Source organism: Pectinophora gossypiella, chromosome 25, assembly GCF_024362695.1.
Source record: "Pectinophora gossypiella chromosome 25, ilPecGoss1.1, whole genome shotgun sequence".
Classification (NCBI taxonomy): domain Eukaryota; kingdom Metazoa; phylum Arthropoda; class Insecta; order Lepidoptera; family Gelechiidae; genus Pectinophora; species Pectinophora gossypiella.
In genome coordinates, this window is record NC_065428.1 from 1,544,632 (window position 1) to 1,616,720 (window position 72,089).

Genomic DNA, 72,089 nt, shown 5'->3' on the forward strand with positions numbered 1-72,089 from the left:
AAACGAAATCTGTATTTTGATTTACTTTCTTTAACAGGGGAAGACCTCTTCCTTGTGTAAGATTTTCGGTACTTGAAAAATCTCTTTCTTTTGAATGTCTGAACAGCGGTTTTATAATACGTAAATACTTTAAACCCTTATTGCTCTTTATTGGTTTCTTTTGATCATAGTCTCTACGATGCGCGTTGGTTTCAAGCAACGCAACCTTATACGCTTGTTTATCCTGTTCTGTAACTAATGACAGATTAGGTGTCTTTTTTGTTAATAATTCCATAAAACCTGGAGTTTTTTCGAAATTAAGATTACCAATATGTAGACCATCTTCTTCATCTGACACTCGTGTAATACCCATCATAAGCTTTCCACGATCATATCTTAATCCAAAAGGAACATCTCGTATAACATCAGATGATAAAGACCACGATGATACATTTTTAAGTGGACTTGAATCCGACTCCAATGTTTTGAATGATTCATTACTAAAATTATTACTGCCGTATGAGTCGTTGACTGGAGTACTTAGGAGTGGGGGCTTAGGAGTAGCTTCATTTAAATCATCTTCGCTCGAACAATCGTAACTACTATCGCTTTCGACTGATTCTTCTTTTTCAGTTTTAAAACTATTTTCAAAATCGTTTATATGGTCTTTCGCAGGCTTAGCTGCGATTTCCTTCAATGGTTTGGATATTGGTTCGAAAATAGTTTCTAAAATTTGTTCATTATTATTTTTAATATTCCTCATCATCTTCACTTTTTTCTTCACTGCAGATGCAGATTTTATGATTCGTTGTTTAAGGTCTTTTTCCATTTGGGATTGACTTCGGTGCTGTTCAGTTTACAAATGAAAGCTAAGATCCAATGATGTATTTAATATACCAGTTCAATCGAGAACAATAAATGTATCAAATTTCATCCTATAACACCCATTATTTTTTTCACAATCTTTATTAATCACAACATAACTGTATTGTTTTTTCCATACTTTAGAACACATTTTACGAAATTGTATCCAGGACATATCAGACCCAACATGTTCGTCATATATGTGTCTTAAATTTATATCATCTTGTTTAAATAGCACAATCAGATTTGCATTGTCTCTAATAAGTTGCTTTGGGACTTTGGTATATGTTTGATTTAAGTAAAAGCAATCAATATTTTTGTGTCTTCCCATAGAAAAGTAATCTCGAATATTGTTTTGATTTTCACAGGCTACGTCGTCAAAAATTATTATGGAATTAGGCTTGGCGTGATGAGGACTCAAAATTTCTTCACTTTCAGTATAGTTTTCAAATGTTACGTTTGGTACCAATTTTAATACCTTTTCTAAGAAGATATATTTTGGTTGATAAAGAGATTTTGAATAAATATATAAGTTATCAAAACGTAAACCGTCTTCATGTAATAAAAGTCCTATTACTAAATTTGTCTTTCCACAGTTTGACGGACCACAAACTATGCATCGAATTGAATTTGGTAATAGTTTACCGTGACGGTGTACTTTAGAACCATTCGTAACAGGACAAACGTTATTTAGGTTCAAGGATTGTTTTTGTTTCATAAATTTCATCACTCGTGTGTATCTCCGGAGCCGTCTGTCATGTACTAAAATCTTAAGTTGTTGACCTAAGTATATATGTTAAAATGATTCACAGTACGAAACAACACAATAAGCAAAGGTTAGTTGATTTTCAATTGCAATCGGTCTCCACAATTTCGAATCAGTTATTGGGCATTCTAAATCATCTTTTTTCGAAATGAAGCGAAACAGCTCGCTCGTCGGGCGAGCGAGCTGTGAGTGAAATTGAGAAAAAAAGATGATTTAGAATGCCCAATAACTACCTACTGACGTCAAAGATCATGCCTAAATTCCCAAAAGGGTAAGCAGAGGTACAATCTTCTGTCGTGTGGGTTGTGAGGTGGATTACCAACCCCATCAACCCTGGTGTTAGGGTTATTATTGAGCTGCCAAAGGCCCCTGACGTGGCTCGTGTAACAACTACTTACTTACATCAGTAAGTAGTAATCGGGACCAATGGCTTAACGTGCCTTCCGAAGCACGGATCATCTTACTTTCACATAATCAGGTGATCAGCCTGTAATGTCTGACTGATATGCTGCTGACTGAATGCCATATTTTTGTGATATGGCACCACCGGGATTTGAACCCGGGACCTCCGGATCGTGAGCCCAACGCTCAAACCACTGTACCGACACCAGTTTACAATTGCTATCTACTCGTACGACGACGTCGTGCACGCATCGATTTAATATATCCACGTGGATAGCATTCTTTGATCCTATTGGTCCAAGCCCTCGGATAAATTCCGCGCCGCGCGGCAGTAGATAGTCGTGCCGAGCCCGCAGGGTTGATGAGGATTGTGTTTTTTATGTGATTTCGTTTATGTTTCTTTTCCTACTGTGTTTGTATTTGTTACTTCACCAAGGCGACCGTCAGCGCCACCTAGTGAAGTAGTTTCTCCATTGCTATAAATATGAGGCGCGATCCGCGCCGTACCTACTCTTTTTTACTTTTTCCTTCAATGCGATTCTCTTGTATTAAATAACGTTGTGAATAAATATTGAGTCAAGTCATCGAAATCCCTTTTATTTACGTGAAAGCAGGGTCTAAACAGTATTGTTACTGTGGCATCCTTTAATAATAAATACTTTCTTTCTTTCTTTCTAAAAAAAAAACTATAGAAGAAGAAGTATGTTTATCTTATGTTATGTAAGCACAAAGTAAAAGGGGTATTTGAACATAACATAACTGTGTCTTCACCCAGCGTTCGTCAAACGTAGTCATCGATTCCTTTAGCTAAGCGGTATAATTCAGAATTTCGCAAACTGTCATTATTACCGTCTCAGATTCGATCCTAGGATGAGATCGTGCGTTTAGAATTCGTACAGGCACGAGCTATATCGTAATGCGGGGTAGGTAGGTGCCTTCGTCAGAGGAATTCCATTTTCCTTCACCACTCCATTTATTTACACCTCATATTCACCAAGCAAGGTTGGCCGGAAGAAATTTCTAATAGAGATAAATCCGCCGTTTGTTACATCTCGGTCAATTAACGGCTGTACGGTCACGAGCATTAACATGTATACACTTTAGTACCATGTCACATTAACTTTTTTAACTAATTAAACCGTAAGTCTCATTAAATGTCAAATATGATAGTGCGACATGGTTCTAAAGTAGGTACATGATATTGCTCATGACGACTGTACCTCTGACTACCCATAAATCAGAATCATTTATTCAACGTAATTATCATTGATAAACTTTTTGAAGATCTATTTAACATTTTTTTAATCTACTCAAATGAAATCAAATCAAATATACTTTACCCATCTTTACTTTTTTTACTTTTATCTACTCCTATTTTCTATGCAAACCAAAATAAAAACCAAAATAATTCACAAGTTTTACCATAAAGAACTCAAGTATCTATGTGTTACACAATTATAATCATAATTACGTACACTTATTAAATTATATAATTATATTATTATTTTCAATTATAATTATATTTTATTTATTTTAGAAGGCAGACCCCACCATCAGATAGGAATAATAAATGAGAAGAATTATTTTTAATTCAATTATTTAAATTATTATCATTTTTATTTATTTTAATTATTATTATTATTTTTTATTATTGTATTAGATCCTGGATCCGCGATTGCCCTGTTTGGGAGAATGCGTGACTAACAGCGTAGTCTTGGGTTCGAATCCCGGTCCGGGCTCGAAACGAAAATTCGACTTTATGAGCTTGAATTCATGTTTGGATCATAGATAATTGAAATCAGGTGGTTTCCAGGAATTGTGCCTCGTTAATGGCAATAGACTCGCCACCTAATATATACATGAGCCACTACCTACCGACCACCTAACGGCCTCCGTGGTCCAGTGGTTGAGCGTTGGGCTCACGATCCGGAGGTCCCGGGCTCGATTCCCGGTGGGAACATACCACAAAAATTACTTTGAGGTCCCTAGTTTGGTTACGACATTACAGGCTGATCACCTAATTGCCTGAAAGTAAGATGATCCGTGCTTCGGAAGGCACGTTAAGCCGTTGGTCCCGGTCCCCGGTTACTACTTACTGGTGTAAGTAAGTAGTCGTTACATGAGCCATGTCAGGGGCTTTTGGCGGCTCAATAGTAACCCTGACACCAGGGTTGATGGGGTTGGTAATCCCCCTCACAACCCACACGATAAGAAGAAGATTATATGGGACTTAAACATAGCGAGGAGTGCGTGTTATTGTACCTAATAAATAATAATAATAAAAAAGTTTATTCAGGTAAAATCTACGACACACATATACATTTACAACATGAAGATATACACACATTACATTAATATTTAGTTGGAAAACATAAAGGTATACCTCTGCCTACCCTTTGGGGAATTGGGGCGTGATCTTACGTTAAGGTACTCGTGTCAAGATTAAGAGTGCTACATATTCGTGAGATGTTCAGTTCACTTGCGCAACCATAAGCGTATCAGAGTCTCAATTATTTATTGCACCTACCAAGGACGAAGGAACGAATTAATTGAACACAGCGAAGGGAATCAACGTAAACGATCGAAAGTCGTCATTCTTTATTACTGTAAAATACATGCATAGCTAAATAATGAGGAGAGAATTTAAACATAAACACAATGGTGCTAATTCCTGTAAATACCATCTAATTTTATTTTAAGTTATATCTTTCATTTTCTTATCCGCCGAAAAGGAAAGGGACGGGTAATCGACAAGCATACAAAATTTGTGGAACACACGTCAATTTTAGGAGCAAATCTAAAACAACCGCCTAATAATTTTACATTGGCCAATAACCACAAAACGGATACCTTTTAAATTCGCCCGGGTTGTTCATTAATTTACTCATTCTTCCTAAAATTAAGAGCTGTCAATCATCCGTCCCTTTCCTTTTCGGAGGATAAGAAAACGACAGGTATAACTTAAAGGAAAATTAGGAGGTGTCTGCAGGAATCGGGGCCTATGAGGGATTTTCCAATCGGCGTTCCCCAAAAACACGATAGAAGGCGTAGTTAAGTTTTTTCTTCGTTTAAACTTCTAATTTAATAGATAACAGACATATGCATCTTTTATCTTTTTTTTTTTGGGGTATAAATGGTGACTTTTTATTACTTACACCAAGTTACAGTTACAACTTCCACTCATTAGATAGATAGACAGACAGACAGACAGACAGACAGACAGACAGACAGACAGACAGACGGACGGACAGACGGACGGACGGAAAGACAGACAGACAGACAGATAGATAGAATCTTTATTTAGGTTTAAGACGTAAACGACGTTTAGGATTATTATTCTAATCAAAATAAAGAGAAGCAATATAGGTAGCGACATCATTCTATACATAATGTGATCCAAATATCAAGCAGCAATTAGTTTTATATGCTTCTGCCATTACATTACATTTTTAAATGCAATGAGAAAAAAGGTAAATATCACGTTAAAAGTAAACAACGCCATCTGTCGTGTGTTTGAGGAACGTCGATTGGAAAGCTCTCACCCGGTACAAAATTTAGTCCTAATGGTGCCCGAACGTTGTGTGCGAAAGTTGGGCGCGAACCTCGGCTCAGGGCGTCGTCTGAGAGGAAGAATATTTGAAAGAATTAATCGACTCTAGCGAGTCGATAGCGTAGAATCACCCAGAGGTCATCCTCACTATAATACTAACTTATATCTAGTAAAAAAATAATTGAGCCTATTTAGTACTATTTATCACGATAGAAGCAGACCTAACATAACATAATTTGTAAGAACATTATAGCCTTATAAAGTCATATAGAGCGAAACCTTGACTTATAAACACTTTATTTAATTTTTAAAAATCTACGCGACTTTATGGTCAGTATTGTATTGCATGGTATGGTCATAGAATACAGGGCCCCGATACCGACCCCGCCGGCGTGGTCGACGATTTCCCTCATTCAGCGCTTATCGCTATCGATAATCACTAGGGTCGATTAATTCTTTCAAATATTTTTCCTCTCAGACGACGCCCTGAGCCGAGGTTCACGCCCAACTGGGCACCCTAAGGCCTGTTGTCTTAAACGTTGTACCGGGTGAGAGCCTTCAGCGCTCCCCATTTGTCCGGCCAAGTAGTTAATGCCATCTGCGGCAAATCTACAATAAGTCACGTCAAAAAAAAAAGGTCATAGAATAAATAATACTACGTATAGAACGGCAACTCTCCGCTCCCCACCAGCAGCGGCTTAGCTATGTTTACCTCACCTCCTCTCGAACATAGTTTAGACTTAAATCATATGGCGCCAGACGTCACACACACAGATGCGCGGGTACGATAACGTCAATGTGTGGTGTCTGTGTAAAACGAGGTTGTTTGTATGAAGTGTCCGGTGTGTGGTATGGTAGCGGGCTCTATTTTCCGAATTGATTCCCGACTCTAAACCACTTAATTAGAATTTGAATTTGAATTCACGTTCTTCTTCCATCGTTTGTGGGTCAAGAGGTGGAATACCAACCTCAGCAACCCTGGTGTCAGGGTTATTACTGAGCTTCAACAACCTTGAAGCCAGGGTTATTATTGAGCCGCCAAAGGCCCCTGACATGGCTCATGTCACGACCACTTATATGATCAGTAAGTAACCGGGACCAACGGCTTAACATGCTATCCACGGATTATCTTACTTTCGGACAATCAGGTGATCAGCCTGTAATGTCCTAACCAAACTAGGGATCACAAAGATGATTTTTCTGATATGTCCCCACCGGGATTCGAACCCGGGGCCTCCGGATTGAGAGCCCAATGGTCAACTACTGGACCAAAGAGGTATAAACCGGGCACTGGAAACCATGTGATATCAATTAGCTATGATTCAAACATGAATTCAAACTCATAAAGATTTATTGATTTATCGAGTCTGCAAATACATCGTAGTCAAACGATTCGTAGTCAAAGTCAGTCGGCTAAAAAGGTATCAAGGCTAAAACAGTAAATACTTAAGGTAGTGAGACTCTCAGTGAACCACTAAAATGTACAATTTAATTGCTTCGAGTGAATGTACTTAGTTGAAGATGAGATCGGATGAGATTACTGTTTCATTGATTGACAAACTGCACATTATAGGTGCTTTGTATTTAAGTAGGCAAGTTAGATTTTATGACCGTGTGACCAGGGATGTTAGGGAGCTCCTTGACCATAACCGAAACTATCGGATATCCGACATAAAAAATCATCCGTAACCGTAACCGAATCTGAAATAAAAGTTTCGGATAATGTCGGATAGGGGCGGAGCCTTATTGAGACACATTATGACGACACACAAGCCGCGCGCATTGTTTGTTTTTGTCTTCCTTTGTCGTGATAACATAATATAACTTGTCGTTATAAATAAAACCACTTTATTAGGTAAGTACCTATTTGTATTTTACTTTTTAAATTCCTTTAAAAAAATAATATCCGTAATCGAAATTATACGAAAGTAACGGATAATCCGAAATAATCATCCGTCCCTCATCGAATTCAGTGTTTTTTTTTTATTATTATAAAAAGAGTGTTATAGTACTGTACGATTTTAAAATTCCATGAAACTAATGTAAGTATACTTGAAGAAAGAGGTCTATGATCAATTTTGTTTTGTCTATAACGATACTCTAGAATGGTCTATGGTGGTGTGTGACTTTTACTTTTTCCCGTAATGGCGAAAGGAATATAATAATATGGAACAATAATAAACTGTATCGGAGCTGGGGGGTTAAAATGGCTACATCGAAGCAATTCATCTAAGAAAGCAATATTGCTATTTGACATTTGTTTGCATTGCGCACTTACTTTTGTATGCGCAAATGTCAAATTGCACTATTGCTTTTTTAGATGAATTGCTTCAATGTGGCCTTTTTAACCCCCCGGAATTGCCAAGCTTTTATTTCCATCCCACAGTACATACTTAAATGTTATTACTTACATTTAAAAATGTAGTGTATTCTAAAAAATTATTACAATCTAAACAAACATTTAAATATTATGCTTACTTACTTCTACGCACACGTACGCTAAGCCGTTGGTCCCGAGCTATTAACCCAAATACCTCCACCAACCCGCAGTGGAGTAGCGTAGTGGAGTATTCTCCATACCTTTCCGGTTGATTGACGGGAGGCCTGTGCCGAGGAGTGTCCTACTCCTCGTGAGTGTATGTATGTTATGTTACTTAAGTACTTCTAAATTTTTATCGCTTTTGGTACCTAACGTAGATATGACAGCAACGTCATCCTAGATACGACAGCGTACGACATCGTATCAACAGTGGCTGCAAGTTGTCTTTGATTACTTGTGGCTCTGCCCACCCCATTAGGGATTTCAGGCATGAGTTTATGTATGTATGTCATCCTAGATCTAGATAGTTTACCTAATCCAGGTGTAAGGCTGCTTTTTCACCAGAGCTGTGCGAGGTAGCTAAGCGGTGTGTGAGGAAACAATCCACCAATAGAATCACTTCATTTTCCTAGCCTCGCTCAGCTCAGCTCTGGTGGAAAAGGGTTTAGCGAAGCGAGGTCAAGCGAGAAATGTGTGTGAAGGATGTGTTGCGAGGAATGTGCTGCGAGGAAAATGTTGCGAGGTTTGCGACGATTTCACAGCTTCACATTTGCGCATTTTGACAGCTCCGCTACACTTCATCGTGCGAGATATTTACCTCGGACAGCTCTGGTGGAAACCCCTACACATTTCCGTCAGCACAGCTACACAGCCTTGTACGACATATTTTGCTCGCACAGCTCGGGTGGAAAAGCAGCCTAAGACGTGCGTGTACGCAGCGTGATCCGTGCGGTCGTGACTCGCTACCGAATCGAGCGTGAGACATGCGTTGTTTTGGTGCTGATGTTATCTTAGGTTAGACGTATATTATATTTTATAGATGATGTAGGTACTTTTGGATCTAGGATTCCTTTCTCCTAGGTAAGTACCTATAGCTATCGTATAACTATTCCGCCCAAGTAGTTAAATGCCATCTGCGGCAAATTTACAATAAGTTACGTTAAAAAAAAGTATTTGTAACCACCTTGGAAGGACTCGTATCACGAGTAACTGAAAATTGATACTTATTTCCCGAACTTTAAGTATATTTATAGTAAAGTAGTGCAGCTTCAGGTATACAGGGTGTTAGTTACACCGTAACGAATACAGAGGGGATGATTCAGACCATGATTCTGAGTTGATATCAAGTGGAATTTCCTGTCGGAAAATTCATAAAAAATCTAGTGTTTTTTTAACATTTTTTCAGTTCCATACTTTTGCTACGGTAAATTCCACTTGATAAGTATTAACTCAGAATCATGGTCTGAATCGTCCCTCAAAGTTTTCGATACGATGTCACTAACATCCTGTATATGGTGACGTCAGTGGGGGTGCTCCCTGAGAGGAGGGAAAATAATACACATTCTGAATTCCACATTCAGACACTGGGCCCTTAAAGATTTAGTTTTAAAGAATAAAATAATAATAGGACTCATTAAAAGATTAAAATTTTTATAAAATAATTATAAAATAATTCTAAAATTTATGTTTTTGTAGGTGTTTTTGGTCTATTACAGAAACGACATGTAACCAGGAGGTCTCAAGTGCAACCAGTTAATTTATTACTTTGCAAGAAACTGATTGGACTTTTGCACCTTATCGTACAAACATCGCAAGATGAACTAAGTACCCACATTTCACCGAGCTTTCTGTTAGACCAACGTGATAGGTGGTGAGCCGTATCGTCGTCTGTAATGAGCCAACTGTGTTAGTTTTGTATGATTATTTTTTCGCTTACAGTCCAACATAGAAGCAATTACATACCTAAACTTAATTACGATTTACTTGTGTAAATGTTTACATTCATATATGCAACTCTACGTATGTTGTAGGTACTTGTTATGCATAAAACGTGAGTAATTGATTTCATCACATTTTACCGTTTTTTTATTAAATTAATTGAATTGAATTAAAGAAATGGTCAATCAAAAGGCGTTTGACTCTCATTTCTAAGGTCATTGGTTCGATTTCGACAGTAAGAACTAAAAAGGTAGGTACCTAAAACACACACACACACACTCTCTCTCTCTCTCTCTCACACACACACACACATACACAATAATATCATCATCATCTCCCTAGCGTTATCCCGTTTTTCACAGGGTCCGCTTACCTAACCTGAAGATTTGACAGGTCCGGTTTTTTACAGAAGCGACTGCCTGTCTGACCTTCCAATCCGCGAAAGGGAAACCAGTCCAATATAGGTTAGGTCACATCTGCATCCCTTTGATACGCATTTCTGGGGTATGTGGGTTTCCTCACGATGTTTTCCTTCACTGAGCACGTGATATTTATGATCCAAACTTGAATTCAAAAAACGATTTTGAAAATCATACGTTTAGGCCCCTGCTGGATTAGAACCTGCGAGCTTACAGTGAGAGTCAAACGTTCTCTAAACTGGGTTATCATTGCTCTTCTAAACAAACTTAACTGATAAACAAAATCATCATCACCAGCCCATTAACGTCCCCACTGCTGGGGCACGGGCCTTCCCTATGGATGGATAGGGAGATCGGGCCTTAAACTACCACGCGGGCCCAGTGCGGATTGGTGGTTATTAACGACTGCTAATGCAGCCGGGACCAATGGATTAACGTGCCTTCCGAAGCACGGAGGAGCTCGATATGAAAACATTTTTTTTGTGGTCACCCATCCTATGACCGGCCTTTGCGAAAGTTGCTTAACTTCAACAATCGCAGACCGAGCGCGTTTACCGCTGCGCCACCGAGCTCCTCAAGATAAACAAAATAACATAACATAAACAGCCAAATACGTCCCATTGCTGGACACAGGCCTCCCCACAATCAACGGGAGGGGCATACTTCACCGCTGGTGGTGGTGGTTGGTGGAAGTATTTTTACGGCCGGGACCAACGGCTTAACGTGCCCGCCGATGCACGGTATCATCTTAAAATAACAAACAAAATAATGTCTATACTTAGCAGATAAATAAAATAAATAAGTATACTTACCCATGCCATGGTATAAGAAAGCCAGGTATGCTCAAAAGTGACAGCTAACATGTCAAGGTTAGCCCAGCTGACGTTATCCCACCCTGCGTTGCCATTTCGTAAAAAATAAATTACCCACGACCAATGTTTTTTATATTTACTTTGCAAGGAAATTTTGAACTTTTAGTAAAATATTTATTTACAGTTTTAATGATTTTTATTTATGTGACAAGTAATAGTAATTTAATACATTAGTCAGTAATTCAATTAATTTTCAATAACAAAATTGAAGTCCTTGGAATGTTGGAGGTACCAATTTAATGGTAACACTTACGTCATCATGGGGCTAGCAATGGCGGCTTGTCATAGGATTGAGCGTACCTGGTTTTCTTATACCATGAGTATACCTAAGTACCTAGTTACAGATTTGTAGATCAATACCGCTACCTTCCCCGAGGCAGATGCTCTGCGTAAGAGTTTATGTTCTAATCACGGCTATATAAATACGAAGATGCTCCACCGGTCATCATTCGTTATTGAACATCTGTACCGATAACATCTCCAAGAATTGAGTAGTATAAATATATTTCAAAGTGATCTGCGTACAGTGAAAAAGGTGCATTTAGTTCATTTTATTTGAGTATATTTTACGTATGTAGTGCCAATTATTGAAAATCAAAGTTTTCATGACAGGTTTTTCAATTTTATTTTTTCGTGAATTCTTTATTTTTGGTTCCCCTTTTTTACTCTGTAAGTAACTTTGTTTTTGACTATTTTGTCTGTAGTGTAAAAAACAACAACACATATATATTACCAATATATTAACTAAGTACCCACACCTCACCGAGCTTTCTATTAGTTGGTGGTGAGCCGTATCGCCGTATATAATGGTCGAGCCAACTGTGTTAGTAAAAACTTGATAAAATAGCTTATTGGTAAAGAACTACTGCTTTAATGTAGGTATAAACATGTCTAATTAGTCACTTATTTAACTTACAATAAGAGTAATAAAGAGGAGTTATAGAACAGACAATCTTAAATAAAATTCAAGCTAGAAAACAAACACAAAAACCAAAAAATTCTTTGAAAATTCAATTTTTTATTGTTGCTTTTTTTTGTGTGTTTTACTAGAGTGTCTGCTAAAATTGGCAACAGTTTAATAACTTAAATTTTTGTTATGAATTCAAATTGAAAAATATATTTATTCAGTAGGAAACATAGTTACGACGTTTTTTTTTACATAAAAAGGAACGTGAAACTACTGCAGCTTCTCACAACCTGTATAGCCGGGGAAAAGAAGCAGAAAGAAAAATCTGCGCACGGCGCCCTAGACGTTCTTTTTTTTTAAGTAAATAAGTTTACTGATTACCAGGTTTACGATCTCGGCTCACGCTCTAAACAACTGAATCGACTTTTTAAAGTTATGTTTGGATCATAGATATTGAATGTCTTGGCTCCTATTTACACAGCCGTTACAAGAACTAAGAGCTGGCAGCTCAATAGTAACCCTAAAACCATGGTTGATGAGGTCGGTTTTTGACCTCACAACATTCACGATAAAATAAGACAAAACTTTATAGTAACTATAAATATACATCCCACTGCTGGGCACAGGGCACGCTGCTCCACTGCGGGTTGGTGGAGGTGTTTTTACGGTCCATAGCCGAGACCAACAGCTTAACGTGCCCTCCCAAGCACGAAATCGTCTTACTTTTTCGGACGATCAGGTGATTCAAGCCTGCAGTCTCAGTCAAACAAAGGACAGTCTCACAAAGTGATTTCGACAATGTCCCCCATCGGGAATCGAACCCGAATCTCCGGATCGTGAGCTTAACGCTCTAACCACTAGACCACAGAGGCTGTCACTTACTTTATTATAATATTTTTTCTCTACTTTCAGGTTTATTTATTAATATAGATAGAAGCTAGATAACCAACCACCGAAAATGAAGGTAAGTCTTACAATTTATTACCATGTCCTACAATATATTGATGACGTCATACTTCCCATATGAAAACTTTGAGGGATGAATCAGACCGTGATTCTAAGTTGATTTCAAGTGGAATTTTACGTCGCAAAAGTACGAAACTGAAAATAATTTTAAAAAACATTAATATTTTCATTAATTTTCCGACAGGAAATCCCACTTGATATTAACTCAGAATCATGATCGCAAAGTATTTATGTTAAGTAAGTATGTATTTGTGAATTTTAATAAAGATAAATGTAATAATAAGTCCGACATTTTGGCACGTTTGTCTATGATATCACATGTACCACTGTAACAGACACATACACACACACATACACACATTATACAAACATTCTTTAATTGCTTATTTGTAAAACGTAAAGGTACTTAACAAAACTTTCTTACCTATTAACTACTGTTATAGAAGAGCGGGGTCTCCTGGTACAGGCATATTTTGCTTAAAAGTAGGCTCCAGTAATTAGTTTAAGAAAAACATGTAAGGAAAGAAAATAAATACTTTTAGATTTTTTTTTGATGTTGCTTTTTCATACAAATTCTTAATAAGTGTTACAATACCCTTTATTGTTTCAGATTCTTCTAGTGTGTACGATCTTGCTGGCAGTGGTTTTTGCGGAACCTCCAGTAGATAACAGGTCAATATTTTATCACTTTACTTTTTATATAACATTTTTTTACCCAACTGCGCGAAGTGAAAAGGAAGGTCATGTGTTTATCCGTGATATTATTTAAGAAGTATGTTTTTATCATTGTTTTCAGATACCTCCCTCCACAACAGGGCGCTGGTCCCCCTTCACAGTCGTATGGACCACCAAACGCATTTGGTCCACAGAGACAGACTGATGCTGTTTTCAGGTAAAAAAAACATACAAAATGGCCGAAGATCCGGGGCGGTTTGCACGGTACACGCATCGCGCGCGGATCGTATTTGACAAATAACCTTCCAAAGTTTATCTACGTAGACAGCATTCGCTGCGTCTAATTGAATATAATATATCAGACAGTCCTTGAATATAACTCGCGCCACGCGCGGCGCTGTTGTTGTGCAGACCGTGCTGATTTCCAGATGCGATGATAAAAATGTCTGTGTGAGACTCCATCATATTTTAATGATTAAATTCTAACAGAAACGGAGAGGTTACCAGGGGGGTTAAAATGGCCACATCGAAGCAATTCATCTAAGAAAGCAATGTTGCAATTTGACATTTGCGCATATAAAAGTAACTGCGCAATGTAAACAAATGTGAAATAGCAATATTGCTTTTTTAGATGAATTGCTTCGATGTGGCCATTTTAACCCCCCCAGCTCGTCACCCTATTTATAGTTCTATACGACAAGCGCGGAATGATATTCAGCTGAATACATTCTGGATACCACCCGGATACTTTGCATTACTACCACACCAGCAGAGAAGTTTCAATGTCATAACCAAGGTCATTTTTCTTTCAGAGGACGCCCATCGTCAAACTACGGAGCTCCATCATCAAACCGCGCGACATCCCGTCGTCCTTCCAACCAATACGGTCCACCTTCTCGATCTCCTTCTAACCAATATATTCCTCCTTCAAACCAATATGGTGCCCCTTCGCGAACCAGTCCTTCTAGCCAGTACAATGCTCCTTCCTTCCAGGGCAATCAACCTACAAACCAGTATCTACCTCCTGGAAATGCCCCAACATCACCATTCCAGAATCAACCTTCGAGGCAGTATGGAGCCCCATCGTCAAGGACAAGTCCTTCAAGCCAGTACGGGGCTCCCTCGTCCCAAGCTAGCCAACCTTCCAGTCAATATGGAGCCCCTTCGTTCCAAGGTAGCCAACCTTCCAGCCAATACGGAGCCCCTTCGTTCCAAGCTAGCCAACCTTCCAGCCAATACGGAGCCCCTTCGTTCCAAGCTAGCCAACCTTCCAGCCAATACGGTGCTCCGCAATTCGGGTCACAGAACCAGGGCGGTTTCGGAAGGCAGGCATCCAGACCCGGTGCACAATATGGAGCACCTTCAGCGCCTTCGCAGCAGTATGGAGCTCCCGGCGGTGGGAATTTTGGAGGCAAGTAATTTAAATCATGACGCAAGAAGCATCGGAAACACACACAGAAAAAAAATAGATCGAAATATTGTGAATCGGACCGGATTGGAATCAGTAGCTCTTATCAAGCCGGGATGATTGTGCAATCACCGGTTATCATCATCATCTCCCTAGCATTATCCCGTTTCTCACAGGGTCCGCTTACTTAACCTGAAGATTTGACAGGTCCGGTTTTTTACAGAAGCGACTGCCTGTATGACCGGATCGTTATCGTAAAATTTTCACTTGTAAGTTATCTCTAATGACCTCATGTTGAAAATAAGTAAGTAAGTATTATTTACTTATACCACCCTTTCTTGAGGGGAGATCAAGCAAACTTCATAAAGAAATGGATACTAAGTACGTATACTAGCTTCAAAATAAATGATGAAATTCTGATTACTAAATAAGTAGAGACAGTTCTAAAACTAACGATTTCTTTTTTCTATTTAACTTATTTATGAATTTTAATCAAGAAAAAACGTAATAATAAGTCGGTAATTTTTTTACGTTTTTCTATGACGTCAGTGTTCCTTTTCATACAAATGCATTTTTCATAGTAATTTCGTGTTTTGGCGTTTAGTAAAAGGTAAGGTAAGGTAGATTTGTCTAGTTGAAAACTACCTTATTCGCGCGTGACGTAATATATGAGGTAAAATATTAGTTGGTTCCTGGTTTATTTGTCGCGTCGCGCGCGGTTAGCAGTTGTCGTGGCAACGGTTTTAATAAAAGTATGACCATTTATTTTCGAGTTCTATGTTTTCTATTCTACTAGTTGGAAACTAGCCTGATGACCTACTTAGTATCTTCTATCGTGTGGGTTTCGAGGTGGATTACCTTCTACCTAACTACCTACTTAGTGAAGTGGAAAGATTATTGTAATAAGTATGCTATTTCAGGTAACCAGCAATTTGGTGGAGCACAAAGTCGCCAGTACCTCCCACCGGGTGCCGGCAACAACGGGTATGGCGCTGGTGGTAACGGTTACGGCGATGATGAAGGCAGCAACGTAAGTTCGTGTCGTATGTTTTGGGTAATAAGTTTGAAATTTGAGGGGGGTGCTGCCGGCAAAAGATCGTCGATTCCTAGTCACACTACCGACTTGTACTGTAACATAACAAAACACATAATAACGAGTTCTTAGTTTCATATCCCTGATTTAAACGCGGTAAGAACCCGTTATTATGTGTTTTAATTATGATAATGGTGCTGATTCCTGTAAAGATCATCTAATTTTATTTTATGTTATACCTGTCATTTTCTTACCCGCCGAAAAGGAAAGGGATGGGCAATCGACAGGCATAAAATTTATGGATCACACGTCAATTTTAGGCACGAACCTAAAACAACCGTCTAAAAATTATACATTGACCTAATTAAGTTGACAGCACAAATCAAAGGGTTTGCGTACCTAAGATACCTCTTTGATTCGTTCGGATTATTCATTCATCCACTCATTCATTCTAAAATTAACTTGTTGACAATCCCTTTCCTTTTCGGTGGATAAGAAAATGACGGGTTTAACTTAAAATTAGGTGGTGTCTGCAGGAATCGGGGCTATTAACCGTGTAAACCTAAAACAATGTATCAAACAGGAAAAAACAAAAGAGAAATAGAATGAGTACAATAGGCAGCCTTATTGCTATGCTAAGTTTTACCCCGAAACATCCTTTGGAATATGGCGCAGTTTATATAGATATGTATCTTCTTTCACACCACACAACTTTCATATAATAATCATACTGATTTTAGGAGCCAGCTAACTACGAATTCGAATACATGGTGAAGGATGAGGAGTCAGGCAACGACTTTGGTCACCGCGAGTCCAGACAAGGCGACCGTGCTGAAGGATTGTACTACGTGCTCTTGCCTGATGGGAGGAAGCAGGTATAACATTTACATACATAAAGATAAATAGATCGCCTGCTTGTCGGTTTTTTACAGATTGTACTTTGGGGAGTCCAGTCTCCATCAGCTCATTCCACCAAATCCATTCCATCTGAGGACATCCAGACGTACGGCGGGTTACCATCTTTACTTGGTTGACTTACCACTAATCCGCACCAAGCGCTTCGCTTCATCCTTTATAATGCGCACAGCCAAGGAATGGAATGGGCTGCCGGCGTCGGTGTTTCCTGTATCTTCTAACCTGGGGTCCTTTAAATCACGGGTGAATAGGCATCTTCTGGGTAAGCTCGTTCCATCGTCGACCTCTTCTTCCCCTCGTGGAAGAACGAAGTCAAGAGCAAACCCATCTTAATAAAAAAAATAGTTAATGGCCCCAATTCCTGCAGACACCGCCTAATTTTATTTTAAGTTATATCCGTCAGTTTCATATCCGTCGAAAAGGAAAGGGACGGATGATTCACAGCTGTTAATTTTAGGAAGAATGAGTAAATGAATGAATAACCCGAGCAAATCAAAAAGGTACGTCACTGGTATGCAATCCGTTTGACATGCTGTCTACTAACTGTGTCGGGTTATTGACTGATGTAAAATTTTTAGACGGTTGTTTTAGATTTGTGCTTAAAATTGACGTGTGTTCCATAAATTTTATGCTTGTCGATTACCCGTCCCTTTGCTTTTCGGCGGATAAGAAAATGACAGATATAACTTAAAATAAAATTAGATGGTATTTACAGGAATTAGCACCAATATCTTGTTCTCTAAAGCTTCTGTGCTAGACTGAGAGGGAATAAAAAGAAGAAAAACCTGCAACGCTTTCTATGTTGTATGATAGACCATATCGACGGACCCATTGCATGACGTCACCATACGGTTCATCAGTCTAGGGTGTCTAAGATCCTAGGACTTCGGAAGGGCCCGAACCCGCGTTTGAATCCCGGTTCCTCTTCTTATCGTGTAGGTTGTGAGGTGGAATACCAACCTCATCAACCCTGGTGTCAGGGTTATTACTGAGCCGCCAAAGGCCCCTGACATGGTATGTAACAAGTAGTTGTTATATACTTACATCAGTAAGTAGTAAACGGGACCAACGGCTTAACGTGCCTTCTATAGCACGGATCATCTTATTTTCGGACAATCAGGTGATCGCAGCCTGTAATGTCCTAAACAAACTTTGTGATCCCTAATTTGGTTAGGACATTGCAGGACACCTGATGGTCCAAAAGTAATTACCTCTATGATCCGTGTTTCTGATCTGCACGTTAAGCAATATTGAGGTCGTTACATGAGCCAAGGGGCCTTTGGCGGCTCAACAGTAACCCTTACACCAGGGTTGATGAGATTGGTAATTGATCTCAAAAGTCAGAACCCACACGAGAAAAGAAAAAGAACTTCGTATCCAAAAAGTCGTCTTCTGATTGATTGACCATTGAGTACTTTTCAAAGGGCTATTATAACACGCCACGGTCACGCCGTCAACTCAAAGTCATCACGATGTTTGGCAAGCCGATCCCTTGGGAGGAGCAAGTCAAATATCTCGGCGTAGTCTTAGATAGACGTCTTACTTTCAAGGCCCATATCAAACGAGTGCGCGATCGCGCCGCGTTTGTAATGGGCCGTCTTCATTGTCTCCTTAACAAGCGAAGTAAATTGTCCCTTAGGAATAAGGTGAAAATCTACACGACTTGCATCCGTCCAATCATGACCTATGCAGGGGTAGTTTTCGCTCACGCGAGCCCCTCTCAAATTCACCGTCTACAAGTAATACAAAATCGTTTCATGCGGAAAGCCACGGGAGCTCCGTGGTTCCTTCGCAATGAAAATCTGCACATTGACCTAGGTCTGCCAACCATTGCCCAATGGCTCAAATTAGCTTCCAAACGTTTTTTCGATTCTGCTCCGCACCACCCAAATCCCCTGGTAGTTGCGGCTTCCGAGTACATTCCGCTTAGGGACGGTACTGAAAAGTATCGGCGTCCGAAGGACGTAATATACGATCCCGACGACCCGATTACTCTAGCCATAGAGGCAGCCAATCAGCTCACGACACCAAACACTTCAGGTCCCCGATACCGACCCCGCCGGCGTGGTCGACGATTTCCCTCATTCAGCGCTTATCGCTATCGACCCACTAGGGTCGATTAATTCTTTCAAATATTTTTCCTCTCAGACGACGCCCTGAGCCGAGGTTCGCGCCCAACTGGGCACCCTCAGGCCTGTTGTCTTAAACGTTGTACCGGGTGAGAGCCTTCAGCGCTCACCATTTGTCCGGCCAAGTAGTTAATGCCATCTGCGGCAAATCTACAATAAGTCACGTCAAAAAAAAATAAAAAAAAATTGACCATTGTCTAACCTGCGTTTCTTCCTCACAGACAGTAGAATACGAAGCGGACCAGGAAGGTTACAGACCAAAGATCTCATACGAAGACACCGGACTTGGCGGAGGATACGACAGGAACAGCCAAGGCAGCCAAAACGGCTATGCGGGCGGACAAGGCGGCTACGCGGGCGGCCAAGGCGGCTATGAGGGCGGCCAAAACGGCTATGCGGCCGGCCAAGGCGGTCAAGAAGGATACTAAAACGAACCTAGCTATAGCACTACAATCAGAAGAGTAAGCCTTGGAAAGTGGTTATTTTGAGGAATAGGAACCCATTTTGAAAATAGACAAGTGTCAAGTCAGTCAAGTGAGTGTTCGGTAAGTAATTTTGAAAAGTGATCATTTTGGAGTGCTAATTTGGAAAACTAATTAAGTTGGAAGTGGAAAAGGAAGTGATTTTGAGTTCGTATGATAATAGATAGAATTTTTCAAAATTATAATGCCTGATAGGCTATTAGTTATTCAGGGATGTTGTATCGTCCAAATACCTACTTAGTTATTGCCATCTGGTGACTAAGCTACAATAAGTCACGGCAAAAAAAAGCATTTAAGATCATTTGTTGTGGTTTTTGAGTATATTAGAGTAACCGGAAGTCACTATCATTACCGTGAACGCAAAATCATCCCGAAATCTGTGGTCATTTTGCTAATATCCAGTTAGAACGTAGGTATGTCGTACTTACACAAGTTCTAACTGGATATTCACAAAAAAACCAAAGATTCGAGGATATTTTTGCGTTAACGGTAATGCTATTGACTTCCGATGTTCGAAGAACTATCCACCGGGTGAGAGCACTCAGCGCTCCCCGATTGCCCGGCCAAGTAATTAATGCCATCTGAGACGTAAAAAAAAAGAACTATCCAAGTACTTCTTGTGAAAACGGCTTACTTTTCTGTTTGTGGTATGTTTTAACGGCGAACTGAAAAAAAGGCATTAAGAATTGTGATTTTTATTGACATTATAATAAAGTATATATTGTAAATAATTAATTTTGGAGGGTGTATAATGACGACTCGTGCTATGTTAAAGGACAATGAGCCATATATTTAAGATGTTACAGTACAAAACGCTTATTTTAGTGTTTTAATTTAATAATTTTATTATTTCAAAACATAATAGTTTTCAATTATATGTGCAATATTAATGATATATTTAGAATTTATTTAAATGAAAATAAATGGACTTATTTGGCCAGTTTATTACGCAATGTTTTTGTATTATTTATTTAAATAAACTATATTTATATAATTATTTTCTTTTCTTCACAAATTGTAATTAATAATTCTAACTCTTCTTGTTCTTTTTATTTATTTTTTATATAATACATATTTTATTGTATTGATTTATAGAATTCTTCCGGTCTCTAACCATAGGAATAAATTATGATTTAAGTAATATAATAATGTACTTACCTAAATATTAATAAATTATATATTGTGTAAATACCTCAATAAATGGAATGTTAAAATTATTTACCTTTTATATTTACCTTCTATGCGATGCGATTTTACTAAAGTAAAATAAAACTATAGTTTTCAAACAAGTTTTTAATTCCAATAAAATCACAACGTACTAAAAGCTACGTAAGTATTTACAATTACCGAAGCATAAAACATAAAAAGTATTTTTTTGGTAACTCCATTTATTATTTCACCAACTTATTTATTTACAAATTAAAGGCGAATGTCAGAGCACCGGAAGTAAATACCACTAGTATCACCGCAACGAAAATATCCTGATTATTTGTCGTTTTGCGAATATCCAGTTACTACTTACGTAAGTTCCAATTGGATATTCGCAAAAAGTCAAAAGATTCTAGGATATTTTTGCGGTAACAATAATGATATTGACTTCCAGTGGACATAGGGATGATGGGAGTAAAATTAGTAGTTATCGAGACTAAATTAAATGCCCGCTTTTTGCGGAATGTTTATCATACAAACGGTTAACGCTCCTTTTTAAGAAACATATAAACAGCCAATGGCCCCGATTCCTGCAAACACCGCCTAATTTTATTTTAAGTTATATCCGTCATTTTCATATCCGTCGAAAAGGAAAGGGACGGATGATTCACAGCTCTTAATTTTAGGAAGAATGAGTAAATGAATGTGTCGGGTTATTGACTGATGTAAAATTTTTAGACGGTTGGTTTAGATTTGTGCTTAAAATTGACGTGTGTTCCATAAATTTTATGCTTGTCAATTACCCGTCCCTTTCCTTTTCGGCGGATAAGAAAATGACAGATATAACTTAAAATAAAATTAGATGGTATTTACAGGAATTAGCACCTAATAATAAAGTACGTATATAGGCTGTTTATGTTATTATGACATTAGAATTAGATTTTTCAAAACGGCGCTTCCGTGTGCTCCATAAAAATAAAAGGGCACTCTCAGGCCTGTTGTCTTAAATTTTGTACCGGATGAGAGCCTTCAGCGCTCCCCATTTGTCCGGCCAAGTAGTTAATACCACCTGCGGCAAATCTACAATAAGACAAGTTAAAAAAATAATAATAAAATAGTTCACTGACACTGTATAACTAATTAACAAAGCACAAAACAAACTTAATTCTAACTTATAATATGGTAAAGACAGATATGTGATTCTCTAAGAGCAACTTTGTGGCCTAGGCTGTGACCAGGGATGTACAATTGTACAGTCATGAGCAATATCATGTACCCACTTTAGAACCCTGTCGCACTATAATATTTGACATTTAATGAGACTTACGATTTAATTTGTCAAAAAAAGTTAATGTGACATGGTTTCAAAGTGTATACATATTAGTACTCGTGACCGTACCGGAAAATGTTCTAAACTTCTAAAAATTGCGTGATTCTTTCTCTTTATATTGTTGCTTTTCTGTATCTACTATTAATTCTATGTTGTCGCTATTTGTTGCTTAATTTGGTCAGTAAGTGAATGTTGTTGATCTCCCAAATATTAAATAAATTTTGGGGAACGCATTTTGAACATCAGCCATTTTGGTTCGACCAAGTAGTCAATGCCATTTGCGGCAAATCTACAATAAGTCACGTCAAAAAAAGGTCCAGAAAAATCCATACAGCACCATTGCCATACGCCAGTGCCGTGGAGAATCACACCCGTTTCTAAGGCAAGGGAGTTAATGTGACATGGTTTCAAAGTGTACACATATTAGTACTGGTGACCGTACAAAGTTACTTGAAAATGTCACTGTCCTTTTTACCACCTGCCTCAGAAACAGAATTCAGTTTAATTTAAACCATAACCTAAAACGGACGACTAGTCAAATCAGCTAAAAATCAAGTATTAAGATCAATCGATTCCAGTGGACGAAAACTTAATTTTAATTCAGTTTGACAACTATACACATTTCGTTAGCTTGTGGGTGAATTTCGGAACACCCGAAGACAACATCATTACTGGCAAAAATATCCTAAAATCTTTTGTCCTTTTGCGAATATCCAGTTGGAACTTACGTAAATTCCAACTGGATCTTCGCAAAAAGACAAAACATCCTAGGATATATTTGCGTTAACGGTAATGCGATCTACCGTTAAGGGATTGAGTTTTGTCTTGCACTATGTACTAAATATTTTCTTGTAAAATGTTTAAAACACAAATCGCAGCAGAATGTCCCATTTTTTAAAATAACCCTTTCGCGAAATGTCTTTTTCGCGAAAGGCCCCTTTTACACCAAAATATTATAAAAAAAGCTTTAGTTAGGGCATAAGTTTCACTGATATTTTTTATATCATACAATAATAAAAGGGACATTTTAGTGTCAATGACAAAATTGCAATAACAGTGTATCTCACAACGGCCTCCATGGTCTAGTGGTTAGAGCGTTAATCTCTCGATCTGGAGGTCTATGATTCTATTCCAGGTGGAACATATCGGATCACCTGATTCTCCGAAAGTAAGATAATCCGCGCGGGGGTTTATATTATTGTCTACTTATATACTGCCTCCACCAACCCGCAGTGGAGCAGCGTGGTGGAGTATGCTCCCTCCAGTTGATTGAGGGGAGACCTGTGCCCAGCAGTGGGACAAATATGGGCTGTTTATGTAATGTTATGTATATACAGGGTGTTAGTGACACTGACAGAAGCTTCGTTACGGTGTCACTAACACCCAGTATAAGGGACATTCTGCGTCGATGCCCCAAAAATTATGTTTAATTTCAGGCGTTTTTGGTTTATTGCATTATGAACTCTATGACTCAGGATTTACAGAAGCAATACATGTTGAGGTGTGGATCCGTCTCGCTTATACACTTCGGCTCGTCGTTGTACCTGAAAAAATAAAAAAAAAACATAAATATATTTTTTAAATCCTGCTTTGCTGTACTGAGAGCGAGTTATAAACATAGAACACATTCAGCTGCTTATCTTCCATGTCGTAAAAACCGACAGAGAAAAACAGATCTTGGTTTCGGGTGATAAGCCTGTAATAGCCTGTGTGTGTGTGTGTGTGTATGTGTGCCTGTGTGTAACCAGTGTAGGACCAACCATGGTAAGTAAAACCATCACCTACATAAATGGGGCTTAAAGGAGTCGCCATACTGTGAATGTTGTCACCCGTATCAAACCCTATCTCACATAGTGAACGAGTGCCCTCTACACCGGTTCCCAGGTGGCATAGCCGAGCTGCATTATGTGACGGATGCGACAAAGAATTTCAACAAGTTTATCCATGATAATTGCGTTAAATAAATGTTTCTGATTTCAACTAAATGCATGATTACTTCATGATATGGCCAAACGTTGACAATCATTTGGTAAAATTAGTAACAATATCCACCGGTAGTGGCGCTGGTGTCGATTGTATTTAAAACTTGATTGATATTATAATCGATGAATCAATGTACTTAATTGTACAATTTTCCATATCGATTCTATTAGGTAAATAATTATGAACCTAAGAAATTAATCGACTATGCGTATTTTTATTACACCACATAACATGGACACCGCCTGCGTTAACGATATGGCCAAATGTTGATTGAAATATAATTAAACGTTGACGTTTCAACGATATGGTCAATTTAAGTTGGCTATTTCATGAAATATTACCATTTCATGAAATGGTCGAACACATCATGAAGTGATCAATTCTAAGATCTGGCCACGATATATACGTATATATATATACTAACGCATTTATTCGCGATATTTCTCTGGAGTTGATTTGGAATTGATCTTGATTTAACAGGTACGTTACAGCGGCTTCGAACGTCCCACTGTTGGGTCCCACTGTGATCTGAAATGGAAAAAACAAGGTTATTTCATTGCTTTTTTTATCAAATGGTTATGATCTTGACACCATTCTGCCTCTTAGAGGTTAAGAAAGTGTCGACAGAAAAAAATGTGAATTAGTCGGATAAACCAAGATCCTGTTAAGGTGTTGGAGGCGATGGTTGCTCCGGTAAATAAAACCCTTCGAGATGTTATTAAATGGACTGCATTAAATTAAAAGTTTTTAACTAGGAAATTATTTACACAATAAGCAAGATAATAAAAACCTCGCCGGCAAAGTCCGTGGCGTAAGTCCTGTAATATTGCCATAGCAAAATATATTACTGTAAATAATTATTATAAGACTTTGATGTTGGCAACATAAAGTAATGCCCTCAAAGAAATTGTTAGTCAAAAGGTCGGCGCAGACCAAGAACATCTGTGCTACTGCCGCAGATTCTGCATATAATTGAGTAGTTTCCTAGGCCAAAGATAAGTTATGAAATTCTGATTATTAAATAAATTCTGGGCGAGCTCGCTCCATCTTAGGCCTCGTCAATGCCTTAGGGCAAGTCTGGGGCCAAGAGCAAACCCATCAAGGTAAAATAAATAAAAAAATAAAGGATCCCTAGTTTGGTTAGGACATTTCAGGCTGATCAACTGTTGTCTAGAAGTAAGATGATCCGTGCTTCGGAAGGCACGTTAAGCCGTTGGTCCCGGTTACTACTTACTGATGTACGTAGTCGTTACTTGAGTCACGTCAGGGGCCTTTGGCGGCTCAGTAATAACCCTGACACCAGGGTTGATGAGGTTGGTCATCCACGTCACAACCCACACTATAGAAGAAGAATAGTGAATCTGTTACGTACCTTGACCTGGTAAACCTGCCGAGGCATCACGGTCTTTCCGTTAAATTTCCCGATGTAGCCATCATGGTCCTTCGCTCCTTGAAACTTCAGGACCTCGGCGTTTACCTTCCTCTTCAGAACCCATTGCACGGATTCAAGGTTGCGTAATGCGCAGAGATGTCTGCGGACAACAACATAGCATTAGAACTTTACGAAGCCACTGACCATGCCGTAAGCGTGGCCAATTATTGGTCAGCAAAAATTTAGTATCGATCGCCATCGACTCGCAAAGAAGAAGAACATTCCAGTCAGTCGTCGTCGGTCGTTTGCGCAGGATATTATAGTTGCTCAAGTGTGCGCTTACACAGGAGCACTCTCACCTCTCTGTTCCCAGTGGAACGGAAAGCCGTTACAACCAGAGAGGTTCAGATGCAGTGTCTGGCCGATGATAACTGAGCCCTCTACCATCGCCCTAGGCCTTTCACCATACCTTGCTCTATCCGAGTCCGCCAAAACCGGTTGCATATCTGTGGTGGATTGCCTTCTCCACCGAGACAATCTGAGATCCATTGTCAGACCTATCGCCTAAACGGCAGGCCCCCGTCGGCCAGGTTCAGCCCGCGAGCTACCGTGGTTTACGGGGTGTGGCCGCGGATTGTGCGCTTACACAGGAGCACTCTCACCTCTCTGTTCCCAGTGGAACGGAAAGCCGTTACAACCAGAGAGTTTCAGATGCAGTGTCTGGCAGATGGTAACTGAGCCCTTGCTCTATCCGAGTCCGCCAAAACCGGTTGCATATCTGTGGTGGATTGCCTTCTCCAACGAAACAGTCTGAGATCCATTGTCAGACCTATCGCCTAAACGGCAGGCCTCCGTCTACCACGTTCAGCTCGCGAGCTACCGTGGTTTACCGGGGTGTGGCCGCCGCAGCTATTTACAGCCTGGCGAGACTATAGAACGCTTGTGGCCAATCAACACCGTCCTCAAAGGACTGGCTGGTGAAGCCCCAAAATTTTACCTTAAACGCCCCACTACACCCCTATCATTACATAACATAGCGGTATAGTATAGAAGTGTATAATATATACGTGTTCCCGACTCCGCTCGGGTCTCAGCAGTATATTAAGTTGACTTTTACATCCACGTCTTGAGGAGTCTACTCTCTGGAGTCGAGCATTTTCGAGGCCAAAAACTGGATGACAGCGGCAGCGGCAAGGCGGCGGCAGCGGTGCGGGGAGCGGCGCGTTCAAATGGTAAGACTTATATTGAAGTGTTCTCGATGGCAGCGGCGCGGGGAGCGGGGTACGAGCGGTGCGCTCTAGTCGAGCGGCGTCTCTGCGTTTGAGTTGACGTAGTGACGTTCTATCGTTGTTATTTCGATAAAATTACAACATGTCAGTAGAGGAAATAATTTCCGCAATTTTTGACAAATCACCAATATGGAATAGCAAAGACGTTAATCATAAAAATAGGAGAATCATTAATCAGTTATGGGAAGAAATAAAAAATGAATTAAATATAGAAGCTTTTTTGGTTGTAACTAGATTCTAAATCGGAATTTATAGCTTCCAAAATATAATCAAAAGTCTCCACAGACATTCGTGTATAATCATAGAACTTGTCTGGATGTTGTCTTTGGTTGTGGTAATTTCGTTGAAACTCGCCTTTTGGTTTCCTTTGTTAATTATAGGGATTCAGATCTTCATTTGCCCATAATAAATCGTACGAAACAAAAGAACTACAATCGAAAATGTGTTGTCGTCGTTTCGACATCGCGTTCATTTGAGACACATCCCTATACCGCCGCAACACCGCGTGATCTGCCCGCTGGCATCGAGAACGGAACAGCGGCCGCCACGCCGCTCCTCGCACCGCTGCCGCTGTCATCCAGTTTGAGGAACTGTAATAGGCTGAGAGGTGTTCAACACAGACTTGCCAAGTCTGACCGGCTGACCCACGTCATGGGTCCGGAGGTGTACAAAAAACTACCGACACATATCACTGACGCACCGTCATTGCCCTGTTTTAAGTCTCGACTCAAACGCTGGCTTCTTGAGCATACGTTCTATAGTTATAACGAATTTATTTCATTTAACTCATAATTTTATTTTAATATTTAAGAACGACTTCTTTATTACGCTATTGTATTCATTTTATGAATATTATTATTTTATTTTCTTTTTAATGTGTAATGAATGATACCAGATGAATTATACTCGTAGAATGTAACCTAGATTATATACGACATATGACATGTAATACGAACTATTACGAATAAATGAATATGAATATGAGGCCTTATACATTTCTTACTGGAGTAAACTCGAGTTAAGGTTGAAGCGCCATGTAAGAATACCGATCTTGAGCAGAGTTCGACGTAGGCCTTGAGGTTGTCTCGCGCCCAACTGGGCACCCTCAGGCCTGTTGTCTTAAACGTTGTACCTGTGAGAGCTTTCAGCGCTCCCCATTTGTCCGGCCAAGTAGTTAATGCCATCTGCGGCAAATCACGTTACGTTAATAAGTCACGTTAAAAAAAAACTTACCGTTTTGACTTGGTTATGAGATTGATGTGGTCGACGAGTGCGTGGGCCGCTCGCTCGTACATGGGGTCGGCAGGAGCCAGTTCTTCCCATCTGAGGCAGGTGCACCAATGAGGTTCGATGCCTGCCTCGCTGCACGAGCGGTTACGAGGCACCTGGAAACATTGACATCCTCGTACACACTCATACACGCCCATATACCACTCCGTGGTTCAGTGGTTGAGCGTTGTGCTCACGATCCGGAGGTCCCGGGTTCGAATCCCGGTGGGGACAAATCACAAAAATCACTTTGTGATCCCTAGTTTGGTTAGAACATTACAGGCTGATCACCTGATTGTCCAAAAAGTAAAAAGATCCGTGCTTCGGAAGGCACGTTAAGCCGTTGGTCCCGGTTATTACTTACTGATGTAAGTACGTAGTCATGTCAGGGGCCTATGGCGGCTCAGTAATAACCCTGACACCAGGGTTGATGAGGATGGTAATTCATCTCACAATCCACACGATAGAAGAAGAAGTATACCAAGGTGGTTTGAGCCACAATTATTCAATAGACAACTGCTTCTGTGGTCTAGTGGTTAGAGCGATGGGCTCGCGGTCTGGGTTCGGTTCCCGATGGGGACATTGGGTAGTTTCCTAGGTAACGTAAAACAAACGAAAAACATTTTCAAGATTATCATGTGCTCAGCGGTGAAGGAAAACATCGTGGAGAAACCCACATTCCCGAGAAATGCATTTTCGGAGGTATGTAACCTAACCCTGAATGCTGTGGGCTAGTATTCCCTTCCCTGAATGTTTCGATCTCTTTGAAATTCTTACCGGTTCCAGCAAACTGAGAGCCCTCGGCAAGTCAGCTCCTTGGACCTTGTATGGGTTCCCCAGCGTGGTCAGGTCGAGGGTGTCCAGGATCGTCGCGTGGATGTCGTGCGGTGTCGTCAGCACGTCCATGTTGGCTTCCAGAGCCGACTGGGCCTCCGGGCGACCCGCCCGCAGCTTATCAGGCAAACGGATCGCCATGAACGGCAACCGCTCTTCCAGTTTGCCCTGGAATGTGTCTCGGATGTTTGCGTATCTGTTGAAAAAAAATGCAATTGAAATATCAAAATCATTTATTCGAATGCGAGATTTGTCTTAACATGGATATGCCTCCCAAATGTTGAATCTCGAAACATAACATTCGATTTTTTTTATTAAACCTTTATTTTTATTTTGTGAATTATTTTAATGCGAGATTTGTTTTAACATGGTTATGCCTACCAAATCTTCAATCTCAAAACACAACATTCGATATTTTATTAAACATTAGTTTAGTAATTTGTGTTGATTTTTGTTTATTACTTTCTATTTATGTATTTTTGTCATAACTGTTTGTCTGGATAAACAAACTTTCACATTTATAATATTAGTAGGCCTGTACTTATGATAACTCAAACAGTTTACTTTTATTTAATACACAAATAATACAATATTATAATAAAACGTAATCTCGCAGTCTCAAAAATCTCGAGGTCATATCCATGTCGTGGCTAGATCGTAGAATCGATCATTTCAAATTCAAATTCAAAAATATCTTTATTCAGTAGGTAACATAGTTACACTTTGAATCGTCAATTTTTACATAACGAACGTCTCATCCGCCTAAAACTACTGCAGCTTCTCGCAACCTATATAGCCGGGGAAAAGAAGCTGCAAGAAAAACCTCGGCACAGGGCCTTAAACGTTCTTTAAAAAATAAACATAAAATATTGTTATACAATTGAGTAATGTAGCTGCCTATTATCAGTTCTCAGACAGTTAATCCCACGCATTCATATCTTCTAAATAATCACTAACTTTATAATAACCTTTTTTGTAGTTTTTGTTTGACTACTGTCTTAAAACAGTTGAAAGGCAGTTTCATGAAGTGCGATCATTTTATGAAATTGACGTATTTTATGAAATACCATTTCATGAAATTGTCGAACACATCATGAAATGATCAATTCTAAGATCTGTCCACAACATCCAAATTTACTACAACATTACGGTTATCGACCCCAAATGGCACTACCTATCCCGATCACTGATAATTAACCAGGGTTGGTAAAGTCGGTTATTGACCTCAAAAACCCACAAGAAATGTTAAAGTCTACCTTGGTCCATGGTCGCCCATGACCATCAGAAGTGTGTTTTTGAACACGCCTTTCTTCTCCAGTCGCTTTAAAAACTCCATCAAGGGGACATCAGCGTTGTGCATATAGCTGAAGTCATCATGAGTGATATCTGCTACGAACGTGAAGCTGAAGTGTCTTCCGTCCAGCTCGAACACCTGTGAAAAGGACATGACATATACAGTTAGTGACATCGTAACGAAAACTTTGAGGGATGATTCAGGCCGTGATTTTGAATTGATATAAGTATGGAACGGAAATGATTAAAAAAGCACTAAAATTGCCATGAATTTTCCATCGCAAAAGCATAGAATTGAAAATAATTTAAAAAATAAAAAAAATATATGACGAATTTTGCGACGAAAAATTCCACTTGATATTAACTCAGAATCATGGTCTGAATCATCCCCCTGAGTATTCGTTACGATGTCACACTAACACCCTGTATTTCTTTAATCAAAGAGAATGAGGGAGGGGGCCTCTTCTTTTATCGTGTGGGTTATGAGGTTGTTTACCAACGGCTTAACGTGCCTTTCGAGGCATCCATGCTTCACCTTACTTTCGGACAATCTGGTGATCAGCCAGTAATGTCCTAACCAAACTAGGGACCACAAAGTATTTTTTGTGATATATCGAAATCGAACCCGGGACCTCCGGATCGTGAGCCCAGCGCTAAACCACTAGACCACGGAGGTCGTTAATGGGTAATTATCACATTAAAAGAGTACAACGCGGTGACGCAACGAGTGAACATTGTGGGGTAAGTCCGTCATATAGCCGTAAGCTTATGTTATTTTATGACTTACCTGCTCAGTCAAGTTCATCATGAGACGGTGTCTCGGTGTTTCCCCGAAGCAATAATACGAGCGTCCGCTCATTCCAGATTCTTCTAAGAATAGATCACGTAAGTAATGGTCAGCAGGTTGGTTGCGGAAGCCATTGAAACGATACTGAAACGTGCCTACCCAGGGCATATCCTCGAAATATGCTGTGTGGTAGCTGAAAGGACATATTTATAGATTAGATTCATCACCAGCCCATTAACGTCCCCACTGCTGGGGCCCGGGCCTTCCCTATGGATGGATAGGGAGATCGGGCCTTAAACCACCACGCGGGCCCATTGGTGGTTATTAACGACTGCTAATGCAGCCGGGACCAACGGCTTAACGTGCCTTCCGAAGCACGGAGGAGCTCGAGATGAAAACAATTTTTTTTGTGGTCACCCATCCTATGACCGGCCGAACTTCAACAATCGCAGACCGAGCGCGTTTACCGCTGCGCCACCGAGCTCCTCAATCAGATTAGATTAGATTCATTTATTTCACATTTAGCTATACAACACATTTTAGACACAATATAAAACGGTAACAATTGTTTTAAGTTTACGCGGTTATTGGCCCCGATTCCTGCAGACATCTCTTAATTTTACTTTAAGTTATACCTGTCATTTTCTTATCCGCCGAAAAGGAAAGGGACGGATGATTGACAGCTCTTAATTTTAGGAAGAATGAGTAAATAAATGAATAACCCGGGCGAATTTTTAGACGGTTGTTTTAGATTTGTGCTTAAAATTGACGTGTGTTCCATAAATTTTATGCTTGTCGATTACCCGTCCCTTTCCTTTTCGGCGGATAAGAAAATGACAGATATAACTTAAAATAAAATTAGATGGTGTTTACAGGAATTAGCACCATTATCATAATTAAAACACATAATAACGCGTTCTTACCGCGTTTAAATGGGGATATGAGACTCCCGATATCCGATATCTCATATCCCCATTTAAACGCGGTAAGAACCCGTTATTATGTGTTTTAATTGTCTTGTCTTTGTGTGTGGCGTCCTTTTAAAATAAACAATTTCTATTCTATTCTATTATACAAACACTTACCCCCGTTGCTTCAACTTGTAGAATATAAAGTCCGAGTCCTCGAGGTAGCCACTGCCTTTGATGGATTTCCTCGCTTCCGGCATGTCCAGTTCAGTTTTGCCAGATAATATTGGGAATAATGCCGCTGGAGTGCCGTCTCCAACTATATTGTACCTGCGTTTAAAATTAAATAGTCTTTTTTACGGCCTTCGTGGTCCCGTGGTTGAGCGTTGGGCTCACGATCCGGAGGTCCCGGGTTCGAATCTCGGTGGGGACACATCACAAAAATCACTTTGTGATCCCTAGTTTGGTTAGGACATTACAGGCTGATCACCTAATTGTCCAAAAAGCAAGATGATCCGTGCTTCGGAAGGCACGTTAAGCCGTTGGTCCCGGTTACTACTAACTGATGTAAGTAAGTAGTCGTTACATGAGTCATGTCAGGGGCATATCGCGGCTCAATAGTAACCCTGACACCAGGGTTGATGAGATTGGTAATTCACCTCACAACCCACACGATAGAAGAAGAACATAGTCCACTGTGGTCTTGTGGTACACCGGCTTGCTTCTCAATCGGGGAGCCCCGGTTCCAACCCCAGTACCGGTCTTGTACCGAGACGAGCTCAAGGCGCGACCACCTGCTGCCATAAATTATAGTTATTTAGGAGGAGTGCTGACGTGCATTGAATGCGGTCGTACATTTAATGCTAAGATCGGATATGTCAGTCACTTGAGAGCACACGAACGACGCTCTCATTAGTTGTCGAGTCGCTGTGGCCGAATACGGTCAGGAAGGATTGATTGATTGATTGATCGATTGATTGATTGATCGATTGATTGATTGATTGGTTAGTGACATCGTCCCCAATACTGTGGAGGATGATTCAGACCATGATTCTGAGTTCATATCGAGTGAAATTTCCCGTCGCCAAATTCATGATTCAATCACTTTGATTTTTTTTATCTAAATATATAAAAGAAGAAACTGACTGACTGATATATCAACGTACAGCCAATATCGCTAGGCCTAGAGACTCAATATTTGGAACATAGGTTCCTTATAGGGGTAGACCTAGGATAACATTCATGAAACAAAAGAAAAGGTGCAGGTCGTGTCGTATCGGGAGGTGAAGGTTTTGGCGGAAAGAAGAGAGGAATGGCGATTAATCCGCCGACAAGAGCGCATCTCTTAAATAGAGAGAGAGAGAGAGAGAAGTTCCTTATAAGTTGTACAGGAGCACTAAGAAAGGATTTTGCGATATTCCCACGGAACGGGAAGACGGGAACCACGCGGGTAAAACCGCGGGAAACAGCTAGTATTCTATACTTTAGAGATGGCATATTCCACTTGATATTAACTCAGAATCATTAGTTGAATCACTACCCTCGGAATTCGTTACGATGTCACTTACACCCCGTACCAGAACGTACAGGTAGTCACAAAAGTACGTACGAGTGTTAGACACCGTAACGAAGTAGGGAATTATTCAGACAATGATTCTGAGTTGATCATCATCATCAGCCCATTAACGTACCCACTGCTGGGGCACGGGCCTTCCCTATGGATGGATAGGGAGATCGGGGCTTAAACCAACACGCGGGCCCAGTGCGGATTGATGGTTATTAACGACTGCTAATGGAGCCGGGACCAACGGCTTAACGTTCCTTCCGAAGCACGGCAGAGCTCGAGATGAAAACTTCATTTTTGTGGTCACCCATTACCGCTGCGCCACAAAGGAGCTCAGTGGCGCAGCGGTAAACGCGCTCGGTCTGCGATTGTTAAAGTTAAGCAACTTTCGCAAAGGTCGGTCATAGGATTATCTGAGTTGATATCAAGGGGAATCATTAATACTTTAACTGTTTTAAAAAAAGAAAATTCCACTTGATGTCGACTCTGAATCATCTCTCAAAGTTTTTGTTACGATATCTCTAACATCCTATATATTAGAATTTGTATTTTAACGTACCCGTTCAACACAGTAGCTCCAAGCTCCTTAGTAAGGTATCTATAGCTCACAGGCATTTTCCTTATGAATCCGTTTTTCGACGTCGTATCGAATCCGAAAATGAGGACATCATATTTGTCGTGTACTCCTTTAGGTGCTTTGAGACTGTTCACTGTGCTTCTGAGTCCCGTGCCAAGCCCGCTCCATGACGTTTTGCCGAATAGCATACTGGTAACAAAATGGAAGACACCTATCGTCACTCGAAAAGCAAATCCACAGCCAGGGGCCTGTTACATAAAACTTACAATTGTAAATTACAATGACAATTTGATGCATTGCGGAGTGTGTGATCAAGAATAGTTTGCAGTTTCATATTAGCTACGTAATGAACACCAAATTGTCGTTGTATTTTACAATTGTAAGTTTTATTAAACAGGCCCCTTCTTCCTATCTTCTTCCTCAAAACTCCACTCGTCCGCAAATTGTACGACTCACGGAGCTCCGCGACATTATATTAAAATGCATTATAATCTGCAGGGCAAAAAGTCAAATATCGACTATCATGCAAAGAGATCCTTCCTTATAACAGGAAAACTAAAAACTTAGCATGAAAAAAATAAATTCAAAAATATTTATTTTTCAAAATTGGCTTACAAAGTTAGCGCTTTTTGAACGTCAAACATAACTAAATTACATATTATGTAACTAGCTGTAAAACTACTACCACATCGGAATCTGTAACGCTGAGGGAAAGACGTGGCCAGAAAACCTCCCAGCACAGGGCCCTAGTCCTACTGTTTCATGTTTTCCTTTCTTTTCTTTTAATCCAGTTTGTATTACATATTTTATAGACTTAAATACATGTTCCACTATTTATCAAAAAAATACCTTTGTATGTAGTATATTACGAAAAGTATTAATAAAATTGCTGCCTATAAAGTGGCTATGGCATTTGAGAAGCAGTAGAGTTGTCGTAGTTATTTGTTTGTAGTAAAGAGAGTGGAGTTGAACCACTCATACAAAATGCGCGTTAGGGCCGTTCCATACTCTTTCTTCTATTCCGTAGGTAAAAGGCTTCAGATTTTTTTGCTTTGTATTGAAATGGAGGGAGGCTTTTGCCCAGCAGTGGGACGCTTTAGGCTAGACAAGAAGAAGATTAATTTCCCTATCTCTCCTTACCTGACACGTCTTCTACGTCTTCGACGATGTAAATGTCTGTGTAAGGAGATTTAGATTTGTTTCAATGTTGGCCCACTTGGAGTATGATTGTCTAAGGCACTGATGAATGGCAACGTTGCAGTCGACGTCAACATACGTCTATTCTATGGCATCCTCGGGCCCGTATTTTCCCCAAATCACGTGCAAAAATATATACCTGTCTCATCTTACAAATGACAAGTTCTGATGTGCTCGTGAAATGGGTATATACTTTCGCACGCGAATCGAAAACGAACGTTTCAAAAAATGGCTTTCGGTCTTGGGTTGTGACGTCTGTCAGTTCCATTTAAAGGGTTTCCCGTTCGACATTCGATATTTCCCGTTCGACCGATCAATAATCGATGCAGTGATACATTTTCTTATAGTTTAGCGATACTAATCTAACAAATGGGAAATCGTGTTATCATACGCCAGATAATAATTGAAATGCGTAGTCATCTTGCAAACATTTTAATTAAAAGTATTTTATCGCCGTCGGCTGTTTTTTAAACTCGTTATAATCTGGGAGTCTTCACGGCTAGAGTCAATAGGCATTTGATAGGTAAGCGTGATTCACCCTAGACCGCGTTGTCACTTACCATCAGGTGAGATTGTGGTCAAACGCGAGTCTATATTATTAAAAAAAGAATATACCGTTCGTCCAATCGAACGGGATACAGCTGTCAGTTAAAAAGGAAACATAAATCCTATTGGGCCGATTGGCTGGTCGCCCAATTACGAGTACTAATGTGTATAGTTGTATACACTTTGAAACCATGTCACATTAACTTTTTTGACAAATTAAACTGTAAGTCTAATTAAACGTCAAATATGATAGTGCGACAGCGTTCTAAAGTGGGTACATGATATTGCTTATGACTGTACGAAGAAGCGTCAACAAAATACAAGTCAGTCGTCACACACACAGATGTGCGTGTACGATAACGGCAATGTGTGGTGTCTGTGTAAAACGAAGTTGTTTGTATGAAGTGTCCGGGGTGTGCTACAACTGAAATGAATCAACGTCATTTTTTTTTGTTTTGGTTTTCCCCGAAGGGTAAGGCAAACGGAACTATGCCCATACAGCCATGTCTGACGTATTTTTTTTCTTGATGATTAATGAAATGATGAAAGGTGATGATGATGAAACCTAAGCCCCCACCCTCGGAGTAGACTCCTACTCCGAACCCCAAACGAATTAACTCAAAAGTCCGCATAAACTTTCGAGTTATGAAGCGGCTTCCTGGCACGAAGCGAAAATAGGCAGATACACTTTCTTTATTGAATACTCCAATATAATAACACTCGCGAATGTCTTCCGACTAACTTAATGCGCTCATTAACCACAAAACACCACTTCGTATTAATTATTTAGATTATTCAATGAAAAAAGCAACTGTCCCGTTCCCGTTTCCCGCCAAAAAGCCTGAATCAACGTCAACGGAAAAGTTGCTATTCGTCACACCAGTACCATAGACAATCAAACCGTAGCTTATTTTTTTTTTTATTTTACTTTGGTAAATCAAATCAATTTATAACACATATTTATTTGGTAACACAACACATGAAAAGCAATCCCCTGTACATGTTCAGATTATTTCTTACACAATGCGTTAGTGACAAAACAAGAAGCAGTGTATAGTTAGTTGTGGTGTCAACATTTAGCCCAAATATTTAGCTATTTGAATTATGCTTAATTAAACTTTTTTTACTAACACAATTGTTTTATGTACAATTATTACTATAAAGCCTTATTATTTGACTACCCGGACCGAAGCATCGGGTGTAGTACAAAAAGTATGGCGAAAACGCGCGAAAGGGACATATCACTCGTCTTCTTCGCACGATTTGCTTTAAATCAGTAATGACAACATACCCCAAGAAATCATTATCTTTGTTGGGTTTTTTACACAAAATACTCCGTCAAACAAATTGACAAAAAAATATTAAGGTTTACGATGACGTAATCGTTACGCAAAACATTGCGTAACTGCATAACAATGCAGAATAATAGACACATTGATTTTTACAATTTTGTAGCCTGTACATAAATAAATCCACTGTAATTAATATCTTCTGTAATAGTAGCAACAGCCTCCGTGGTCTAGTGGTTAGAGCGTAAGGCTCACGATCTGGAGGTCCGGGTTCGATTCCCGATGGGGACATTGTCGAAATCACTTTGTGAGACTGTCCTTTGTTTGGTAAGGACTTTTCAGGCTTGAATCACCTGATTGTCCGAAAAAGTAAGATGATTCCGTGCTTCGGAGGGCACGTTAAGCCGTTGGTCCCGGCTATTAGCCGTAAAAAACACCTCCACCAACCCGCATTGGAGCAGCGTGGTGGAGTATGCTCCATACCCCCTCCGGTTGATTGAGGGGAGGCCTGTGCCCAGCAGTGGGACGTATATAGGCTGTTTACGTACGTACGTACGTAATAGTAGCATAAGTAACAGCATTAAGGGCGGTATTAATAAACTAATCTCAGGTGAGACTACCCTCAAGATCATTCTCAAGTATCTGTTTTTATATGTGAACTGTCGCATTGACATGATCTTGAGGGCAGTCTTGAACCTGAAATTAGTAGTTTGTTAATACCTTACCTAATAACTCTGTTAACTTTTCGCGCTGGACCGATTTCGATGAAATTTGGTGTGGAAACAAATTCAGACCAAACGAAGAACGTAATATTTTATCCCGGTAACCATCCCCTAAGGGTATATAAAGGGGATCGGCAAAAGCATACCGCGCGCGCTAACAGAAACACTCGCGGACAAAGACGCAGGCGGAAAGCTAATAATGAATAGAAAATCATCCCCTAAGGGGATGGAAAAAATATGCCGCGCGCGTTAACCGAAGTATATTACGTGTAAGTGGGTTAAACATCTATTACGTGTAATAAGTGAGAATTAAAAAAAAAACTTCATACCTGGTTATTCCTACCCCACTCCGTCCTGTGCATTTGATCTTGACATGGTCGCTATCAACTAACGTATAAGCTTCATCGCCTTTAACAACTTTCGAAGGCCCGTAATACCGTTTATAATCGTTCACGTGAATAATATCATTATATACACATTCTATGTTTTCATATTGCTCAACGGTTTCTCTTGTAGGTCTGCATTTAGAAAGCTGTGGAAAAAAAAGAAATACTAAATCGCTTTGCTCGACTTGGCGGGTGCACTACCGTGTCCTCAGAAAGGCATTACTCGGCAACTTTAAGAAAAAAAAAATTCAAAATTGCCTTACAAAGTTAGCGCTTTTTGAACGTCAAAAATTAAATTACATATTATGTAATTAGCTGTAAAACTACTACCACATCGGAATCTGTAACGCTGAGGGAAAGACGCGGCCAGAAAACCTCCCAGCACAGGGCCCTAGTCCTACTGTTTCATGTTTTCCTTTCTTTTTTTTTAAATCCAGTTTGTATTACATAATTTATAAACTTAAATACAATGGTATTCCAATTACAGTCGGTGGAAGGAAAGTGAAACATAAAGAGTTTATGTGACTTTATCACAGAAACAGTGTTTTATTTTACTCACATGACACTGTACCCAGTCCTTCTTAGTACATTGTATTAATTTTTTTTCTTTGTTGAACCTCATGACTTCTGGTGAGAACGGATCCAACTTTGGTACGTCACATCCTGTCCCTTTATCTTCTTTCAACGCTTCTTGGAGGGTAAACTCCACATATCTGTTGAAAAGTATACATTCTCAATAAAATATACGTGAGAATATTTCAAACTATTAGGCCACCAGGGCCTTAGCCCAGTTGCAAACGATTTTGACAATCGACTTTTTTTTTACTTGAAGCAAATGGCATGAAATACTTAGCCAGAAAAAACAAATGGGGAGCGCTGAGGGCTCTCACCCGGTACAAAATTTAAGACAACAAGCCTGAGGGCGCTCAGTTGAGCGCGAACCTCGGCTTAGGGTACGAGACGATAATATGTGAAAGAATTAATCGACCCTTTTCGCTCGATAGCGATAAACGCTGCATGAGGGAAATCGTCGGGGTTCTTAAGTTTTTGTTGTCGCGAGCGACTGCGATAAAAATGCATGGGATTCACATGTCACCTATGTCAACTTATGTCAATTCCACACGTTTTTATCACTGCCGCTTTTCGAAATCGTTTGCAACTTGGCTAACCCTGGAAGCCAGCGATAAGCGGGGCGACAGCGATAATGATGGAGGCGCGAATAAATCAAACACATGGGCGTGTATGGAATCGTTCCGAACGCCTGCGGAACGAGATAAATACCGTGTCACTTTTTTTAGCTGTGACACATTTTTTCTTTGTTGGGGAATTGTTCGGACAAATGGGGAGCCATGAGGGCCCCGTGCAAAATTAAAGACAACAGGCCTGAACCTTGGGTCAGAGTGTCTAGGGGCGGTATTTATAAACTAACCTCAGCTTCGAGACTGCTCTCAGGATCGTGTCAATGTGACAGTTTTCATATAAAAACAGAGACTTGATCATGGTCTTGAGGGCAGTCTCAGCTGAGATTAGTTTATTAATACCACCCTAGGATAACACCGCTGAAAGAGGGAAAACCTCTACCACGCCAGCGGGGACGGTATCCGCGACTCGGATATTTGCTGTAGTGAGCTGTTGGGCCTGATTGACTAGAGCAGTCGGGTTATCAATATTGTATACTACTTAGGAAATGTACCGGAATATACGATTAATTTGTCACCCCACTTATCGCTAGCATCTATTTATTATTATTAGCATTAGTTAACATAACTTTACAGCCTATTTTAGTGACGAATACTTACAAATGAGACTGCAATAGTTAATGAAATGTTTATTCTTCGTTCGTCCCACTGAGTTTTGTCCCATTTAAAAAATCCTATGTCGTCCCAAACAATATGCTTCGTTCGTCCCAAAATAACCCTATCATTTTATTCCCGCTTCGCCGGCCCATATCTTTTATTTTTATAAGCCAAAGCTTAATATTTACTTTGGGTCCGTGTGTTGCTAACCCGGTGTGTTTTGAACCCGGGGTATACTAACCCGATTTCGTTTTAGTGCGATAAAATTTATTAGTTGAATATTTTTAACCAAAGTACAGGCACATAGCAAAGTTACTTTTTATAAAAATGTTTAATTCAAAATGGATTCACTCAATTTTACAGAGCCACTACACTTGCCATTTCTTTTAGTTTTATTGACACATTTCCACACACTTGATTTTTTATTATTTCTGTGGAGAGTATAGGCAAATCCGACATGTAATAATGATCTCCCACCTCGATTATTAGAAATTATTTCTATAATTTTTCTATAAATAAATAACTTAGTAATTAAAACAATAGGCTAGTTTTCAACTAGTCAAATCAGTTACTTTTTACTAAACGTCAACGAAATTACTATGGAATTTGTATGAAAAAGCACACTGTGACGTCACAGGAAAACGTAATAAAATGTCGGACTTATTAAATTACGTTATTCTTGATTCAAATTCATAAATAAGTTACATAACATAAACGGCCTATATACGTCCCACTGCTGGGCACAGGCCTCCCCTCAATCAACCGGAGGGGGTATGGAGCATACTCCACCACGCTGCTCCAATGCGGGTTGGTGGAGGTGTTCTTACGGCTAATAGCCGGGACCAACGGCTTAACGTGCCCTCCGAAGCACGGAATCATCTTACTTTTTCGGACAATCAGGTGATTCAAGCCTGAAAAGTCCTTACCAAACAAAGGACATAAATAAGTTAAATGGGAAAAATAAAAAGCTTTTCGTTAGTTTTAGATCTGTCTTTATTTAGTAATTAGAATCTCATAATTTAGCTTGTACAGACTAAAAAAAACTGTCTCATAAAATGTAAGAAATAATAACATAACATAACATAAATAGCCTATATACGTCCCACTGCTGGGCAAAGGCCTCCTCTCAATCAACCGGAGCATACTCCACCACGCTGCTCCACTGCGGGTTGGTGGAGGTGTTTTTCTAAGAAATAATATAAAATATATTTAAGGTTAAACCCGAGAAGTATTGTTTAATTTATTTTTGTTGATTGTAACTTAAAAGTACTCGTGATTTGGGACGAAGCACAACTTCAATAGTGATATGGGACAAACTAAGATTTTTTTTGGAATATGGGATAAAACTTCAGGGCGAACGAAGAATTAATCCAATGAAAGCCACGTCCAAATGAAACTAGAATAGGGATGTTTCCAACAAGTCAAATCTAATACTTCTTATAAACGTCACAACAAAATATTACTACTTTTCAAATGGATTGAAAACACGCAAACTATGACGTCATAAAAACTCATGAAAATCGAACTTATTGATACGTTATTCTAGATTTAATTTCAATAAAGAAGTTCAATTCAAAAAAACCGGCCTCGTGCGAGTCGGAATCGCGTATGAAGGGTTCCGTACCATCGACTAGGTAAACAACAGTAGGTATTGATATGTCTTTTCTGTATGGGCCCCATTAAATATTTATTTTATTTTGTTTTTAGTATTTTTTCTTATAGCAGCAACAGAAATAAGTAATTTGTGAAAATTTCAACTGTCTAGCTGTCGCGGTTCATGAGATACAGTCTGGTGACAGAGAGACGGACGGACAGACAGCGAACTCTTAGTAATAGAGTCCTATTTTTACCATTTGGGTACAGTACCCTAACGAAAGAGGAGTTTTTTTGTTTTTAAGTATTAATTACTTATCTTTGACTTAGGAAACTACCCTATTAAGTAGGTATGTCATGGCAATTATGGTTGATGTCAATGGTATTGTTACAACAATTCATGATTTATTTGAAGCGATCTTACTCAGACAATGTTCTGCGGGGTCTGTACGTCGACCACGTGGCGAGAATTTTATCGACGGCTTTAACCAATAAACGCAGCGAATGCTATCTACGTAGACAGACATCGTACGGCTATTGGTCGAAGCGCTCGATATAATTCGCGCCGCGCGCGACTCTGTTGCTGTACCGCGAGGGCTGATGGCGCCAACCTATGAGTACTCACTCTCAGGCATATAAGAACTTATTTTTATGACCTTAATAAAGGTGAAATCTAAATGTTTGTCGAAAAAACGCAAACGAATTTAATTACCCTAACTGCATGCATGGAAGGCAAAAGGGAAACCACTGCCCTATTTATCCCTAAAAAAGTAGAATGGAGAATGCTACACCGAAAAGAGCGTGGCTCTTAAATTAATGATGTGATGCATGCAATTTAGTGTATGATCTAATTTGTGGTACATTGTTTTAGGTTTACGCGGTTATTATCATAATTAAAACATATAAAAACGGGTTCTTACCGTGTTTAATATCGGGAGTCTCATATCCGTTATTGAAACGCGGTAAGAACCCGTTATTATGTGTTTTAATTAATTTGTTGTATATTTGTAAAGACGCCACCACAGTCGCGCTACCAACGAAATGTATAGTGACAACAGGGGCCTGTTTAATAAAACTTACAATTGTAAATTACAATGACAATTTGATGTACATTGCGGAGTGTGTGATCACAAATATTTTGCAGTTTCAAATTAGCTACGTAATGAACACCAAATTGTCATTGTAATTTACAATTGTAAGTTTTATTAAACAGGCCCCTGGGGCCCTGGTGTTTGGGGCCTTAGCCAAGATGCAAACGATTATAAAAATCGACAGTGGTAAAAAGGTAATCCTATATAGGATTGACATATTTTTACCTTATGTCAATCCCATACAATACAAAAAAAACCCATAAAATACAAAAAAAAATATGTACGGTCACGAGCATTAATATGTATACACTTTGGTACCATGTCACTATAATTTGCACTATAAGTCTCACTAAATGTCAAATATGTTAGTGCGACAGAGTTCTAAAGTGGGTACATTATATTGCTCATGACTGTACATTTTCATCGTTTGAAACATGGCTAACAGTAATAATGACGACTTATGTCTACGCCCATCCCGAAGGGCACAGGCGTGATTATGTGTGTATGTAGAAATGTGTATTTAAAGTGTATTATGTAATGTGTATTTGAGGAGCTCGGTGGCGCAGCGCTCGGTCTGCGATTGTTGAAGTTAAGCAACTTTCGCAAAGGCCGGTCATAGGATGGGTGACCACAAAAAAAAGTTTTCATCTCGAGCTCCTCCGTGCTTCGGAAGGCACGTTAAGCTGTTGGTCCCGGCTTCATTAGAAGTCGTTAATAACCATCAATCCGCACTGGGCCCGCGTGATGGTTTAAGGCCCGATCTCCCTATCCATCCACAGCGAAGGCCCGGGCCCCAGCAGTGGGGACGTTAATGGGCTGATGATGATGATGATGATGTAGAAATGAAACAGAATGGGTCACATTGAAACCAAGCGAAGCAACATTTAACATGCTGAAGAACAAAGTATACTTACTTAGCTACGGAATCTCTGTAAAATATAAAAGAAACACATCAATACAAATTCGACTTCAACCATGCTCAATGTGCAAGAATTACAAATTATAATAAATATTATAGCGCTACTGAGTTAGTTTCGTTCATAGTTATAACTGTTCTAAGTAATAGACTAAATAAAATATATCTAAGGCCTGCCACACTCTGGGCACGTTTTCGAATTTTCGTACAAATTCTACATCTCGTACGAACTCGACTTTGCGTACGAATTCGACTTTACGTACGAAATTCTTGCGTGCGGCTAGTTTAATAAATAACATTGGCCCCGATTCCTGCAGACACCTCGTAATTTTAAGTTATACCTGTCATTTTCTAATCCGCCGAAAAGAAAAAAGATGGATGATTGACAACGGTTAATTTTAAAATGAATGAGAGAACGAATGAATAACCCGGGCGAACAACATAGGCATCTCGCTAATATGCAACCCGTTAGACGTGTGCTGTCAACTTGATTCCGTCGGGTTATTGGCCAACGTAAAATTTTAACAGTTGTTTTTTTTCTGCCTAAAATTGACGTGTGTTCCATAAATTGTATGCCCGTCGATTACCTGTTCCTTGCCTTTTCTGCGGATAAGAAGATGACGGGTTTATACACGTTATATTAAGTTATCTTAAAATAAAGTTAGATAGTGGCCCCGATTCCTGCAGACATCTCTTAATTTTACTTTAAGTTATACCTGTCATTTTCTTACCCGCCGAAAAGGAAAGGGACGGATGATTGACAGCTCTTAAGTTTAGGAAGAATGAGTAAATAAATGAATAACCCGGGCGAATTTTTAGACGGTTGTTTTAGATTTGTGCTTAAAATTGACGTGTGTTCCATAAATTTTATGCTTGTCGATTACCCGTCCCTTTCCTTTTCGGCGGATAAGAAAATGACAGATATAACTTAAAATAAAATTAGATGGTATTTAAAGGAATTAGCACCATTGATAGTGATAGTGTGTGATAGTGCTCCTATACTTAAAGGTTGCCTGGAAGAGATTGCTACTTAGCAATAAGGCCGCCTATTGTACTAATTCTATTTCTCTTTTGTTTTGTATTTTGTTTTTTCCTGTTTGTGCAATAAAGTATTTGTTATGTTATGTTATGTTAGTGTGTACAGAAATTAGCACCATTAATAATATAGCTAAACAGTTTCGTTAATTCTACAACTAAATACATACCTAATTAAATTTAATAAAAATCTATAGTATACAATACACATGTACGGCCACGAGCATTAATATGTATACACTTTGGTACCATGTCACATTAACTTTTTTGACAAATTGAACTGTAAGTCTCACTAAATGTCAAATATGTTAGTGCGACAGAGTCCTAAAGTGGGTAGGTACATTATATTGCTCATGACTGTACCTACCATACATACATATAAAGTATATTTACGTACAGTACGGAAGGTCGGGCATAGTAGCTAGCCCGGTGACGGAACGGGACAGACTGGCTAGCCGCGGGGCAACGCAAGCGCTGCTACCAAAAATGCTGACATAACAAAAATGTATTAAATGTGTCGCTACAACTTTTCCTAAAATACCGCAAACAAAAGTATTTTTTTGATAAATTGCCGATCAAACTGAGGTTTTTAGCTTTCCTATGATAAGGAGGGATCTCCTCGTGTGATAGTAGATATTGTTTGCCCTGCAGGTTAAAATTCACAAGGCGACCTTTTAATATACTGTCACGGAGCTCCGTGTGTCGTAAAGTTTGCGGACGAGTGGAGTGCAAATTTGAAGTATAAACGATATGATATTTCGCGCTCATTTACATATTTCGTACTGTAGTGTAACCAAACGCAACGTATAGGAAAACCGAAACGCAAATGGTACAGACGGCCATGTTGACAGTTGTCATTGAATAATAAAGATATAAAAATGGTTTTCCTATACGTTGCGTTTGGTTACACTACAGTACATGGCCATTCCAACTTCAATCTTCTATTCTGTGGTAGGTACTTAGTTCATCTTGCGACTTAGTCCTGACTAGCGCAATCGGGATTATGGTCTTGATTTGACGTGACTTTGATTTGTAAAAAATCGATATGGGGTCCATAAAATAGTAGATATTTGTTGGATGTTCGCTTAATTTTTACACATAATCTAATTCTGTTGCAGTTTCTTGTCATTTCTTCTCCTCAGCCATAACACCTTGCGAAATGACGTAGATTCAAAAATGTTAAATTGACCTTCAACAAGTTTATCCATGATAATTACGTTGCATAAGTGATTCTGATTCAAAGCAACTCCCGTATATAACGTCTCTGAGACAAATACATAATACAAATTAACACAAACAAAACATGCAAACATTGAAAGCAAGCGAAGACAGAAGAACATTCATGTGTTCGAGAAAATAGTGTTAAATTATTAAGGAACTGGGGGGTTAAAATGGCCACATCGAAGCAATTCATCTAAGAAAGCAATATTGCTAATTGACATTTGTTTGCATTGCGCACTTACTTTTATATGCGCAAATGTCAAATTGCAATATTGCTTTCTTAGATGAATTGCTTCGATGTGGCCATTTTAAGTTTTAACCCCCCAGGAATCCAATAGCGTAAGTTTCACACAGTTGGCGACCATTATAGACGGCGATACGGCCCACCTTCTATCACGTTGGTTTATCAAAAAGCTCGTTGAAGCATGGGTACTTAGTTCATCTGGCGATGGTTGTATCTCTGACTACCCCAAATGGGAATATAGTGATGAGTTTAATGTTATGTGATGTCATAGAATAAAGAATAATACGTATAGAACGATAGCTCTCCGCCCCGCATCTAGGGCCACCTCACCCCCTCTTGGTCTTACTTTAGTCTTAAATGGTCGTAAACTGCTAAAGAGTAAGCGGGCGACACTATACTTACGCGTTAGCATAGAATAAAGAATAATACTACGTATAGAACGGCCACTCTCCGCTCCCCACCAGCGGCTGAGTTAGGTTTACCTCACCCCCACTCGGTCTTACTTTAGTCTTCAATCGTATGGGCGTCAGATGTCACACACACAGAAGCGCGTGTACGATAACGTAAATGTATAGTGGTGCTGATTCCTGTAAATACCATCTAATTTTATTTTAAGTTCTATCTGTCATTTTCTTATCCGCCGAAAAGGAAAGGGACGGGTAATCCACCAGCATAAAATTTATTTTAATCACAAATCTAAAACAACCGTCTAAAAATTTTCCATTGACCAATAACCCGACAGAATTAAGTTGACAGCACACGTCAAACGATTTGCATACCAGCGAGATACCTTTTTGATTCGCCCGGGTTATTCATTTATTTACTCATTCTTCCTAAAACTAAGAGCTGTTAATCATCCGTCCCTTTCTTTTGTATATCTTGAAATAAAATTAGGAGGTGTCTGCAGGAATCGAGGCCACTGTCTGTGTAAAACGAGCTGTTTTGTATGAAATGTCCTAGGTGTGGTGTTAGGTTCAGCCCATTACGTACCTACAGGTTTCTCTTGAATGTGGGTTTTATTTTCTTACTACGTTTTCGTTATGAGATAATCATCGACAAAATTGTTTAGAATTTATGTATGTACGTATGTACAGTGATATGTTATATTATAATACAAAAAGCAAGCCTTGGCCGAAATAAGTTTAGTGAATACCCATTACCTGTCATTCAAATCGTAAGGTTTTGGAGTGGCATTTGTTGCATAAACCAATTTCTGTTGAATATTTGCCCTTATTTTTTCGAAATTCGACACATTCACAACATTTAACAGTGCTACAGTAGTTGGTGCGGTATTTACGAGATTTTGCAGATTTTCTATATGTTCTCTATGTAAAAAAATAATTATTAATAAGCGTGGAAATCACAGTAAGCGGTGCACTAAATTCTACTTATAATTAATTAATAAAACTACAATATATTTTTATCTTCTTCTATCGTGTGGGTTGTGAGGTGGTGTACCAACCTCATCGCCCCTGGTGTCAGGGTTACTATTGAGCCGCCAAAGACCCCTGACATGTAACGACTACTTACTTACATCAGTAAGTAGTAACCGGGACCAATGGCTTAGCGTGCCTTCCGAAGCACGGATCACCTTACTTTCGGACAATCTGGTGATCAGCCAGTAATGTCCCAACCAAACTAGGGACCACGAAGTAATTTTTGTGATATGTCCCCACCGGGAATCGAACCCGGGACCTCCGCATCGTGAGCCCAACGCTCAACCACTGGACCACGGAGGTTGTTGTATATTATATATATTTTTTATGCTTGTCTTGCACCCGAATTCTAAGATGTGAAATCCAAACTCCAACTTTCCCAGACTCCTCCTGAGTTGATGCGACCTCTTCCTCGAACTCAGTCGAGAAGCCGTAATGATAAAATCAAGGAACCAGTAATCTCCCAAGCATTGTTCCGTTTTTCAGAGGATCCGCTTACCTAACCTGAAGATTTGACAGGTCCGGTTTTTTACAGAAGCGACTGCCTGTCTGACCTTCCAACCCGCGAAGGAAAAACCAGCCCAATACAGGTTAGGGTCTCGGGAATGTGAGTTTCTCAGGATGTTACCCTTCACCGCTGGGCACGTGATAATCATTTATGATCCAAACATGAATTAGAAATTGAATTCAAGAATCATTGGTTTAGGCCCGCGCCGGGATTAGAACCTTCGACCTCATAGTGGGAGTCTAGCATTCTTCCAACTGGACTAACACGGCTAGTTAGCGGCTGTATTTAATGAGTCAGTTATATTATACCTACTAACTTAGGTGGTTTAGTTAATTATAATTAACTCTTTACCGATAAGAAAGCAAATGTGCTTTAAGTGCACGTCGTTTAATTATACGCTTTACTGACCAAACGACAAAATACAATTTCGATTGTTATCTGGCCACGGGGAAATCCGAAGTCCGTGGTGCAGTGGTTGAGCGTTGGGCTCTGGAGGTTCCGAGTTCGAACCCCAGTGGAGACACATCACAAAAACCTGTTTTGGTTAGGACATTGCTGATCACCCGATTTTCCGAAAGTAAGATGATCTGTACTTGTCTTTGGTGAACGAAGCCTAGAATAGCCCTATCCTAGCCTAGCCCTATCCTAGGCTATGGTAGCCTAGCATGTCCCTCATTTTGAGTTCACTAACACTAACATAACATAAACTGCCTATATACGTCCCACTGCTGGGCACAGGCCTCCCCTCAATCAACCGGAGGGGGTGACAGCCTCCGTGGTCTAGTGGTTAGAGCGTTAGGCTCACGATCTGGAGGTCCGGGTTCGATTCCCGATGGGGACATTGTCGAAATCACTTTGTGAACTGTCCTTTGTTTGGTAAGGACTTTTCAGGCTTGAATCACCTGATTGTCCGAAAAAGTAAGATGATTCCGTGCTTCGGAGGGCACGTTAAGCCGTTGGTCCCGGCTATTAGCCGTAAAAACACCTCCACCAACCCGCAGTGGAACAGCGTGGTGGAGTATGCTCCATACCCCCACTAACACTAATGTGACATTATTTCAATTTGACCTAAACTCACTTAACCTATTTTCATACCATATATGTCAAATCATACCATATATGTCAAAAAAAATGTCATTAGATCGTTGTGTTAAGATGATCCGTGCTTCGGAAGGCACGTTAAGTCGTTGGTCCAGGTTACTACTAACTGATGTACGTAGTCGTTACATGAGTCGTGTCAGGGGCCTTTGGCGGGTCAATAATAACCCTGACACCCTGGTTGATGAGGTTGTTAATCCACCTCATAACCCACACGATGATCTTTATATTTTCAGTTTTCTAGCGTTTACACAGGCACAGGCAAATAGAGTATACATACAAACACAAACCTTCTATTTAAAAAAAAACTACTACTAAGTATCTATATCTATCTAGAATATCTATACCTATGTACTCAAGAAGCGATAGAATTAGAAAGTCCAAACCGCAGATTTGAGTGCCATCTCACACCGACCGAATGTAAAAGAATCCATGATGTACATATTTTTTTAAAGATACGATTTTTACCTAATCTATTACATTTTAGTTCTATGATAATGGCCTCGATCCGGAGGTCCCGGGTTCGAATCCCGGTGGGGACATATCACAAATATCACTGGTGGTATTTGCAAAGGCCACATCGAAGTAATTCATCACAAATATTGCTATTTGACATTGGTTTACATTGCACATATAAGTACTTTTGTATGCGCAAATGTCCAGGACTTCGAAAGTATTAATCAGAAGAAAATTCTTAACAAGATCGCGGCCTTATTGTTACTCTCATTACCATCATGGATCACTTGCTTTCGCTCGATGTGAATCACGTATTACCTTAAATAAGTATAATAATTTAAAAAAAAACTTACTTTCTCGTCAAATCTAAATCCGGGGGCAAACTAGGATCTCCGCTGTGGTATACAAGATAGTATACCATAAACATAAGTAGTAGTAAAAATATTATAAACAGCTGTTTCCTTGAGAGGTATGCCCGTTTCATACTTAGCGCCATCTGTTGAAGAAAAAGATGAAGTTAGTTGATTTTATTAAAATCAAACACAAACTCAAAAAAGTCTTTATTCAGTTGGTAACGTAGTTTTCTTTGGTTGTGCGTAATGACTGCCGATAATGTTCTTTATTTTAACAGTCATAACATATTTTTTTTGTTTTTTTCGGCTTTTATCTGTAATACGTTTTTTTCCGCAAATATTTTAAATAAATAAAGAGACTGCTGTGATTGCTACTTGTGCTGTCAGCAAAAACCAGGCCTGGTAAGAAGAATACAGAAGCTGATCACGGGAGTGTTTCCCTTTTTCTTTGAGCTGGACTATTTTCAGGTGTATAGGGACAGCGCAAGTGTTTAGGATTCTTCCTTTCCTTCGTCTTTTTCTATTTCATATTTGGTTTTTTTTTTTCTTTTTTTACGTTCCGCATTAATGTGTATCAAACACATAAGAGGGAATTAATTTATAGGTACTACCTAACAACACGGTTACGACTCTTTTTAAGAAAAAATCTTCAGCGCCTGTGTCTATATAGCTATATAGTGTAATTGATGGTTCCGAACATTCCGATATCAAAAACATAAACAAGCGGCAATGAAAGAGGAGGAAACTTACTTAAATCAGTAAATAGTAACCGGGACCAACGACTTAACGTGCCTTCCGAAGCACGGATCATCTTAATACAACGATCTAATGACATAATACTTTATTTTTACTACTACTTCTATTCATGGTATACTATTTTGATCATGATCTACCTACTCCACTCCAATCTCATCAGTCATCCCGTAATCAATGCACTTGCAACAGTGTCGAAATATCGGGAGTCTCATATCCCCATGTAAACGCGGTAAGAACCCGTTATTATGTGCTTTAATTATGATAATAACCGCGTAAACTTAAAACAATGTATAGTGTAATTGTTATAAACTTTACCTTAAAAATACTCGGCCACATAACATAATTGAAATACCCGCCATAGCACACATATAGACAAATTAAAGCCACACACAACATACATAATATAGTGTTCCTATGACTCACACACAACATAATTAGAAGACGCTGACATACATTTGACATGCAAGGAATAACTGATTGAAAAAAAACCATGACTTTTCAAACAACGGACGGACATATCAATTTCATTTTAAATAGCAATAAATGTTTAATCAATAGAACAGCTATACGCATACTTGCTGTCTACTTCGTGTTTATGTTTTTACTGTCTCATGTTTTTTTTAAGAACGTCTAGGGCCCTGTGCCGAGGTTTTTCTTGGAGCTTCTTTTCCCCGGCTATACAGGTTGTGACAAGCTGCTGTTATGTAAAAGATATTCGTTGTGTAAAAATTTACTATTGAATAGAAGTAGACCTACGTGCTTCGGAAGGCACGTTAAGCCGTTGGTCCCGGCTGCATTAGCAGTCGTTAATAACCATCAAACCGCACTGGGCCCGCGTGATGGTTTAAGGCCCGTTCTCCCTATCCATCCATAGGGAAGGCCCGTGCCCCAGCAGTGGGGACGTTAATGGGCTGATGATGATGATTATGAGACCTACGTAAAATATTTATGATGCGCGTGTAAGTGAAAAAGATTTAAAAAAAGTGGTAGAGTTAGAAGAGGAAGGCTTACATGCCGCGATCAGATCCAAGATGTTTTAAAGAAAGACCAGGGGCCTGTTTAATAAAACTTACAATTGTAAATTACAATGACAATTTGATGTACATTGCGGAGTGTGTGATCGCAAATATTTTGCAGTTTCATATTAGCTATGTAATGAAAACCAAACTGTCGTTGTAATTTACCATTGTAAGTTTTATGAAACAGGCCCCAGGGGGGTTAAACGGCCACATCGAAGCATTTGTTTGCATTGCGCACTTACTTTTATATACGCAAATATCAAATTGCAATATTGCTTTCTTGGATAAATTGCTTTAATGTGGTCTTTTTAACCCCCAAGGTCTAGAGTACTCTTTGAAAGAGTAAGTATTTGACAAAAGTGGAGGAAGCGAAGATGGTGTGTCAGGATCGTAGTAAGGGGAATTCCGTCTGCCCTATGGATGGATGAAGATGATATTATTTTCATAATTATTCAAAAATATGATGATGATGATGTGATCGAGCCTTCGGCTACGGCGACTGCTTCAACTCCGATGCTCATGTGCTCGCGTGTGGCTTATAAAGGCAATCTTGTTGGAAAGAGAAAGCGGGCATGTGAGCACATCAAAAATATAATGTAACTAGCTTTTGCCCGCGACTTCGTCCGCGTGGCGTGTTATAAAATAGAGATCTTTGTGTGTGTGGGAGTGCATGTCAAATTTCAAGCATCTAACTTATGCAGTTTAGATTTTTCCATACAATTTTCTTTTCCCGCTAACTCCCATTTTGCAAAATACAGCCATAACTAAACTTTATATTTCCTAAGGTATGCATGCATGCTAGATTGAAAACATCTACCTTACGCGGTTTCGATTTTTTCATACAAATGTTTTTTTCCTACTAACTCCCGTTCCCGTGGGAATTTCGGGAATTCCTTTCTTAGTTAGTGCACCTCTACGGTACCTAAGCTACGTCCCTTCCAAATTTCAAGTGCCTACGTTTAGCCGTTAAAGCTGTGCGTTGATATGTCAGTCAGTCAGTTTCTCCTTTTATACGTATATTTAAAGATTAGATGGCAGAAGCATAATAAAAAAACCCGGCATTGCATGTCTGCGCTCCCATTTCGTAAGTAAAGACCTAATATTTTCAGAGGGATATGTTGGTGGGTCCTGGGGTAAAATAAATCACCCGTAGACACACTGGCGATCAATGTTTAGAACGGTAGGACAACGGGTAAAAAAAATACCCGTGGACCCAACAGGGGGACATGTTGGTTGGACCACGGGTAAAAGGGGAAATTATGAACCATTAGTTGTCATTATTATGAAATTTGTGTTTTTGTAGATCTATTACAGAAACGACATGTAACTTATTATAGCGGAAATAGGACGTCGTTTAAGAGAGAGTGGAGATGACCCCCGTGCCGGATTGTTTTTGGCGCAAAGGTTGTCCATTGTTGTACAGCGAGGAAATGCGGCTAGTGTAATGGGCACCTTCGCGCCCGGATTAGTCAGGGGCGGGCTTTTTGACGAGTGCAGTAAATAGCATTATTTTTGCTGCTTATTTATGTAATTTTGTGTTTAGTTAATGTAATTAAATTTGATTCCAAAATATATTTACATGTAACTAGGAGGTCTTAAGTGCAACCAGTTAAATTATTACTTTACAAGAAACTGATTGGACTTTTGCAGCTACGCTCGCCAATAAACAAGGAGACATACCTTCAAAATAGTTGTCACTGCTTTACCCAATCCGAAAAGTACATTTTTTATGACACCGTTCCAAAACATAACGCTAAATGCAGTCAATATATTTATCGAAAACTTTCCAAAGCTTATTAATACTGTTACAACTGTAGAAAAAACACTTTTAGATAGAACAGCTTCTAAACTCCGTCGTAATTTCATTTCGCAAACTATTATTGTCCGAGAGTCAATATACTTCATAATTGATGTATATTGACTCTCGGACTATGTATTAATACATAGTTCACACACGATTTTAATCGAGTTTAAATTTTCCTTCATAATAAGCATACAATTTTCCTTTAACCTTTGAATGCACAACTGCAAATGTATCAATAAAGTAACGATAAAAGAACTATTATTAGGTATTACATGAAACTTCAATATATTATTTTACAAATATGCTAGTGTTGCCGACGATAGACTATCGACTATCGAAATCGAATATCGGTAGTCGACACCATTTGAATACAAAACTAACGATTGTTTTTGCCTTTTATGGGTTTTCTCTTGGCCCCAGACTTGCCCGAAGGCATTGACGAGACCGAAAATGGAACGAGCTCGCCAAGAAGGTGTCTTTTCACTCTGGCCTTGAAAGCCTTGAACCCGGGTGGGTTATATGCATTCGGAAATACAGAAGACGACAGAGAAATCCACTCCCTAGATATTATTAAGATAAGATCAATATACTTTATTGAGCACAACGGACACAAGATACAGACAAAAGGAAAGAAATACAGAAAGGCACAACCAGAGGCCTTATTGCACATGCAGCTATTTCTTCCAGACAAGCTTTGAGTGACGGAAAATTTGCAAAAATTGTTTTTTTTTTATTTTTTTTTGACGGGGCTTATTGTAGATTTATCTCAAATGGCATTAACTACTGAATGGTGCAAAAATAGTATTATGGTCGCTATTTATGGAGTACTAAATATGTATAAGCAATTACTCCACAGACAAGACGAAAAGAGAAGAGAAAATCATATCGATAAAAGTCTGACTCGGAAGCTAATTGGACTAAACAAGGGTGAATGAACACTATCGATAATCAAACTATCGACAATTGAGCAACACTAAAATGCCAACACAAGAAACCATACAGATTAAAAATATTATAGATATAAATTCTCTTTAAACACGACAGAAAATGGGTTCCGAAAAATTAAAAAAGAACTTATTATGATGAGAAGGCGAAAGTTGGTCTCAGTTTGTCTATAGTAATATGATAATCCGCTAAATCTTGGCGAAATCACTTTGTGAGACTGTCCTTTATTTGGTAAAGACATTGCATGCTTGAATCACCTGAATGACCGAAAAAGTAAGATGATTCCGTACTTAGGACGGCACGAGCAGTTGGTCCCGGATATTATCAGTAAAAACACCTACACCAAGCCTATTTCAAAGCGACTACTTAGATATAATTTTACCTAGATCTTATAAAATATTTAGGTCTTCTTCTATCGTGTGGGTTGTGAGGTGGATTACCAACCCCATCAACCCTAGTGCCAGAGATATTATTGAGCAGCTATAGGCCCCTGACATGGCTCATGTAACGACTACGTAAAGAAAGAAAGAAAGAAAGAAAGAAAGAAAGAAAGAAAGAAAAAAAGAAAGAAAGAAAATATTTATTTCCATATTAACCGCCACATTTACAAACTACATCAGTAACTAATAACCGGGACCAACGGCTTAACGTGCCTTCCGAAGCACGGATCATCTTACTTTTTGGACTATCAGGTGATCAGCCTATACGTAATGTCCTAACTAAACTAGGTATCACAAAGTGATTTATAGTAGGTAGTAAGCTTACTTAGGAATCACTATTCGGAAGAATTTCAGAGAAATATATATACCCTATTTTCTTGTTTCATACTTTTTAGAGCGTGATTTTTCCGTAGTCACGTTTTACTTTTTAAACTTATTTTTTTTTTACTATTAGGTTTTCACGCGAACGAAGTCGCAGGTAACAGTTAGCATAAAGTATTGCCAGAATCTCTACCAAATGAGATTACATATACGTGCGCATATATGGACGAGAAGGCCTTGTGAACAAAAAGACAACATACCTAGCTCTGTATCATTTACATATTGCATAACGACTGTTAAAATTGGTTTTACGGTTCATTGTAAAACATATTCAATAGGAGTTACCTCGGTTACAAATCCATACTATAACTTGATAGGTATAACCATGAAACCGCGCCGCGCGCGGCGCGAATTAGGTATATCGAGGCCTTCGACCAATAGCCGTTTGACGTCCATCTACGTAGATAGCATTCGTATCGTTTATTGGTCGAAGCTCTCAATACAATTCGCGCCGCGCGCGGCGCGGTTGTCATGTAGACACATATGTATATATATAAGTGTCCTGTTTATCAAAACTTACAAGCCCTGTAATACAAGATTTTTTCTTGTAAAATTAATAATTACAAGAATGTGTTTATCAAAACTACACATATAAATTACATGTTACAAGTGTGAATATTGATTTCACAAGTATATTTTACAATTCCTTTACTTTCTTTGAAAAACGTAATTTACACGTATTTGTGAGTAACTTATAGACTTGTAAGTACCTATTGTCTCTGAACTGAACGAGGTATGAAATAAGGGTCTCATTTATTACACAAATCACGCACATATCCTAAAAAAACTAACAAAGCAACTACCTGCCTAACATCTATGTTTCGATAAAAGTGATTTGAAAGTTTGTCAGTTCATAACTATTCTGTAATATTGCTCGTCATTTTGTGTTATAAATATTATCTTATCACAATCCAGAACACCCATTATTGGGCTATCTCAGTATTGGATTTCATGTGATATGGAATGTTGAAAATAGGGGGCGGACGCTACAGACTTCAATACTGTGTGATTCTGTATAATTATTTAAAAAAGGCAAATATTTAGAGTAGTAGAGTTATTGAGGACAGAACAGGCAAGATGATTGGACACTTAATAAGACACGACGAATTTATTAAAAACATCATAGAAGGGAAGCTATAAGGAAAGAGAGGAAGGGGAAGACCAAGAAGAGCTTACATGGAACAGATTAAAGAGAAAGCGAATATCGTGTCTTATAGGGAAGAGAAGGAATTAATCCTTGATAGACAAGAATGGAGAATGCTACACCGACAAGAGTGTGGCTCTTAAATTAGTGATGATGATTTAACATAGAAATACATACATAAACTCTCACCTGTTTTCCCTTATGGGGTGAGCAGAGCCACAAGTCAGAAAACAACTTAGTTCCTTTTTTTTTTGATATGAAGTCCTAAGACATACCTATAGGGTATTTGACTGAATCAAAGATTATAGAATGCTAATCTAAAAATGAAAGCCAGTCTAAAGACAACGAAAAATCAATTTAATTTGACTCTTCAACTAATTTTCGAATTTTATTTATGAAATTAGTAACGTAAAATGAGTACGACATTTGACCGCTTTTTTTGATGGCGTCACAGGACAGTATTTTCATACAAACTCCGAAGAAAACTTTAGTTTTCATAAAAGGTATCTCATTTGACTCGGTTGTCAAGTAACCTATTATGATGAACCGAGTTAGACAGTACCTGTTATCAATAATTCTTCAGTATATTTGTATAAAGAACACATTATCTTAACTATAACAAATTTGATAAAATTATTATGTACCTACCTACTTCATATTAAATTTTACTTGAATCATGCATGAATCACTATGGTTTTACTTACAATTAATTAAGAAAATTATAGTAATGAAAAATCGTCAAAAAAACATTCATTTAGGACAAACTTCAACACACATAATATACATTCAATTAAGCTACACATTCAAATAAGCTTCTAACTATTGTCCGTATTAGGACTTTGTATCAAAAGTGACTGCAAGTTATCCTGGAACTGTTAGCTCTGCCCACCCCAATAGACAATACGGGCTTGCATTTATGTATGCATTTGCAGCTATTATTTTTAAGAGTAACTTATCTCCCCTTCAGCGAGTTGTAAGACCAATAATCAACCTAATCAACCCTGGTGTCAGGGTTACTACTGACCCGCCAAAGGTCCCAGGTAACTTATGATAATGAAATTTAATGAAGCACCTATTTGTTTTAAGGAAAAGAAAATGTTTTTTCTAATACAATACCTACAATATACGCAACCATAATGGAATCTCTCGATTTTATACTCAGTATTCTTATTTATTTGTTGAAAGTACATTATCACTTATTCGCGTACATTATTGAAATAAATTATTAAAATAATTAGCCCGTACTTACCTTAATTGTGTACAATTAATATCAACTAGGTAAACGTCAGTTGTACACTCAATTCTTCCACATTTTTGGAATAAAATTGTATTGTATATTATTAATTTATTCACGTTTTACACTGTAAAACTTATTAATTATCTTTAAAACGAAAAATTATGTTGGTTAATTAAAAGCTGGCCGAAACAAACACTGCAAATCAACGTCCAACCATTTGTTTTTTTAATTTGAATAGAGTTGCGTACCTGCACAACAAAGTACACAAACTATTATCTGTCAAAATAAAAGAGTGATTCAATGACTTTGATCGTTTACTACAATAAATGTAATTTATTTAATTTTGTGGTGGTCCTAACTATAAATAATTCATGATTTATAACCAACAAATAACTTTGATGTTTTTAAAAGCAAGACGATGTTACGGCTGGTGGACTCATAATAAATAAGTGAATGAGTCATATGAATCGTTTCAATCTCAAATATAACTAAAAATAATAGCTGTCCTAAGTCGCCATCTAGTATCAAATAGAAAAACTAGTGGTGTATGTGGTGTCTGTTTTTTTAATTTGTGCATAACTATTTCTCCCGTCAGGTGTCGCTACGTGGCGCATTACCTATTTGTTGAATGAAGAAATTGCTGATTTGGGTCATCATCACCAGCCCATTAACGTCCCCACTGCTTACGGGTCACGGGCCTTCCCTATGGATGGTTAGGGAGATCGCGCCTTAAACCACCACGCGGACCCAGTGCGGATTGGTGGTTATTAACGACTGCTAATGCAGCCGGGACCAACGGCTTAACGTGCCTTCCGAAGCACGGAGGAGCTCGAGATGAAAACTTTTTTTTTTGTGGTCACCCATCCTATGACCGGCCTTTGCGAAAGTTGCTTAACTTCAACAATCGCAGACCGAGCGCGTTTACCGCTGCGCCACCGAGCTCCTCACTAAACTTTACTCGGCTGCTAGTGGGGAGCGGAGAGTTGCCGTTCTATACGTAGTATTATTCCTTATTCTATGTTATAGGTAATAACAGCTTGACTGATTTTTTAGTCACGTCAAAAAAAACTGATTTTTTCGCTTACCTGGCGGTGACGGAAACTTCGACATTTTTATAACACGGCGGCGTCGCGCCGGTTCGAATCCCGGTACAGGACTTTTCACTAACACAATTGGCACCATCATAGACGGCGATACGGCTCGCCATCTATCACGTTGGTCTAACACAAAGCTCAGTGAGGTGTGGCTACTTAAGTTCATCTTGATGATCTACCTCTGACTACCCCAATTGGGATATAGTCGTGAGTTTATGTATGTGTGTCGTTGCACTAGTAGACTGAAATGTCTAACCGTTTCAGACAAGGACAGAGTAGGTACCTAACCTATAATTGAATAAATAATTGAAGTTTTAATTAATATACGATAATATCTTAACACATTGATGGTCAGTTCACCATGTTTTGACACAAGTGTTTTGTATAGACGGATGTGACCGTTCTGTAGGCACAAGTATACTAAATCTATCAGTAAACACATAATGACACGAACGTCAATCAATCAATCAATAATTCTTTATTGCAAAAAACATATAGGTAAGCACAAAGGCCTTATAGCTAAAAACGTTTTACACAGAAATATAGATGTGCTATTAAACCGCCTCTGTGGTCCAGTGGTTGAGCGTTGGACTACGATCCGGAGGCCCCGGGTGGGGTCATATCACAAATATCAATTTGTGATCCCTAGTTTGCTTAGGACATTACAGGCTGATCACCTGAATGTCTGAAAGTAAAATGATCCGTGTTTTGGAAGGCGCATTAAGCCGTTGGTCCCGGTTACAAGTTACTGATGTAAGTGAGTAATCGTTACATGAGCCACGTCAGGGGCCTTTGACGGCTCGATCATAACCCTGACACCAGGGTTGATGAGACTGGTATTCCACCTCACAACCCACACGATAAGGAGAAGAATGTTTGCAGAGGCGCAAACTAATTGCTTCTACACCATCATGAGGAAATGTTGCGCCCCCTTGCTGCACCGCGTGCGCGCCAGTTCGGACAGTATTCTGAGTGTGTTAGCAGACCGGTGGGACTCCCCGCTGCTGAGGCGCTGAATGCAGCTGCATGCTTCCGCGCCAAGGGTCGCGCGTTTGTATTAGCTTAAGTTATATAAATAGTTACTAACATTAGAATGCAAGTTGTTTGTTACTAACATATTATAAATACAGTCCGAAACAAATAATTTGAATTTGTAGCATTTTTAAATAAAAAAAAAATCATTTATTTCGGGTGTTTTCCCATAGCAATTGTTAGTAACAAAAGTCTTATATCTATGTTAGTAAAAAATTACAATTAATTAATGAATTAAATAATTATATAATTTAGTGTCTTTGGCAAGTTGGACGCGGGTCCAGTGCTGCATAATAGCACTGTCCACGTCCAGCCTTGCCGCGACAGTCTGCAGGAGGCTGATTTTTATCAGATAATTAAGTACGACGGTTATGTCCTTTCTGTTCGTGAACGTGTTAAAAGTGTTAATGGTCCATAGAATATACGTTCAAGATTATGGCCCCAGTACTTAGTAATGAAACCTAGCTTAAACACATGTTACATGGTGAGTAATAAGTTTTATTTCCGTTTTTGAGTCCCGAGATTGATACCTGGTCTACAACTTTTTCTAGTTTGGTTAACCTAAGAGATGGCATTGCACGCTCAATTACCTGATCTTCTTATCTCATGTGAGATCAATGGCCGACCCCATCAACCCTGGTGTCAGGGTTGCTTTTGAGCCACAAAAAGCCCCTCACATAGCTCATTTTTACGAGTACATATACAAAGTAAAAAAATACCGGATTTCTCAGAAACTCGAAATCGTATTGCAATATTTTTTTTCTATTTGATTAGGTATTGTCCAAGTTAGCGAATAGTGCAAGTTTCATCAAAATTGGCTTAGTAGTTTTAAAGTTATGGTAAAAAGGAAAAACAAAACAACGCGCTCGTTAATGTCTTTTGGAAGACTAAATATTAACAAAATATTATTTTTTACTTTTGTATTAGTTAACAGCCTCCGTGGTCTAGTGGTTAGAGCGTTAGGCTCACCATCTGGAGGTCCGAGTTCGATCCCCGATGGGGACATTGTCGAAATCACTTTGTAAGACTGTCCTATGTTTGGTAAGGACTTTACAGTCTTGAATCACCTGATTGTCTGAAAAAATAAGTTGATTCCGTGCTTCGGACGGCACGTTAAGCCGTGGGTCCCGGCTATTAGCCGTAAAAATACCTCCACCAACCCGCAGTGGAGCAGCATGGTGGTATGCTCCATACCCCCACCGGTTGATTGAGGGGAGGTCTGTGCCCAGCAGTGGGACGTATATAGGCTGTTTATGTTTATTAGTTAGATTTGTAACTAATAAAAAGTAAAAAATAATATTTTGTTTTTTTTTTTTATATTTTTGAAGGCTTTTTTAAATTACTGTTTTTTGTTTTCAGATGCATTAAATATCGCCACTAATAAAAAAAAATATGTTTCGCTCTCCTTTTCTTAAACATGTGTTTTTGGCAATTTGCCTACTTTATTTTTTTCTTTACTGGAACATCTTTGTATATAACAGAAATTACACGACCATTTCTGTTTTGAATGAGTGAGTATGTATAAAGTTAATTTATTTAATATATAAGTATTACATAAATATATAAAGCGTATTGCAGATGTCCTTAGAAAAGGTTCAATACGATCTATTCTGAACCGGCGTGCGTGTGTGAAACGATTGATGAATGTGGAGGAAGCAAGAGAAGTGTGTTAAACAAATGTTAAACAAATGGAATTTGTTTCAATTTGTGTAAAGTGAGTTTATTTACCTATGTATGTACTTATAAGTATAGGGTGTTAGTGACATCGTAACGAATACTGAGGGGGATGATTCAGACCATGATTCTGAGTTGATAGCAAGTGGAATTTTCCGTCGCAAAAGTATAGAACTCAGAATAATGAGCTGAATCATCCCCGTCAGTATTCGTTACGATGTCACTAACACCCTGTATAGGTACTGGTGTGAGTTCTATACTTTTGCGACGGAAAATTCCACTTGCTATCAACTGCCTACCCCTTCCGAGATACAGGCGTGATGCTAAAGGGCTTATTACACGTACCTGTCCGACAGGCTAGACGCGTCAAGGTGGTTGTTACCGTGGTTCCGCCCCGCCAATTTGCTATTAGGATCGGGAAACGGAAGTTTGTGGGGAGTAACCATAGTAACCACTGTGATCTTGACACGTCTAGACTATCGGAAAGGTAGGTGTAAATAAGCCCTTATCTTGTGTTATTTCATCCCTTATGTTGACAATTGCAACATAAAAATACCTTTAAAAAAAAAGGTTATAAAAATAATAATTCTTTACTTTTTATTTAATTTTATATTCATCGATCTATCTGTTACTGTCGGACTTTTTTTTTTGGCATGACGACTGTCGGACTTGTTTGTAACCTTTGTAATTAAGTACCTTCTTAAAGAAAATACACTATAATATACTTAATTCACATTTGTAATTGTTTTTAGTGCTGTGTGCTGTGTTTTGTGTGCTTTATTTTTAATTGTATTTTAATTGTATCTATTGCACATTATAAAGCTTTATTGCACATATAAACACAGCACTAAAAACAATTACAAATGTGACAAGAGAAGTACAATATTGCTAAATAGCAATTTCATCCATGCAACCTTAGGGTGAATGAACTTGCTACATATTGGAGTCGGGAACGATGCAATACAGGTTTATGTAAATAATGCAACATAACTTAAAACGATCTACATAAAACATACATACATAGGCATATACAGTGCAGTGCAGTGCCTCAGGCATGTTCGCGGATGAGCCTGTGGACGGTTTCCCGGCGATCCTGCGCAAGCGATGTGCGTCCTTGTTGAGGCGCGTGCGCGCCAGTGGCAGCAGCATCCTGCAGGTGGTCGCCCACAGTCCAGACTGTCCGCTTGTGTGGCATCTCGTGCGCGTGGCAATAGGCGCATTATGAATCCTATTTGTTTTGTGTTTTAGTTTAATTTTACTAACCTACTTTAAGTGCTACTAACACCAATGGAACTCTTTGTTTTCCGAAGTAAATAAATAAATTATTATTATTATATACATACATGCACACATATACATACATACAATACACACATATATTACATAACTCATTTAAAATATCATGATACATTATACACGACCACGACGACGCGCGACGCGTTTATAGCGTGACGACTTGGACGCTTGCCGGAGGGACTGGCCGGAATACGCACAGGACCGCGAAAAATGGACAGAGGAAGGGGAGGCCTTTGCCCAGCAGTGAGATCTTGTAGGCTAGATTAGATACATTATAGAGGAGTAGGTAAAAGCTTCCCAAGTTAAGCATCAATGAAAATGCCCTCATATGTCTATGAGTGGTGAAACTAATCATTCCACACATTTCATCCCTTAGATATACGTGTCATGCAGAGTGTAGACTTCAGGAGGCTCTGATGGAAGACAAGGGGACCGGTTGCGATATACCAAAGGACACAAACATGATATATGACGTACGAGAAAACATAAAAAAGAAATATCAGAAATGTATAATTTGCAGAAAGAAATCGTGGGTTACATGTTATGTGAGTTATAACAACTACCCTCCCCTCTGTCTACTCGCGTCAGACAGAGTACTTCAGGGCAAGAGTGAAACCACTGCCCTATTTTTCCCTAGAGTTTTTTTTTGGCATTAACTACTTGGCCGGACAAATGGGGAGCGCTGAAGGCTCTCACCCGGTACAACGTTTAAGACAACAGCTTTTACAGTAACACCGACACTTAAGGTTAGATTACACAGTGCGAGCAGCTGATGTGACAATAGACAGCTACTGTGCCTGCGTACTCGTATGACAGTAGCTCGACTCGCCTCGCACGGTCACACTATGCAAACTGCTGGCGTCGCAGAAGACAGCTACTATACCAGTGTACTGGTATAGTTCGTTTGTATCATGTCGCCCAAACAAGAAACACTGTACCCGGCGTGGGCCCGAGCGTACGAGCTACTGTCGTTTCGCAAAATCGTGCGAGTTGACGACCGAGCGGCGTGCGAGCGGTGTGGTGGGGGAAGGCAAGTAGCGAGTAAAAACAAAAAATGTTGAAGTAACTCGAACGCGAGCAACTGTCCCACTCGCACATGACAGTAACTCGTATGATGCAGTCACACGTGCGTAGTAGCTGCACCTCAGTAACTGACTCGGTCAGCTCGCATGTAGCTCGCACTGTGTAACCTGATGATGATTATAAACTGCCTTTTCTTTTCACAGATGTCCATATGCAGACTAAAGCGAAAAATCGTCGAAAAGGTCAGAAGGATAGAATGTTTCTATAGTGATATGGTCTTCAGTGATCAGAAAGTCCGTTTTTTGGAACCAAAAGCCTTAAAAGGTGATAAAATCTATCACCTAAACCGGAGTGATCATGTCGGAATACATTGTACTGGACTAACAGGGTGTAGTATGATCTCCTTTATAACATTTTATAAGGTCGTGATTGAGGGTAGTTTGACTGTGTTCACAGAATAAAGAATAACCACCGCCTTATGATCATTTCGACTTTCGACGAACATCCATTTTGCCTTTTTGTGAAAATTTTATTGTCTTGTTTTTGTGGCGTCCTTTTGTAATAAACATTTTCTATTCTATTCTACTCTATTCTATAATAGGTATAAGGAAGATCATTACAGGACGACGTTCAAAAAGCGCTAACTTTGTAAGCCAATTTTGAAAAATAAATTTTGAAATTGAGGATTACCCAATGATAACGTAAAATGTGACTTATTATTATATTTTTCTATAATTAAAATCATAAATAAGTTATTAAACTTATTTTGTCACCTTTAGTCTTTCTTTCGTAATCAGAATTTCATAATTTATCTTTGACCTAGATAACTACCCAATTTAGTGATTATGTTTCAATATCTTATGTTTATATGTAGATACTGGTACTGATTCTGGTATACCTACCTTTAAGTTTATTTTAAGTTATATCTGTCATTTACTTATCCACCGTAAAGGAAAGGGACGGGTAATCGACAGGCATAAAATTTATGGAACACTAGTCTTTAAACTTAAATTTAAAAAACCGCTCCAAAAATTGATTATTGGCCAATAACCAGATAGAATTAAGTCTCGCCTGGGTTATTCATTCATTCAATCATTCATTTTAAAATTAACAATTGTCAACAAGAACCAAGTATTTGAATGGACAGATAATATTTTTATGGCTACGCGAGTACAAAAGACGTTACGACGATAGTATATTTATCTCTTTTTAACTTATGACGGCTCATATGAGTGCGAAAGACAAAACCTATGTTTTTCTTTCGTCTTAAATACGCTCCGTCTATTCTAATACTTGGTCTTTGGTTGTCAATCATCCGTCCCTTTCTTTTTCGGCAGATAAGAAAACAAAAATCGTTTTACTTTTTCCAGAACTAAATTAATTGAATCGTCGTGGTCTGGTTACGGCTTTGGATTTAGAAGGAATGTGGACCGAATCAGACCTCAGAATGGAACAAAAAATTACTACCAAGTTCTTATGTTCGGCTTTGCTAATACTTCTAAAAAATTATTTATAGAACATATGCCTTTAAGCTACAAATTCCTAACTAATCTTGGAGGGACCATCATGTTGAATGGGTAAGTTTTTTTACGTGACTTATTGTAGATTTGCCGTAAATGGTATTAACTTAGTTGGACAAAAGGTTAGCCATAGAGGTAGCCAATCAGCTCGCGACACCAAACACTTCAGGACCCCGATACCGACCCCGCTGGCATGGTCGACGATTTCCCTCATTCAGCGCTTACCGCTATCGACCCACTAGGGTCGATTAATTCTTTCAAATATTTTTCCTCTCAGACGACGCCCTGCGCCGAGGTTCGCGCCCAACTGGGCACCCTCAGGCCTGTTGTCTTAAACGTTGTACTGGGTGAAAGCCTTCAGCGCTCCCCATTTGTCCGGCCAAGTAGTTAATGCCATCTGCGGCAAATCTACAATAAGTCACGTCAAAAAAAAAAACTGGACAAATGGGAAGCGCTGAGGGCTCTCACGTTGTGGGTAAGGAAAGAATACTACGTATAGAACGACTCTCCGCTCCCCACCAGCGTCTCAGCTATGTTTACCTCACCAACCCTCGAATGTTCGAGGGATAGTTTAGTCTTCAATCGTATGGCAACACTCCAATGACGTCACACACACAGATGCGTGTGTACGATAACGTTAATATGTAGTATCTGTGTAAAACGAGGTGTCTTGTATGAAGTGTCCGGGGTGTGGCTACGTATAGACCCCGATACCGATCCCGCCGGCGTGGTCGACGTTTTCCCTCATTCAGCGCTTATCGCTATCTAAATATCGCTATATAAATTTATCGACCCACTAGGTTAATTTTTTTTATCTCAAACGTTGCCTGACGCCGAAGTTCGCGCCTAATTGAGCACCTTCAGGCCTGTTGACTTAAATTTTGTACCGGGTGAGAACCTTCCCCACTTGTTCGGCAAAGTAGTTAATGCCATTTACGGCAAATCTATAATAAGTCTCGTCAAAAAAAAAACGTATAGAACCCTAACTTTCCGCCCCGCTGTAAGATAAGATATTTATTGCACCCCCCCCCCCCCTGCACCCCCCCCCCCAAAGATATGAGATAAGATATTTATTTTTTACCTCACCCCCTCTGTGTCTTTTAGTCTTAAATGGCCGTGAGCCGCTAAGGAGTAAGGGCGCACGCGCGGACTTTCCATCTCACTCGCACTTACGCGGTAAAGCGAGTCGCGTACTTGTTTAACACCAATGACCGTTAAGTACAATCTGGGTCTCATCAAGGCTAGAGTAAACTGGATACTCTAGGGAGGCAAGCATATCACAACTTAGACCACATCATTACTTACCATCAGCACAGACCTTTAGGTAAGATTGTGATCAATACTTGCATAAAAACGTCTGCCATAGTAATATTAATTAAGAAATGTTACTTAATTAGGTATAATACACTAAGTAGAGAGGCGGCCGCCACACTGTTCCCAATTTTATCCGGAAAATCGGAATTTGAAATGAGCGACGCGGGAAAACATGAAAAAAAAGAAAATAGATTCCTCGATGAGAAACAATTTATTTTCCACTGGATAAAGCAATTGGGGTAAGACTACCTATGATTGTATTTAAAAAAAGTACTTAAATACGTTGTCATTGTGGTCCTGTGGTACGAGTACTAATATGTATACACTTTGAAACCATGTCACATTAATTTTGTTGAAAAATTAAACCGTAAGTCTCATTAAATATCAAATATGATAGTGCGGCAGGGTTCTAAAGTGGGTAAGTACATGATATTGCTCATGACTAGTGAACAATCACAAAAATCCTTTTGTGACCCCTAGTTTAGTTTCATTACAGGCTGATTACCTTAAAGCACGGATATTATCTTAGTATCGGACACCGATTGTCCGATTGAAGGAAGATTATCCGCTTCGACTCCTTTCCACTCTACTATACTCCATTCTACTCCACTCAAATTCAAACTCAAAAATATCTTTATTCAGTAGGTAACATAGTAACACTTTGAATCGTCAATTTTTACATAACGAACGTCTCATCCGCCTAAAAGTACTGCAGCTACTCACAACTTATAGCCGGGGAAAAGAGGCTGCAAGAACAACCTAGGCACAGGGCCCTAGACATTCTTTTAAAAAAAATAAACATAAAAACTCCAAACTCCACTCTACTCTACTCTATCCTATATAATATAGGTATTTACTTTGTCTTTTTGTTGGGTCATTTCTGGTTCAGCGCATTTCTCTGACCATACAGCGACGGAACGCTGCCGGTTTGATGGGTACTTTGGGCCGGAAATGATTTGGAGTGGACTTTTTGAGTGATGTTGACGAAGCTTGTTGCTGATAAGGTTTGTTCTTTGACGAAGTCTGTGGTGGATGCCTAGTCTTTTTGTATTGTTTTTTTTTTTATTATAAATTCATTCATGTAATGCCTCAGGTAATATTAATTTGTTTAATACTTTGTACAGCTACAGGACAGCATATTTCGAAGACAGACCTTGGACAGAGATCCACCGTCACATCAAGGGTTTCGTGAACCAGCCGGCTGATCATTATTTAGGAGACATCTTTGGGGTAAAATATGAGACTGAATGGTATGACAACCGCCAACAACCATATTTTTGTTTCGATGAAAAGCCAAGATTCAAACACATTATAGAACTTACGAAACAAGTAAGTATTTTTTTTATTTAAATGTTTATTTATTCATTCGTTCGTTCACTCATTCATTCGTTCATTCATTTGACAGTTTATTGTACACAGAACAGAATATAAAAAAATAGGCTAGTTTCCAACTAGTCAAATCATTTACTTTTTACTAAACGTCAAAACACGACATTACTATGGAATTTGTATGAAAAAGCACACTTGGTCGTCATAGAAAAACGTGATAAAATGTCGGACTTATTATTAAGTTTTTCTTAATCCATCTCTCTCTCTCTCTCTCTATTTAAGAGCTGCGCTCTTGTCGGTGGAGTAATCGCCATTCCTCTCTTATTCCCGCCAAAACCTTCACCTCCCGATACGACACGACATGCACCTTCTCTTTTATTTGTTTCATAAATGTTATCCTAGGTCTACCCCTTCCTCTCTTCCCTTCAATTTTTCCTTCTATAAGTAGTGATTTTTTCTTCAATCTTGATCCATAAATAAGTTAAAAAGAAAATGTTTTTCGATCGTTATTAATCTTGAACACGAGCCATATAGACGGCGATACGGCTCACCACCTATCACGTTGGTCTAACAGAAAGCTCGGTGAGGTGTGGGCACTTAGTTCATCTTGCGATGGATGTACCACTGACTACTTCATTGTTGTTATATTATGTTTTTGCAGTTCTTCAATCTAGAAGGCCATCACTTCAGCTTCACTTATATAAGCGACATCATTCAAACAGATTGCCTATTCAGACATGCTGATAAGCCATTTGCAAAGTTTTTGCAGGGTTTGGATAAAACTGGTGTTTTTCAGGACACTCTTTTAATAATCATGGGTGATCATGGAGCGAGGTTAGTAATGTTAGTATCTTCTATCGTGTGGGTTGTGAGGTAGAGTACGAACCTCATCAACCCTGGTGTCAGGGTTACTATTGAACACGCCAAAGGCCCCTGACATGGCTCGTGTAACGACTACTTACTTACATCAGTAAAGTAGTAACCGTGACCAACGGCTTAAAGTGCCTTCCGAAGCACGGATCATAATGCAATGTTCTGTAGTTCTATGTTCTATGAATGAGCAAGTACTATAAAACGCCATGTTTTTGTCGCCCAGTAATTCAGCAGAACAGCGGTTGCCGTTCATGGCGATCCGTTTGCCTGATAAGCTGCGGGCGAGTCGCCCGGTAGCCCAGTTGGCTCTGGACGCCAATATGGACGTGCTGACGACGCCGCACGACATCCACGCGACGATCCTGGACGCCCTCGACCTGACCACGCTGGGGAACCCTTACATGGTCCAAGGAGCTGACTTGCCGAGGGCCCTCAGTTTGCTGAAACCGGTAAGATAGAGATGTTATTATCTGCACCACTTTACTTTGACAGCAGGACATAAATTTGCTAATACATTTTAGTGAAAATAATCATCTTTCACCTTTTACTATAGCAACCCAGCTATCAGGGTATTTATTGAGCTGCCAAAGGCCCCTGACATGGCTCATGTAACGAATACTTACATTAGGGATCATCTGAATTGACATTCAGGTGATCAGACTGTAATGTCCTAACCAAACTAGCGATCGCAAACAGATTTTCGTGATATTTCCCCAGGATACGAACCTGGGACTTCCGGATCGTGAGTCCAAAGCTCACTAGACCACGGAGGCCGATGAAATACTTCTCTTCTTATCGTGTGGGTTGTGAGGTGGAATACCAGCCTCTTCTACCCTGGTGTCAGGGTTATGACTGAGCCGCTAAAGGCCCCTGACATGGCTCACCTAACGATTACTCACTTACATCAGTAAATAGTATTCAGCCTGTAATATTCTAACCAAACTAAGGATCACATAGTGATTTTCGTGATATATTCCTCTAGGATTCGGACCTGGGACTTTCGGATCGCGAGTCCAAAGCTCACTAGACCACGGAGGCCGATGAAATACTTCTCTTCTTATTGTGTGGGTTGTGAGGTGGAGTACCAGCCTCATCAACCCTGGTGTCAGGGTTATGATTGAGCCGCCAAAGTCCCCTGACGTAACGATTACTCACTTACATCAGTAAATAGTAACCGGGACCAACGTCTTAACGTGCCTTCCGAGTTCCGTACTTTCGGACAATCAGGTGATCAGCCTGTAATGTCCTAACCAAACTAGGAATCATAAAGTGATTTCCGTGATTTTTCCCCAGAATTCGAACCTGCGACTTCCGGATCGCGAGTCCGAAGCTCACTAGACCACGGAGGCCGATGAAATACTGACGTTGCTGTTATGTCTCTTTCTAGGTGCCACGAATTCGTTCGTGCAGTGAAGCAGGTATTGAGGTACACTGGTGCACTTGTCATAGTTGGCAGCATGTTGGCCATATGCTGCCCATGTATGGACGGGTTGTAAGAGTGCTCATCGAACATATTAACAACCTTACTCTGTCTGTAAGGTGCGTAGAACTAATTCTTATCTTCTTAGTGAATACCAGCCTCATCAACCGTGGTGTCAGGGCTGTTATTGAGCCGCCAAACGCCCCTGACATGGCTCATATAACGATTACATAATTTACATCAGTAAGTAGTAACCGGAACCATCGGCCTACCTTGCCTTCCGAAGCACAGATCATCTTACTATCGGACATTCAGGTGATCAGCCTGTAATGTCCTAACGAAACTGGGGATCACTAAGTGATTTTTGTGATTTGTCCCCACCGGAATTTGCCAAGTAGTTAATGCCATTTGCGGAAATCTACAATAAATCACGTAAAAATAGTACAATAGAATCCCATTCTTGTTCACAGAAACCTCTGCGTAGAATGGACACTAGGATTTGTGATTTCTGTGAATAAACGGCAAGTTAACAAGCAGAGCTTTATGGACCAAAATTCGCAGACGAACGCCTCTGTGCTAAATGAAGTGTATCAGGCAAAGGTTGGTTATACAATTAAATTAATAAATACAAAATAGTGTAGCGATAGTTTTACAATCGATAATTATTTAATCGATAATATATAATTATCGATATACTATACATACAGGGTGTTAGTGACACCGTAACGAATACTGAGGGGGATGATTCAGACCATGATTCTGAGTTTATATCAATTGGTAAAAAAAATGGTAATTTTTTTTTTAGTTGTTTTAAATTATTTTTAATTCAATTATTTTTTAATATTAACTCATAATAATCAGCTGAATCATCCCCTTCAGTATTCGTTACGATGTCACTAACACCCTGTATAATTATCTCAAGTGGAATTTTCTATCGCAAAAGTATAGAATCGAAAATATTGAAAAAATAATAAAAAAACATTAATTTTGCGCCGGAAAACTACTTGATATTAACTCAGAACCATGATCCGAATCATCCCCCTCAGAAAAACAATATTTCGAAGTGTCCTTTTTAATCAACAGGTTACTTTAAAACCAGGAGGGATAAATTTTGAAGCGACTATGATATATTTGGCAAGAAAAAATATATTTTTAATCGGTCCTAATGCAGTATCAAGAAATGACGAGTGAGTATTTATAGTACATTATGACACAAGTGAGCTTTGTTGGTTGTTACAGTCGCGTCTGGATTTCAGCCCAAGCCGCAGCGCCGGCGATAGTTTAAGCGTCAGCTCACACCGAGACGTATGCGCGTAAAGTCATGAGCAATATAATGTACCCACTTTAGGACTCTGTCGCACTAACATATTTGACATTTAGTGAGACTTACAGTTCAATTTGTCAAAAAAGTTAATATGACATGGTACCAAAGTGTATACATATTAATGCTCCTGACCGTACATTTGAATAGAGCAACTCAAAATATACTTTATTTTTATTTACAACACAAAACGATACACATATCATTTTGAGAATTCAGAATACGTTGCGCCACGCATCGCTGCGCCTCGAGATGCCTCGCACCGGGCGTATCGCAGCGCAGCGCGTACTGGCGATGCACCGCCAGTACGCGCGGCGTGCAGAGGTCGTGCTACGTCTCGTGATGCCGCGCGACGCCGCGACGCGCAGCCTGCGGCCGCTGTAGCGACTTGTCTACTATTTCCATTCAGACTTCGTTTAGAATTGGTGCAGTTCGGTCGAGTGCTCGAGTGAAAACTTAATGATAGACTGGGATCTTCATGTACGCACCGGCCAAAAGCGCTTGCAAATGGCAGACTGCACCCGCGGCGAGTCTACGATGCGATTTGCGACGTCTCGCGGCGGCTCGCGGCGCAGCGCGGTATAGCGCGAAATCATTGGC

The 72,089-nt window shown here is 39.3% G+C and overlaps 2 protein-coding genes across 3 annotated transcripts; one reads left to right on the plus strand and one right to left on the minus strand.

Annotated features, from left to right (window-relative positions):
* Positions 1–11,535: 11,535 nt before the first annotated feature.
* Positions 11,536–20,488, plus strand: LOC126378134 (pro-resilin-like). Of its 2 annotated transcripts, XM_050026320.1 has the most exons (8): positions 11,536–11,645; positions 12,930–12,981; positions 13,594–13,655; positions 13,780–13,875; positions 14,471–15,069; positions 15,987–16,096; positions 16,840–16,974; positions 19,365–20,488. In XM_050026320.1, exons 2-8 carry the CDS (start codon positions 12,976–12,978, stop codon positions 19,569–19,571), a joined length of 1,215 nt encoding a protein of 404 aa, XP_049882277.1. In that variant the 5' UTR covers positions 11,536–11,645; positions 12,930–12,975; the 3' UTR covers positions 19,572–20,488. The 2 variants fall into 2 exon arrangements, with proteins under 2 accessions (XP_049882277.1, XP_049882278.1); XM_050026321.1 differs by lacking the exon at positions 16,840–16,974.
* A 415-nt stretch (positions 20,489–20,903) lies between these two features.
* On the minus strand, positions 20,904–53,426 carry LOC126378228 (uncharacterized). The gene is made up of 16 exons (XM_050026452.1): positions 53,323–53,426; positions 49,868–50,010; positions 47,177–47,341; positions 43,515–43,529; positions 38,680–38,833; positions 38,064–38,266; positions 35,121–35,156; positions 33,963–34,169; positions 32,017–32,169; positions 30,932–31,124; positions 30,108–30,283; positions 28,795–29,047; positions 27,982–28,133; positions 25,460–25,619; positions 24,512–24,615; positions 20,904–23,648 (listed from the first exon to the last, which is right to left on the minus strand). The coding sequence occupies exons 1-16, from the start codon at positions 53,389–53,391 to the stop codon at positions 23,576–23,578; spliced, it is 2,256 nt and encodes a 751-aa protein (XP_049882409.1). The 5' UTR covers positions 53,392–53,426; the 3' UTR covers positions 20,904–23,575.
* Between the last annotated feature and the right edge of the window lie 18,663 nt (positions 53,427–72,089).

Bases quoted from the DNA above. Each gene is read 5' to 3' on its own strand.
- LOC126378228 (XM_050026452.1), bottom strand. From the start codon at position 53,391: ATGTTTTGGAACGGTGTCATAAAAAATGTACTTTTCGGATTGGGTAAA. The intron at 29,048-30,107 runs GTAGACTTTAAC...TTTTTTCAACAG, and splicing joins ATGGGCGACCATGGACCAAG to ATACGCAAACATCCGAGACA. The intron at 23,649-24,511 runs GTTAGTATATAT...TTATTTTTTCAG, and splicing joins GAAATATCGCGAATAAATGC to GTACAACGACGAGCCGAAGT.
- LOC126378134 (XM_050026320.1), top strand. The intron at 15,070-15,986 runs GCAAGTAATTTA...ATGCTATTTCAG, and splicing joins CGGCGGTGGGAATTTTGGAG to GTAACCAGCAATTTGGTGGA. The intron at 16,097-16,839 runs GTAAGTTCGTGT...TACTGATTTTAG, and splicing joins GCGATGATGAAGGCAGCAAC to GAGCCAGCTAACTACGAATT.